General features: G+C 48.3%; 2 protein-coding genes and 1 long non-coding RNA gene across 4 annotated transcripts in view; 2 read left to right on the plus strand and 1 right to left on the minus strand.

Annotated features, from left to right (window-relative positions):
- The window catches only part of LOC137541137 (E3 ubiquitin/ISG15 ligase TRIM25-like), a 7,086-nt gene extending 5,352 nt beyond the window's left edge, over positions 1-1,734 (plus strand). For both annotated transcript variants that reach the window (XM_068262292.1, XM_068262293.1), the window contains exon 2: positions 37-1,734. In XM_068262292.1, the coding sequence (XP_068118393.1) occupies positions 61-1,617 (1,557 nt within the window). In that variant the 5' untranslated portion in view covers positions 37-60 and the 3' untranslated portion in view covers positions 1,618-1,734. The remainder of the gene's footprint in view (positions 1-36) is intronic.
- A 13,338-nt stretch (positions 1,735-15,072) lies between these two features.
- Positions 15,073-29,289, minus strand: LOC137541528 (uncharacterized). Its single transcript, XR_011025189.1, has 3 exons — positions 29,255-29,289; positions 20,258-20,325; positions 15,073-15,876 (listed from the first exon to the last, which is right to left on the minus strand). It is a non-coding gene; the product is annotated as an uncharacterized lncRNA (long non-coding RNA).
- Positions 29,290-29,655: 366 nt separating this feature from the next.
- On the plus strand, positions 29,656-56,874 carry LOC137541172 (ketosamine-3-kinase-like). The gene is made up of 6 exons (XM_068262343.1): positions 29,656-29,922; positions 37,008-37,159; positions 38,521-38,612; positions 40,329-40,411; positions 42,878-43,000; positions 53,910-56,874. Exons 1-6 carry the CDS (start codon positions 29,782-29,784, stop codon positions 54,246-54,248), a joined length of 930 nt encoding a protein of 309 aa, XP_068118444.1. The 5' UTR covers positions 29,656-29,781; the 3' UTR covers positions 54,249-56,874.
- Positions 56,875-59,144: the final 2,270 nt, after the last annotated feature.

Below are 59,144 nucleotides of genomic sequence, written 5' to 3' on the forward strand. Positions count from 1 at the left end.
GACTTTCTTTCAGTTTTGTTTCTCCTCCCTCCCCAGGATTTCCTGCTTGGTTAGAGAACCATGGCGTCTGCAGACGTGCGGGAAGAGCTGAACTGCTCCATCTGTCTGAGCATTTACACCGATCCGGTCACCCTGAGCTGTGGACACAACTATTGCCGAGTCTGCATAGATCGTGTTCTGGACACACAGGAGCCCTCCGGACGTTATTCCTGTCCAGATTGTAGAATAGGATTTCTGGATCGTCCGTCTCTTCACAGAAATATAACTCTGCACAACATCGCGGAGTGTTTCCTGTCTATCCAGCCAGCTCGGGAGGAAAGCGAGGTCTCCTGCACTTACTGCGACTCTTCTCAGCCAGCCCTGAAGACCTGTCTGCTGTGTGAGGCTTCTCTGTGCGCAAAACACTTGAGGAAGCACAGCAAGTCCTCAGAACATATCCTAATGGATCCCAGCAGTCCCCTGGAGAGCAGGAAATGCTCCGTCCACAAAAAGATCCTGGAGTATTACTGCACAGAGGACTCTGCCTGCATCTGTGTCACCTGCTGCCTGGCTGGGGAGCACAGGGGACATCAGGTGGAACCGATGGATGACGCATCGGAGAAGAAAAAAGTCAAGCTTAGACCTCTCCTACAGGCACTGAGCACAACGAGAGCAGAAACCGAGAAGAAAGTCCAGATTCTGCATCGACACCAGCAGAAGATACGTAGAAAGTCATCCGGTGAAACGGAGAGAGTCGCTGCCCTGTTTAGAGATCTCAGGAGACAACTTGATGACCTGGAGAAGAAGGTCCTAACAGAGATCTGCAGGCAGGAGGAGCAGATCTCATTGTCTATCTCTGCCTTGACCCAGCAGCTAGAAATGAAGATGGATGAGCTGTCCGGGAAGATACATTATATCGAGGAGCTGTGTGACATCAATGATCCACTATCCCTTTTACAGGAAAAGGAATCGGAGGCAGACGTCTTTTTTGACCCTGAGGACCAAAGTAACGATACCAAGCTCTGTGATGTTGGCGACCTGGATAAAAATCTGATCTCACTAACTCTACATTCAGGAGTATCGATTATCGAGTCAAGTTTGCAGAGCGGGATCCACATAGTGGAGGTTGCCGACCTGCTCCTTGATGCGAAGACAGTCTCCAATTTTATAAACTTAGCCGATAGCCTAAAAATGGCGTCTTACTCGAAATCCCAAAAGCACCCAGATTCAGCAGAGAGATTTGAGGACTGCCAGGTTCTGAGCATCAAGAATTTCTCATCGGGGAAACACTACTGGGAGGTGGAAACCAGCAAGTTGGGGAACTGGATGATGGGGGTGGCCTATGGCAGCATAGACAGAAAGGGGGAGAAGTCTTTCATCGGGAACAATACCAAGTCCTGGTGTTTGTGTAAGGCCAATAAGAAGTTTTCGGTGATGCACAACAGTAAGACTAGCCAACTGCCTGACAAGGCATCAAGTCAGAGGTTTGTGGTCTGTCTGGATTATGAGGCTGGGCGATTGTCGTTTTATGAGCTGGGAGACTCGGTCAAACATCTCCACACCTTCAACACCTCCTTCACTGAGCCCCTCCATGCTGCCTTCTACCTGTGGGATGAGTGGCTGAGAATCAGAAGCTAATCATTCTGATTGCCAAAGAGTTCAGCAGGGCTGCCAGGCAACTGGTATTGTTTAACAGGAAAGAAAAATGGCAGCCACCATATACCTCTCACTTCAGGTGTCATTTAAATTGGAATATAACCCTGCATTTCAACTTTGCTCTAAAACATTATTTACAGCATATTATATGCAACCAGCATTTTTTTTTTACTAGACCAGCATTGGAAAGGTTACACAAAGAGCTTTAAAGTTCCATGGAGAGAACTGCTCGCTGCAGCCGAAGTTTAGATAGATACATTTAAGTAAATAGAATGTAACTAGTGAAGAATGTTACACACTCTTTGGCTGTCCTCCAGCTCCTGCACAGTCAGAGAGAGTGAGTCACATTCCACACTTGTTACATTCTGTTTACCTAAATGTATCTATCTAAACTTCGGCTTCCCTTCCAATGCTGGTCTATTAAAAAAAAAATGCTGGTTGCATATAATATGCTGTAAATAATGTTTTAGAGCAAAGTTGAAATGCAGGGTTATATTCCGCTTTAATCCTGATTGAGCAGTATGGACTCGAGTTCAGCCACCCTCATAGTACTCAATTTTGGGGTGTCTTTTCTAGCAGAGCTGGCTTGTTTAAACTCCGCCCCCTCCCTCATTGACAGATCCCTCCTCCTCCATAGACATCTACAGGGCAGGGTTTCAGGGGCATGCTGGTCACGCCCCCTCCCATTTTCTCAGGTGAATGGCAGTTCAGCCACGCCTCTTCTCCCATAATGCAGTGAGGCCTGGAGGACTCAGTATTCTTCTTACGTACGCCTGATTAATCACTGGCCTGGTACACACCAAGCAATTTTCCCATCAGATCGACTGTAAATTTCCCAATGTTCGATCATTTCCAGCATGTCCGATCTGCTTCCAATCAAGAAACTCATCGATTTTGAGATGAATGCTGCATAACATCTTCTCAATCGGAAGCAGATCAGATGTATTGGAAATTATATAATAACTGAAAGTTTCCCATCGATCTGACAGACAAATTACGTGGTGTGTACCAGGCATTAAAGTGCCCATTAACAACGCCATTATTAGAACAATCAAATTTTCGATAAGCTCATTAAGATCGCAAGATAAGATCCTATATAATCGATCCACAGCAACTTAGTCGTAATTGCGAACTGGGAAAAGTCTGCCGTGACGATCGACCAAGGGAAGGATCGATGATGTGGTCATTGAGGATCAATTGGGCCAACCAGCTTCTTTGTTCTCATCCAATACGATTAGAATAACCTGTTAGTAAAAAATCGTTCGCTAAAAATGTTATCGCTCATGGGCACCTTATACACAGAGCTCACCTCAGTTCAGCAGAGGTGCCCCCTTTGGGTATAGTATTGCTGCCACCTAGTGTCAGCTCCCTGGTGTTACATGTGTCCACTTCCCACTTTCCCTTTAGGCTGCATTTCCACTTGTGCGGTGCGAATCACCGAGTAAAAATTTATATATCGCATGAAAATTCGCATGGATGACGATGTATGCGAATTTAACCATGGCAGTGCTGGTGTGCTTTTCCATTGTTTCTATACCCAAACCTCATGCGAATTTCCTATTAAATACATTGAATGCGATAGCGGTATGCGATATGCGAATTCAGATGGCTCTGCCATGCAGATTTTTTCTGCACAGAAAAACGCAAATGAATCCTGACAAGTGGAAACAGTCCCATTCACTTGTATTGCTATGCGAATTTGCATGCGAAAAACGCATGCGAATTCGCGATAGTGGAAATGGGCCCTTACATGTTTTACATCACATGCTTTGCTACATTTTTATGCACGTTTTCTGATATGAAAGGTTATGTATTCATTAGCAGTATTGGGAATACATTATATTGTTGGTGTCTGGTGATGGTCATGTCTAGGAAGACTCATGGAAAAGCATGATGGAGAAGCATGTGATCAGTTTGGTCAGGTGATAGATATGCAAGTCTCTGATTTGCTAGTCATGATCATGTGCTAAAGCAGGATGTGATCACAGCAAATCAGAGCAGAGAGATCCTAGACATGAGCATGACTATTGGCGTTTAGCCTTTCCCCCATTCTTTCCTTCTCCCTGGTATAGCTGGGCTTTTCTGCATTCTCATACAGTATTCAGGGGACAGATTCACGTAAAGCTGAGCTCCAGCCAGAACCTTTATTTCAGTTTTGGATAATTGTGAAAGGCTCAGGAGCTCTTTAGGGTTTTTATTGCTGTTACTGTCCCCTGCGAACAGAAAAGTCCCTGCTTTCTGTCACTTGTGGTCCAGGCAGGATGCGGTACACCTTCATGGACAGAGCAAGAGGCAGCACTGAAAGAGTACGGGCGAGGCAGAATGGCTGTCATAGTATTATTACTGTCTCCCGTACCCTTCCCTAGTGACTCTAGGGGGTTGGGTCACTATAACAAATAGTGAGCCTTATCAGAGTTAACACACCTTATCAGAGTAGCATAGCAAGCACTAGGAACTTATGCCTGCTAATTGGCAATGACGAGAGCTCCACTCGTCCTGCCCTGAGCCTCTGTACATCCAATCACTTTAAAGGACATTTTCCCCGCACTTTGATTGGCCCAATAGGCTGCATGTCAAGTTTCCTGTCAAATGACAGACAGCCTATTGGGCCAATCACAGTGCGGGGATAATGTCCTTTAAAGTGATTGGACCCGCAGGGGCTCAGGGCAGGACGAGTGGAGCTCTCGCCATTGCCAATTAGCAGGCATAAGTTCATAGTGCTCGCTATGCTACTCTGATAAGGTGTGTTAACTCTGATAAGGCACACTATTTGTTATAGCGAATCAACTCCTATGAGCTTAAAGGAAACCCAAGATAAACCAAGTGTATTGATTTATACTTACTTGGGCCTTCCTCCAGCTCCCTGCAGTCATCTGCTGAAACGCTGTCCTCCCAGGCCACTCTGTTCTCCTACATTGGAATCCAGCCCAGTTGCGTTCCACTGCATATGTGCGGTCCTGGCAGCGCCTGCCCCCAATACTGCTCCTGTGGCATGGACCATGCTGGGCAAGTGCAGTTCCATTTTTAGTGAACTGTGCAGTGGACTGGCCCAGTCAGGGAATGCATGGGTCCTGAGGTATGGGGTGTTGAACGAGGGGCATCCATTAATTTTACAGTGATATTCTCCGCTTATATATTCTCAGGACAGGCAGCCAGAGGCAGTGAACACCCCTCGTTCAACACCCCCTAACTCAGTAACGGTGCATTGCACTGACACGGGGCATGGTGCAAATGAAAGCCAAGTTCTCAGCTTTCTAACAATATGTAGATTGGGTAATACGTATGTACCAAAAGATTGAGGTGGTGTTGGGTACTCATCAGTGTGTACATTTTTTTCTGTAATGTTCACCTATAATGGTAGCGACAGTTCTGTTCCCTTATGCTGTGTAAATGCTGCATAGTTGAGAATTGTTGTCAGCGTTATCTCACTTACTGTCCTTCACTAGCCAGACATGGGCTGCCTGATTGAGTATAAATGACGTTTTTCTGCCTGCAGTCTCTACTCATGCCAATACTTATCATGTGCCAGCAGTCCTGAGCTCTGTCATGTGACTTCCTCTTGTTTCTAGGCATAACCAGGAAGCTAAAGGTCACTCACAATGATATTTTGAATATTAGTTATGAACATGAAAGAGCGACTTAGAGAGTTTTGCACTCCTAATAATACTGTGACTTGGCAATGCTGACAGGGTGCCCCTCCGGGTAATGGGAGGAGGGATATAGGGACAGGGCCTCTTTAGCAGAATCTCCAGATGAATGAAGCTTGTGTGAAGCAGAACTCGTGGAGGGTCATGTGAACAGTCTGATCAGCTGATAGATTGGTTGGTCATGATGTCACAAGGCAGGAAGTGATACCAGAAAGTCCAGGACTTAAAGGGCCACTTAATCGAGAAAAAAAATGAGTTTTACTCACCTGGGGCTTCTACCAGCCCCCTGCAGCAGTCCTGTGCCCTCGCAGCCACTCACTAATCCTCCGGTCCCCCGCTGCCAGCTAGTTCTGCCTCTACCAGCCCCCTGCAGCAGTCCTGTGCCCTCGCAGCCACTCACTAATCCTCTGCTCCCCCGCTGCCAGCTAGTTCTGCTTCTACCAGCCCCCTGCAGCAGTCCTGTGCCCTCGCAGCCACTCACTAATCCTCTGCTCCCCCGCTGCCAGCTAGTTCTGCCTCTACCAGCCCCCTGCAGCAGTCCTGTGCCCTCGCAGCCACTCACTAATCCTCTGGTCCCCCGCTGCCAGCTAGTTTCGTTTTTGCCGACAGGCCCGGCCACGCGTAGCTTTCTCCGCATTCCCCACTGTAATTAGCGCTATTGCGGGCCGCAACTCGTACAAAGATACGCGTTGCCACATTACCTACGCATAGATATGCGGCAACGCGTATTGTTGTACGCGGTGAGGCCTGCAATAGCGCTAATTACAGTCGGGAATGCGGAGAAAGCTACGCGTGGCCGGGCCTGTCGGCAAAAACAAAACTAGCTGGCAGCGGGGGACCAGAGGATTAGTGAGTGGCTGCGAGGGTGCAGGACTGCTGCAGGGGGCTGGTAGAGGCAGAACTAGCTGGCAGCGGGGGAGCAGAGGATTAGTGAGTGGCTGCGAGGGCACAGGACTGCTGCAGGGGGCTGGTAGAGGCAGAACTAGCTGGCAGCGGGGGACCAGAGGATTAGTGAGTGGCTGCGAGGGCACAGGACTGCTGCAGGGGGCTGGTAGAAGCAGAACTAGCTGGCAGCGGGGGACCAGAGGATTAGTGAGTGGCTGTGAGGGCACAGGACTGCTGCAGGGGGCTGGTAGAAGCAGAACTAGCTGGCAGCGGGGGACCAGAGGATTAGTGAGTGGCTGCGAGGGCACAGGACTGCTGCAGGGGGCTGATAGAAGCAGAACTAGCTGGCAGCGGGGGACCAGAGGATTAGTGAGGGGCTGCGAGGGCACAGGACTGCTGCAGGGGGCTGATAGAAGCAGAACTAGCTGGCAGCGGGGGACCAGAGGATTAGTGAGTGGCTGCGAGGGTGCAGGACTGCTGCAGGGGGCTGGTAGAGGCAGAACTAGCTGGCAGCGGGGGACCAGATGATTAGTGAGTGGCTGCGAGGGCACAGGACTGCTGCGGGGGGCTGGTAGAGGCAGAACTAGCTGGCAGTGGGGGACCAGATGATTAGTGAGTGGCTGCGAGGGCACAGGACTGCTGCGGAGGGCTGGTAGAGGCAGAACTAGCTGGCAGTGGGGGACCAGATGATTAGTGAGTGGCTGCGAGGGCACAGGACTGCTGCGGGGGGCTGGTAGAAGCAGAACTAGCTGGCAGCGGGGGACCAGCGGATTAGTGAGGGGCTGCGAGGGCACAGGACTGCTGCAGGGGGCTGGTAGAAGCCCCAGGTGAGTAAAACTCATTTTTTTTTTCTGGCTTAAGTGTCCCTTTAAAGAGACACTGAAGTGAACTAATTTTGCCGATTTTACCTTATAATTTGCTTCAGTGCTCTCATGACAAGTAAACCGCTGCGTCCCCGCCACTAAAGGAGGGCTGCAGAGCCCCCAAATCCCCGGGGGACAATCCAGCCGGCATTTCCTGGAAGGGGCAGAACTTTCAGCTTCAGCTCTGCCCCTCCTGATGTCAATCGCAGCGGATCGCCCATCTCCCCGCCCCTCTCACTCTTCCTTCACTGAGAGGGGTGGGGAGGGGCGGCGATTGACGGCAAGAGAGGCAGAGCTACAGTTCATAGCTCTGCCTCTCAGCGCAGAAAAATCCACGACCAAGTTGGTCATGGATATTTGCGGAGGGATTTGGGAGCTCTGCAGCCCTTGTTTTGCGGCGGGGACACGGCGGATTACTTGGCATTAGAGCACTGAAGCGAATTATAATGTAAAATAGGCAAAATTAGTTCGCTTCAGTGTCTCTTTAAGGTGGCCATACATCTAGCAATGATGGGCAGATTCAACCAAGAAACAAATTTCTCTCTGATCGAATCTAATTGGAGAGAGATCTGTCAGCTGCCCACACACTGCTGGCCAATGTCCGATCAATTTCAGCATGAAATCTCTTGGGAATCGGCTGCGTCCGCCACCACACCGCTGTTCCCCCAGGGTATAAATGTGCGTGTATGTGTGCTAGGCCTGAACGATTTTAGGAAAAAATTGAATTGAGCGATTTCTGTCCAAAATTACGATTTCGATTCACGATTTTCTTCAAATCAAGCTTTGTTCCCCCCCTTTGTGCCTTTTGGTTCCCCCTCTGTCCCCGTCTCTCTTTGTGCCCCCTTTGCCTCTTCATGCCTCCTCTGGGTCTCTCTCTTGCCTCCTTTGTGTCTCTGTGCCCACTCTGTTTCTCTCTGCGCCCCCTATGTGTCCCCCTTTGTGCCCCCTCTGTGTCTCCTGTGTCTCTCTCTGTGCCCACGCTGTCTCTCTCTGTGCCTCCTGTGTCCCCCAAGTTGCATCAGTTCTGGACATAGCTTCAAGCACCAGTCCAGCGATGCCCGTCTATCCACTTTGCCTCCTGCAGGCTCTAATGCACGGCATACTTCCTGTATATCATGTGACATACAGGAACCCAAAGTTTTGCCAAGCACAAGAGGCGGCAGAGGGCGATAGAGGATGAAAGGTATGTCCAACGCTGCGGGCTGGGTAACTTTGGGAAAGTTTGAAGGCTCTTCTTCAAACTTCCCCATGTGGAAATGACGTGATCGTGATATTCTCCGCTTTGACGATTCTGAAATTGTGATCTTGGTGATCACGATTTCGATTTAAATTCGATTTATCTTTCAGGCCTAATGTGTGCCTTTATACATTACCTGTCCCGTGCCGTGGTGCCCGTCTGCCTTCTGAATCCGCCGCTCTGCCATTAGCCCTATACACGCCGCTGGCTCATAGCACCAGGGAGCGTGTGATGTCACGCCGGTGCAATGCGCCATGTATAGGGCTAATGTAAGAGCGGCGGATTCAGAAGACGGATAGGCACGACGACACAGGACAGGTAATATGTAAATACATTCATACACTGGGGGACAGCGCCTGAGGTTCCGCTGCTGTTACCGCCACACAGCCAATCGACCATGGCAGTCCGACATCATGCAGCATGTCCGATCGACATTCTCGGCCTGAAATTGGTCGTATTGTCGGATGGGCATACACTTGGAGGCACCGATTCTTATCTGATTCAATTATAATAGTCGAGATGGTCGATCGGCCGCCAAGTCGCCTGATGTATGTCTAGTTGGCTACCTTTACCAATCTATCACCTGATCAAACTGATCACATGTTCTCCATGAGTTCTGGTCCACACGGACGTCACTACCCAGGATACGAGTGTTGCTGTACTAATGCTGCCAGGGTTTTGTGAGAGTGACCCTCTCTGCAGATATAGTGGATAGCAATCACAAGGCAGATATGTGAGGCACATTGTGGACTTGTCCACGTGGACGGATGACAGTGGTGGGTTCTCCAACCCAATGGAACTGTGGGTGGCTGAGAATGTTCCAGGTAAGGATAAGTTTGCACTAGAGGCTGGGGAGTTCCACATTTATTGTTCCCAACCTGCTACAAATAAACTGCCCATCATTTTACACCTTGAATTGTGAGCGGGCATTTGTCCAACACTTGACCAACACCATGTCCAGTGGCTTCCAAGGTCTTCTTATAAGCAAACACCTGTCAGTTGTGCCGCACACACCGCCACTCGCCCACTAACATTCATTTGTCATTGACGTAAGTCTGTTACGGGGCTCGGAGGACGGCCATCAGATGTTGCTGCTGATGTTCCTCAGAGGTGTGTCTAATTGAACCTCAGAGGTGTGTCTAATTGAATGTCGGTATGAAGGGTACAATGAAACTGTACCATTTGTTAAGCAGGCATTTGCAAATGTTGCCAAGCTGCCAGGGTTTTGATGCTAGTATGAATGAGGACTTAGCAGTGGTACAGTACTTGAAATGCTTTGTAACCTTCCATTTACACGAAGTAGGTTATTTTGGCGCAAGAGGCTAAGCGCCGAAGCTGGGCGCCGCCATATGCTGCGCACCCCGGGTAAGGGTAATTCGGGAGTCCGGCGATTGCTGGACCCCAAATTACATCTCCATCGAAGTTGCTATGACTGGGAGGGGGAACATTATTTAGCGCTGCCGGGAGGTTGAGCGGCAGGAGGGTAAGCCTGTCATTCTGCTCCCCCTGCGCCCATCTTACCGGCAACACGACTATACGCACCCTATTTACAGCGCCACCATTACAGGATGGTAACCAATAAATGTTCCAAGGGTGTTACTGAACCATCAACTGCATCCGCTGGCAATTGTTTTTTTTTTGGGGGGGGAGGGGGCCTTGCAGGGCACCCCTTTATTAAGGCACAGAAAGATAGGAGAAGGGGACCCTCTGAGGCCCGTGAAACGATTGTCGGTAGATGCAGCTGATGGTTCAGTAAACACCCATTGGAAAATGTATTGGTGTGCTGAGCATTCTGGGATTGTGCTGATGTTTGGCATGGAGACCACCACACATGGTCGAGCTCCCGCTCATGGTGGATTGATGGGGTGCCACTGTACTGAATTATCCAACATCCATGTACATGTGAACGGGCAGCACCCATCAGGGATTGCATGGTGTATTCAGTAGCCATGCAGGGACTGCACCACCTTCATGGACACTGGTGGGCGTGGCGTAGTGACTTGGTAAACATGCGTTCCAACCATCCGTGTGAACTAAACCTATGGAATGACCGATCATGGTTCTGATTGGCTGTTTCACAAGCATAAGATCTCCCCAAGTGTTGCAGCCAACTTGATGTGACACAATGACAGAGGGACAAATGAAAGTCAGAAATCTCCTAGAGATGGGCTTCTAGTGAAAGCCAAGGTTATGGTGACCTGTGTGGTCTCACTTTTATATATCCAGCACTGTTGTTTACTTGTGTCTTTTCTTGTTATACTCAAATTCTATAAAATAAAGCTAAAAATATCGCATTTGTTTTATGGCTGATAAATGAGCGGTTTCTGCTTGTTGGGTTTACATAAGATAACAAAGTGGCACAGTTTAAAAACTACCACACAAAGGGGTTGATTCACAAAGCTTCTTTATATTACACCTTAAAGAGAAACTCCGACCAAGAATTGAACTTTATCCCAATCAGTAGCTGATACCCCCTTTTACATGAGAAAACTTTTCCTTTTCACAAACAGACCATCAGGGGGCGCTGTATGACTGATATTGTGGTGAAACCCCTCCCACAAGAAACTCTGAGGACCGTGGTACTCTTGGCAGTTTCCTGTCTGTGAACCTTGTTGCATTGTGGGAAATAGCTGTTTACAGCTGTTTCCAACTGCCAAAAAAGCATGCAGCAGCTACATCACCTGCCAGCAGTAAAAATGTCACCATGTGATGTCAGAATGTAAATCAGGGATTTAAAAGATTTTACAATGGGCACTGACTAAATCATTTATACATAATTATTGTGAAAATGAAGCACTTTTTTACTACATTATTTTCACTGGAGTTCCTCTTTAAAGAGAACCCGAGGTGGATTTTCAGGTGGCAGATGGGGAATAGAGGCACGTTTTCAGCCTTATGACATGGCTCTGTGTCCCCCAACCGCCGCTCTCTGCCCCCCCCCCCACACACACACACACACACCGCCGCGCTGTAGCCCCCCGAGATTAGCAACAATATTTGTCGCCATCTCAGAGGTAAACACAGGGGAGAGGAATTCCCTGTTCAAAGCACCCACCAGGGGAGTTCCTGCAGGGTTTCCTGAGCTGTCATTGGGCAGCTCTCTCTCCCTGGCCACGCCCCCTGCCGCTTCCCGGCCTCCCTGCCAAATACACACAATCTCTCCTTGCAGCGTTGTGACCCAGAGGTCACGAAAGTGAAAGTGGGCCAGTGCGGCCCACAGGAGCGGCGGGGAGTGGTGGTTTTTGCAGCTACCTTATCCACTCAGCCCCGCGGATCAGATAGCCTACTTTTTTTTATTTCTTGAGCCCACCTCGGGCTCTCTTTAAGGGCTGGTTCAGACGGACGCTTGCGGAGCGTTTACCGCAAGCGTTCGGAACGCGGCGTTAAACGCTCCCATTCAAGTGAATGGGATCGTTTGCACCGAGCTTTTGCACGCGTTTACACGAATGCGTCGTTCGGGTCCCGATTTTCGCTTGTGTTCGAGGTGCCCCTGGAAGCTACATGTAGCTTCCAGGGGGCGGCCAACCGCGACGGGTAATGTCCCCCTAGGGGAAGAAAAAAGGCGACCGCATCCGAACGCGACGCGAAGGCTGCTGAAAGCCTGACCGTGCAGCCGCCACACGTCATAAAACGCGACGCCGCGCAGACGTCCGTGTGAACCAGCCCTTACTGTAAAGGTAGACTTACATCTGCGATTTTGGCGGCTGATCGACCAACAGACAGATCTCTCTCTCATTGGAGAGAGATCGGTTGGCTGCCATAAGCCGCAGGCTGATACCTGATCAATTTCAGCATGAAATCTTGCAGAATCGGCCTTGTGACACCGCCCCCTGTCCCCCTAATGTTTTATGTCCCCTCTGGTGGCCCTGCAGGTACAATAGGGGGGCACACATGTGCAGAAGAGGCGACTGGCACGACTGAGCCTGGTTACCGGGACCGATACCAGAAGAACGAAGGCAAGCAGGAGGACGGCGATAATGATAGGATGACGTAAAATCATCTCTCCAGCCTGACCTCAGGAACCCCTCCCAGGACATGCTTTCCAGATGTCCAGGAATCTTCACAGATTTGATAAAAAAAACCACTGCTGCAGAAAAATGTAAAATACATGAAAACATAAAGTAGGCAGTAGAAATCTGACAGGTTTTGGACTGGTCCATCTCCTTATGGGGTATTCTCAGGGTTTTTATTTATTTGAAAAAGCACTTGGTGAACAGCTGGCATCTTTGTATAGATCCTTTCCAGGGATTGCTTTTGTGATAAATAAATGAACGACTGAGAATCCCGCATGAGAAGATGAACTAGCACAAAACCTGTCAGATCTGTCAGGATTTCTACTAACAACTGTAAGTGACAGCAACATATGAAAAAAGTCATTTTTAGCTAATTTTAATGACCGCAACACCAGTTCACCTGCAGGGGTGGCATTGAATCCGGCCCTGCGTCAGTGGGCCCGATGAAATAGCCAAGTGAGCGGAATACAGCCTACGTTTGCGGCCCACGCCTGCGCTACACGAGTGGTCCAAATTTGAGGTGACCGATTCACACAATAAAGCCTCGCTAAGTCGCTTCTATTATTACTTGGTAGTTCAAAGAATGTTACTGATGCTCACTATACACCAATGAGGGCACGTCTGGTCCAGCGTCAGGAGAAGATGTTGGGCCGAAGGGGATCCAGGTAGGATCACTAACTGAAATATGTGCTTTGCAACTTTTTAACAGAATGGAGTGTGATGTAAGCCCCATACACATGGCAAAGGGTCCTTGACTGAGGTGGCTGTTATTGCCAAGATTCTAGTGTGATTACAGCCTCCTCAATGCGTCGCGAGTGATCACCTCAGCCAGGGCCGGTTTAAGCAACAATGGGGCCCAGGGCAAAATAAACCTGCCCCCCCCCCCCCCCCCCAACAGATACCCCGGAGCAAAAATTGGCATTAAGGGACCTTTTTTGCAGCTGGTATAGTGAGGGTGTGACGTCCCAATCAGTCGGAGCTCCACATTCTGGCTACCCCAGCCTGCATGGGGGACAAGGGGTTAAAAAGATTCCGGAGGGGGGACCACACATAATAAAAAAAAAAAAAATCCCACACTCTCAAAAAAAATTTGGGAAAATAGGAAAAAAAAATGCCAGGGATCTTCATACAGCCATATTGCGGCTGTATAGCGTTCCCTGGCCAAAGCGCTGCGGCTGCGTATAAACCCCCTGGAAACCCTGTCAGGAAATGTATTGCTCTTTCTTTTGATACATGTAAAATTACACTACCGTTAGGTACTAAAAGTGACATTTACCGCATTTAACCTGCTGAGCGGTCTGGACGAGCTCAGCTCGTCCAACACCGCCAGAGGCTGCCGCTCAGGCCCTGCTGGGCCGATTTTGATGAAATAAAAAGCAGCACACGCAGCCGGCACTTTGCCAGCCGCGTGTGCTGCCTGATCGCCGCCGCTCTGCGGCGATTCGCCGCGAGCAGCGGCGAAAGAGGGTCCCCCCAGCCGCCTGAGCCCAGCGTAGCCGGAACAAAAAGTTCCGGCCAGCGCTAAGGGCTGGATCGGAGGCGGCTGACGTCAGGACGTCGGCTGACGTCACTCCGCTCGTCGCTATGGCGACGATGTAAGCAAAACAAGGAAGGCCGCTCATTGCGGCCTTCCTTGTTTATTCTGGGCGCCGGAGGCGATCGAAAGATCGCCTCCGGAGCGCCCTCTAGTGGGCTTTCATGCAGCCAACTTTCAGTTGGCTGCATGAAATAGTTTTTTTTTTATTTAAAAAAAACCCTCCCGCAGCCACCCTGGCGATTTAATCAGAACGCCAGGGTGGTTAAAAGTATACTTTTTTCCTTCGAAACTTTAAAATCGATTTTTTCAAAAACTATAAGGTCTTTTTGAAAAATTGTTTTTTCCTCTTATTCCCAATGATCTCCTTAACACATCCTGCAAATTTAGGGTTTCTAGAATTTAAGGTGGATTTGCTATTAACCATTAAAGTCGGCTGGTTTTGAAATGTGTATTTTTTTTCCTTTGAAACTTTAAAATCGTTTTTCTTAGGAACTATAAGGTCGGTTTGAAATTTTTTTCTTTCCGCTTGTAGCCACTGGGGGCCCCTACAAGCTCTGGGGCCCTGGGGCAGCTGCCTCCTTTGCCTCTATGGTAGCGCCGGCCCTGACCTCAGCAGACCTCATAGTTTTCCTTCATTATCAATACTATTGGAAGCTTCTCCATCATGCACCATACTATTGTCCCTCTTCCCCCTCCATAGCACCCTCACGACATGTTGCCTGAAGTATGGCTTCCTCATACCCATGGATGAAGGTTCTTCTTTCATGTCTACGTGTCTTCCCTTATATCATACATGTCAAACTCCACCCTGTAGGACAAATCCGGCCCGCAGAGCCATCAAATTCGGCCCCCAAGTGGTTTCTCCACTTTGCATTATGTTTGGCCCACTCTAGATCACCAGGGAAGCTATATTGGAGGTGAAGGCCTAGATCACCAGAGAAACCATATGGAAAAGGAGGGGAAAAGCGCTCGACAGCAGGGAACTGTGTAGGGGAGGTCACTAGATACCAGGGAACTGCAAAGGGGAGGGAGGACCACTAGACACCAGAGATCTGTACAGGGGAGGAATGGGGCAATTAGACAGTATGGAACTTTATAAATGATGGAGGAGGCCACTAGACATTGAGGTTGGCCCGCGATTTGGTCCCAGTGTTTAACTTTTGGCCCACTTTGTATGTGAGTTTGACACCCCTGCCTTATATGTATAAAATACCTGATTCAGCAACTGACTGACAATGATTAAAAGGCTGTAAAATGTTTATTGCACTCCGAGGACTTTGACAAGTCTTCTCCTTCAAGGTCTAGGTGGTTAACAACAGTAAGTTCAGATGATCGAGTACACACCTCGAAAGGAGTGATAAGAAGGTACTTTTGACGTTTGTTCACAGCTTTCAGTCAGCGATGGATATGCCTGCGGTGAGAGAGGAGCTGAAGTGCTCCATTTGTCTGGACGTATATAAAGATCCCGGAACTCTGACCTGTGGACACAGCTTCTGCCGTGTCTGTATAAAGAATACCTTGGACAACCAGACATCTTCTGAGGCTTATGAATGTCCAGTATGCAGGAAAAGGTTTAAGGCGCGTCCGTCAGTGCAGGAGAACATAGCTCTGTGTAGCATAGCTGCCCATTTTCTTCCTACTGAACCCAAGCAAGAGGAGACTGGGGTCTTCTGCACCTACTGCATCCACGCTGAAGTCCAAGCTGTTAAAACGTGTCTGCAGTGTGAAGCTTCTCTGTGTGATGACCATCTAAGAGTCCACAGCAAGTCACTAGAGCACATTTTATTCGACCCTGCTGACTCATGGGAGGACAGAAAATGCTCCATCCACAATGAGATCTTTAAGTATTTCTGCTCAGATGACAAAGTCTGCATATGCGTGTCTTGCTCTGTGGTTGGAAATCATAAAGGCCACCAAGTTGAGCTTCTTCCAGAGGCAGCCATTAAAATGAAAGAGGACTTGAAAGACGTCTTGGTGCAACTGACGGCAAGCAAGAACAAGACTGATGTTCAACTCCAGATTCTGCAGGAGAGCAAGACAAATGTGCCAGAATCTGCCGCTAGAATTAAAGAGAGAGCAGTTACCCTTCTGAACTCCATGAGAAAACAGCTAGAGGAATTAGAACAGAAAGTCCTGGTTGATATCTCCACCATTGAATCCAAGGTTTTAAAGTCAGTATGGAATCTGATACACCAGTTGGAGAAGGACCAAGATGACCTGACCAAGGTGATAGCTAACACCGAGGCTCTGCTCCTTGAGACCGATCCATTAACCGTCCTACAAGCCTGTGAAACCCAAGCGGATGATGATCATACACCTCAAAAACAAGTAACCGATGACCAAATCAATTCAGCTGGAATTCTACATGAAGGTCTGATCTCAGAAACTCTGCACATAGGATTGTATGACATACTGAAAGACACACAGAAACATCTTCAGATGCTGGAGGTAACAGATCTGTTATTGGATGGAACCACAGCCGGCGCTAACGTCTTATTATCCAGCGACTGCAGGTCTGCCTGCAAGACCACCGACAATCCAAACTCCTACTCCCATTCACATCAGTTTACAGACTGTGCTCAGGTCCTGAGCACTAGGCAATATGCAAATAATTGTTACTGGGACGTGGACACTGGCGAATCTAGTTACTGGATAATAGGGATGTGCTATCCCAGCATGGACCGAAAAGGGCGAAATTCGTGGATTGGATCAAACAGCAAGTCCTGGTCTATACAGAGATCAGGCTACACATATACAGCGATGCATGCTGGGAAAATGTTCAATATGTCTACAAGCTGTCATAATCCTGCACATAGGATCAGAGTGTATCTAAATTATGGGGCAGGGAGGCTGGCCTTCTATGAGCTGGGTGACCAGATCAGACACTTGTACACCTTCTCTGCAACCTTCACTGATTCTCTGCATGCAGCCTTGTGTTTAACTAATTCTTCGTGGATAAGAATTACAAGCTAGGAATGATTAAAATTGAATGGTTAAAAAAAAAGAGAAATACTAATTAGTAAAATCACTTGGTGTGGGAGGAGGTAGACAATGCCTAAAGGCAGCCATACACTGGTCGATGTGCCATCAGATCGACCAGCTGACAGATCCCTATCTGATCGAATCTGATCAGATAGGGATCGTATGGCTGCCTTTACTGCAAACAGATTGTGAATCGATTTCAGCCTGAAACCGATCACAATCTGTTCAGCTGCTCCTGGATGCCTTGTGGGGGTGTCTGCACTGCCCTTCATTTCTTGGGGGTACAAGGAGGCCTACACGCGGCAACCCTGTTAAGATGCAATGTATATTGCGTGGGCCAACTCCTGCAGGAAGTTAGGTGGACAGGTTAGATCCTGCATATTCTGGTGGGCGAATGCAATTTGCATACGCTTTGCCATTTTAATTAGTCAGATGACTTGAGGCAGCCAGTATTTAGTCAGGAGCTGACTGGTCTGAGCACACATCTCTTTTTTTCTTCTGTGTAGCATTACTCAATGTACACTAAAAACAAACATCATCCACAGCACAGCCCGTGGGCATTTTCTGAGGACTGATGTCATCCCTCCTTTGAGGCTGGATGCACACATGAAAGGGAGTGAAAGGTCGCGTTTTCTGTCATGTTCGGGTTTTTGTGCGTTTTTAATGCTTTAGCGTTTTTTTCACATATGCATTTCTCCAGCGTTTTGCGTGCGTTTTTATGCATTTGCGGTTTGCATTTACAAAATGCATATGCGTTTTTAATGCGATTTAATATTTAGATTTATGCAAATCACTAGGAAGACAACAAGAAGCGGAAATACACCACAAAGCAATGAAAGAAAAACGCATATAAAAACGCATACCAGTGCGTTCCCATTCACTTTCATTATGTGCGTTTTTGATGCTTTTTAGAAAATTCATGCAACAAAACCAGCGTTTTTAAAAATGCACGTTACGTGTTTTTTCATGCGGCCCATAGACTTCCATTAGCATCGTTTTCCGCAACGCTTGCGTTTCTGCTAAGTGTGCACCTAGTCTCAAGCTATGTACACACATGCGACAACGATCGTTCGTTGTCAACGACGAACGAACTTTTAATAGATGAAAGAACGACCTAAGTAAAGTTAGTTTTAAAAGGTGTGTGACGATCTGATCGTTAGAATGAACATTACATCACGTAAAAGCAACTATTGCGCTTGCGCATAAAAATGAAAAGTTCCATAGACAAATAGTGAAATGCGCATGTCAAGCCTAGTACGAACGGCCGTTTCCAATGATGTACTACTTTTGCAAACGATCATCATTGGAAAAAATCCGCCAAGCTATATCATTCGTTTTTAGCGATCTAGCTCGTCCGTCGTTAGACTTAATGGTCGTTGGCTGCTTTTTTTTTAAACGATCGTCGTTTGAAACGATCGGGGAACGATCGTTTCAAACGACTATAGTCGCATGTGTGTACGCACCTTCAGTGTCTGTTTGCATTAGGTGCGAGTGATTGTCATCCAGATGCAAATCATTTTGAGATGATGCAAATGTTTTATGCTAATTTCATAAAACTGTATGCAGCTTGAGAGCGGACCAATCAAAATGCCACAACAGCAGCATGTGACCAGTCCATTTTCAAGTTGCATACATTTGCATTAAAAACTTGCGTGAACTTGTAATTGTTTCCATCTCCTGTAGCACCTCTGCTATGCGCACACACATGACTTAGTGCAATTGTTTTTCCTAGCATTGGTTTGCCTTTGTGCATGTCTTTAGATTGTAAGCTCACATGTCCAGGGCTCTCTCCCTTTTGTTTCTTGTAAGTTGTTGTTAGTTATACAATTATCACTATAGCTTATTATACAGTATACATTGTCTATTTCTATATTTTGTACCACTGTTTGTATTTTTATTTACTTATGTTTGTTTTTACTCTGTACAGTGCTACGAAATGGCGCTATATAACTCAATAATAATAATAAATATTATTAATGCCTGGCTTTGCATTTTTCTTGTGTGTGAATATAAATTGAAGTGCCAGAGCTAGCATACATATCCGCTGCACTATGATAGGGTGTTTTCTGCAGGTTGTCATAGATGCAGATCTAGAGCCAAATCCCCATTGTGGAAATATATATCGCCAACAATCCGAAAACAGATTTTGAATCCTATCATAGGCAGGAATTTGCATGCAATAATCAGCTGTTGTCGCTGGAACGCCGGAGAGGTGAGGTTCATGAATCCCAGGAGGTGAGTTTATAAACGCCGGGGAGGTGAGGTTCATGAACGCTGGGGAGGTGAGTTTATGAATGCCGGGAGGTGAGTTTATGAATCCCGGGAGGTGGGTTCATGAATGCCGGGTGGTGAGTTTATGAATGCCGGGAGGTGAGGTTCATGAATGCCGGGAGGTGAGGTTCATGAATGCCGGGAGGTGAGGTTCATGAATGCCGGGAGGTGAGATTCATGAATGCCGGGAGGTGAGGTTCATGAATGCCGGGAGGTGAGATTCATGAATGCCGGGAGGTGAGGTTCATGAATGCCGGGAGGTGAGATTCATGAATGCCGGGAGGTGAGGTTCATGAATGCCGGGAGGTGAGATTCATGAATGCCGGGAGGTGAGGTTCATGAATGCTGGGAGGTGAGATTCATGAATGCCGGGAGGTGAGGTTCATAGTTACATAGTTATTTTGGTTGAAAAAAGACATACGTCCATCGAGTTCAACCAGTACAAAGTACAACACCAGCCTGCTCCCTCACATATCCCTGTTGATCCAGAGGAAGGCGAAAAAACCCTTACAAGGCATGGTCCAATTAGCCCCTAAAGGGAAAAATTCCTTCCCGACTCCAGATGGCAATCAGATAAAATCCCTGGATCAACATCATTAGGCATTACCTAGGTAATTGTAGCCATGGATGTCTTTCAACGCAAGGAAAGCATCTAAGCCCCCTTTAAATGCAGGTATAGAGTTTGCCATAACGACTTCCTGTGGCAATGCATTCCACATCTTAATCACTCTAACTGTAAAGAACCCTTTCCTAAATAAATGGCTAAAACGTTTTTCCTCCATGCACAGATCATGTCCTCTAGTCCTTTGAGAAGGCCTAGGGACAAAAAGCTCATCCGCCAAGCTATTATATTGCCCTCTGATGTATTTATACATGTTAATTAGATCCCCTCTATGAATGCCGGAAGGTGAGGTTCATGAATGTCGGGAGGTGAGGTTCATGAATGTCGGGAGGTGAGGTTCATGAATGCCGGGTGGTGAGTTTATGAATGCCGGGGGGTGAGGTTCATGAACGCCTCGAGGTGAGTTAATGAACACCGGGGAGGTGAGTTAAGTTAATAAAACTTGTGTTTTATTTGTCAAATGATTGTTCCATTATGTGAGTAGGTTTTATTTTTTGCTGCTTTCTAACTTTCTAACTTCTAAACGTACGGGTCCTATATACAATAATGTATATTGGCTAATTACCTGGATGAGAGCTCATATCTTCCTTCTGATACTTCGCTGTAAGTGCTTCGATCTGTTCTGTGTCATTCCTGGAGAAGAAATGTAAGGTTTTGAAAGTTGGTAATAAAACTTTGTGCAGTTTACATTATAGCCATTACCTGAATCCATGTTTGTCCGTTTGATGTCAGCAGATCTAGCTTACATTGAGATATGTGTACTTTGCAGGGTGAGTGGGTATTCTGCTGTCCTCCTGCAGAGTGCATACCAGGGAAAGCTGGGCGGAGCTTACATCACTGTGGGGGCGGGCACGCATGCGCAGTATGTCTGACTGGCCACAGAGAATGGGGCTGCTACCGGAGGATCTAGCAGGCTTTGGACGGCAGCGAGCGAGCGATCTGCACGAAGGGGCTGGAAGAAGGTATATATAAAACTAATTTCCTGTCGTCTCAGGTTCCTTTTAAGAATTACTACTGTAGAGGTGAACATTACCAGCATAGCAACAATGCAAAGCTAGAAGGATGGATGGAGGGCCCAGGGCCCCCGTGTGGTCGCTACCTCTGCTTCCCTATTGCTACGCCACTGTTTATGTCCCCTTCACAGGACACAGTGGCTTCAATTCATCAAAGGGTGTTCGATAACAAAATCCCAGTCCTTAAAATACCGCATTCGGTATTTTACACTTCACTGTGCTAATTCATCAATATTTTCACACATGTGGTAGATGTTCGGTAAGTTACCGAAGAGGTCCGTGCAGTGAGGGCATTACAATAGGAAAGAGGCAGCACCGACATCCCTATACATGTGCCTTTTATATTTGTTGTGCTGCCTCTGCTCTTGCTGAGTCTGTCTCATTAGTCTTAAAGGGAAGGTTCAGGGAGGGTGGGTAAAAAATAAAAATCAATTTCCACTTACCTGGGGCTTCCTCCAGCCCGTGGCAGGCAGGAGGTGCCCTCGCCGCCGCTCCGCAGGCTCCCGGTGGTCTCCGGTGGCCGACCCGACCTGGCCAGGCCGGCTGCCAGGTCGGGCTCTTCTGCGCTCCAAGGCCTGGAACTTCTGCGTCCCACGCCGGCGCCCTGACGTCATCGGACGTCCTCCGGGCTCTACTGCGCATGCGCAGTAGTTCTGCGCCTGCGCAGTAGAGCCCGGAGGACGTCCGATGACGTCAGAGCGCCGGCGTGGGACGCAGAAGTTCCGGGCCTTGGAGCGCAGAAGAGCCCGACCTGGCAGCCGGCCTGGCCAGGTCGGGTCGGCCACCGGAGACCACCGGGACCCTGCGGAGCGGCGGCGAGGGCACCTCCTGCCTGCCACGGGCTGGAGGAAGCCCCAGGTAAGTGGAAATTGATTTTTATTTTTTACCCACCCTCCCTGAACCTTCCCTTTAAGTTTCTATTTACTTGCCACAGCTTAGATGAACTGCTGAGAAACATTACACATTCCCTGCTTAGGTCATTTTGCCACAAGCTCCCACTTGCATCCCTGCATATTTAAACAGGCACTCAAGGGGTTACACTACCGAAGGGTGCCTAGAAAAGAAGGGTGCCTGGAAAATAACTTTAATTCTTTTCTCTCCCCTGGCTGCCTGGGGGGGGGGGGTCTGTTCCACCCGAGAAGCCTGGCCAACCTATCAGCAGCACTTGCAGGGGACAGGGGAGGTTTCTATGGTCCTGTCACACACGGAGAAGGCATTCCAAGCTCTTTATCGACAGGGGAGAGCTGGTGATAAACACGGCACATGTTATCGAATGCTGTGAGCTTGATGAATTAACATTTGCTGACATTTTACTGACATGTGTTGAGGTAATCACTTAAAGAGAGACTGAAGCGAGAATAAATCTCGCTTTAAACCTCAGAGTTAGCAGGGGCATGTGTGCCCCTGCTAAAACGCCGCTATAGCGCGGCTTAACGGGGGTCCCTTTACCCCCAAATCCCCCTCCGTAATGCGGGGGAGCGCTTCCTGGTTGGGGCAGGGCTAACCGCCGCAGCCCTGCCCCACGCGCGTCTGCCAGCGCGTATCTCCGCCTCTCCCCCGCCCCTCTCAGTCTTCCTTCGCTGAGAGGGGCGGGGGAGAGGCGGCGATGCGCCGCTGACAGACGCGACTGGAGGCAGGGCTGCAGCCGTTAGCCCTGCCTCCAGGAGCGACCAAATGCACGACCAAGTCGTGCTGGGGTGGGTTTGGGGGTGAAGGGACCCCCATTGTGTGGCGCGATAGCGGCGGTTTAGCAGGAGCACACGTGCCCCTGCTAACTTTGAGCTCTGAAGCGAGATTTATTCTCGCTTCAGACGGCTCGGTCGGTAATTTATCTCTCTGCACAGGAATGTCTGCTTCTCATGCGGTAACTGCTTTGATGAATTAACATTTTACTAAGTGCTCCGTAAAGTCAGCTGTTTTCAGCATTACCGAATGCGGCAATGCTTGATGAATTGAAGCCAGTATCAGCTAATGTGACTTCCTGCACCTCATATTAGAGAGACGCACTAACAGCTGCAGCCAGCAGAGGGTGCCGCGCCTCGCCTCTCTCTGCATCACATTCCCGCCTGTTCTCCTCACACGCTTCAAGAACTGTAGTGAGCAGGGCCGGATTTGTACTTTTTTCCACCCTAGGCCCAGTACCACCGACCGCCCCCCCCCCCCCCCGCATTTTTTTCAACACTGCCTACCAACACTTTTAACTTTAAAATAAACCACAAAATGTTGGCGAAATGGGGTCAAATACCATATTAGTATTGTGTTCCAAATAATCCTTTAGGTGAGTGTATACTCACACATATACGGTTCAAATACCCTTAAAGGATATATGAGTAAAATAAAGAAGTGAATCTTTACTTATTTCGTTTTTGTACAGCCCCTAGAAGCCTATCTGCTCTCGTGCTGAAGTTCTGCTGTCCTCCAGGCTGCCACTGTCCCCTCTGTAAGATTGCCGACCCCCTGCCCGGACATTCACGCCTTGTGATTGTGCTCCCATAGCATTGTGTTTGTGCTGTCCGCAAATAATGCATCTGTTCATAGGAGTGCGATCATGAGAGCCACACGGCACATCCACACTTGCACAGAAGCCCGCAACCCATCCATGGGTGGGTGATCTTACGGAGGGGTTAGACAGGAGCAGCCTGGATGACAAAGTAACTTCAGTGTGGGAGCAGATAGATTTCTATGAGGCCTAGGTAAGTAAAGTTTCACTTCTTTATTTTACCTCATATAGCCTTTAAAAAGTAGCCATACTACCTAGGGGCTTCTTACCAATCCCCATAGGGTACATACTGTAGCTACTCTGTTTTCATCCCAACTAGGGATGAGCATTACAATCGGTACCTCTGAAAACCATGTTACTAAATTTAAAGGAGTTCTTTCACAAAAAAAGTAGGCAGTTAAAATGTGACAGATGACAGGTTTTGGGCCAGTCCATCTTTTTAGGGGGATTCTCAGGGCTTTCTTTGTTTTCAACAGCATTTCCTGAACAACAGTTGCAAAATCTAACTGACATAATAGTGTGCAAATGATTAGGGAGGCCGGCTGGTATCTTGCTATTTTGGCAGTTAAACTGTTGTTCAGGAAATGCTGTTGAAAACAAAGAAAGCCCTGAGAATCCCCCTAAAAAGATGGACTGGCCCAAAACCTGTCATCTGTCACATTTTTTAACTACCTACTTTTTTCGCGAAAGAACCCCTTTAAACTGATGCACTAACTGACAACAGCACTCACCCTTTTCGCCACCTCTGTGCGCCGCCCTCCACATAGCATTTCAGCTCTCCAGCTACTTCATCATTCACAGTTGGAACTGGAAGAGCAGAAAGGCAATGTATAGAGCAGCGCACAGAGGTAGCAACAAGGGTGAGTTAACCGAACAAGCCTTACTAGCCCCTCTGAAAGATCAAAAGTTGTGGGCTACTGCGCATGTGTGGACCAGGTCGCACATCTCCTTGATCGTGCTCCCATGGCGGGGAGCAGTCTACTCATGCGCATAACGCTCAGAGCAGTGGGAGCGTGATTGAGGAGGCGCATGGCCTGGGTCGCGCATGTGCAGAAGCCACGACTGGTCTAGTGGACAAGTTTTTGGAGGGGGACAACAAACCATGAAGAAACCAAGAGACCTGTAAGGCTACGAGGGGCTGGAGGAAGCCCCCGGTACGTAAATTAAAACTTTTTCCCGTCTCAGGGCCCTTTTCCACAATAGCGTTTGCGATTGCTGAATCGCAAACTGCTAGTGATTTTGAAATCGCTACGGTTTGCTTTTTAACATAGGAATCGTGGTAGGTCATTTGCACTACTGCGATTCGTTTTTTGCCTAATCGTGATCGTGTGGCGGAACAATTATTGCCGAGATTTTGCTATGCAGTGCATAGCAAAATCGCGATCGCAAACGTCAGGAAATCGCCGCTAAATTTTGTACTTTTGCTGAATCGCAATCGCTAGCGTTCAGCGCGAACGCTAGCAATTGCTAGTGGAAAAGGGGCCTCAGGGATACTTTAAAGGAAAAAGATTTATACTTACCTGGGGCTTCCTCCAGTCCCCAGTAACCAGTTTGCTTGATCACCACCATTTTCCCACAATGATGAAGCCGCAATCCAGCCCAGTCGCATACCAGAGTGCATGGCCCCGATTGAAATATCATTAAAGGGAACCAGAGAGGATCGAAAAAAGGTTTTATACATACCTGGGGCTTCCTCCAGCCCCATACGCACGGATCGCTCCCACGCCGCCATCCTCTGCTGCCTGGATCCGCCGGTACCAGGTCCCGTCATTGCCGCGACTCGGCCTGCGGACGGGGCCGATTCTCCGCATCACACGGAACTCCCTCTATACGCTACTGCGCAGCCGCATGCGTACGGGTATGGAGGGAGCCCCTGTGATGTGGACCATTGGCCGCGTCCGCCGGAAGTGACGGGCCCGGTACCGGCGGTTCCAGGAAGCGGAGGATGGCAGCGTGGGAGCGATACAGGCTTATGGGGCTGGAAGAAGCCCCAGGTATGTATAAAAGCTCTTTCTATTTCCAGGCTCCATTCCTCTCTGGTTCCCTTTAAGAGCATTTTGTGCAAGCAGTTATAGTAAGCAAAATGGGCTGCGCAGAACATTCCCTGTCCGCACCGCACATACGCTGCCTGTAAAGTGCGAAACTGAGACAGAGAGCATGGGCTGCTGGACAGGGCAGCCGCAGAAGCAAACCATTAGGGGACACATTCAGCAAAGACAGGATGGTGGCTTAAGAAGTCCTCAGCATATAATTACTACCTTACTACATACATTAATTAGCAAATAACATTTAGCTTCTAAGGGGGGCGTACGTTAAAAAGGGGCGCTGGGAAAAAAGGGCGCCGGGTTTTTAACGATAAGCATGGATAACGTTTAAAAATGTATTGTACTGTATTTCGTTTAAAATTAATGTTTTATAAAGTTATAAATCATTAAATAATGTGCATTAAATCGGCAATTGTAAAAACGTTAATCTTTCGTTTAAATAGTGAAACGTATAATAACGTTTAAAAAAAAAAAATTACTAAGTAACCCTCCCTGTACCTACCCCTAACCCCTAGACCCCCCTGTTGATGCCTAAACCTAAGACCCCCCCTGTTGGTGCCTAAGTAACCCTCCCTGTACCTACCCCTAACCCCTAGACCCCCCTGTTAGTGCCTAAACCTAAGACCCCCCTGTTGGTGCCTAAACCTAAGACCCCCCTGTTGGTGCCTAAACCTAAGACCCCCCTGTTGGTGCCTAAACCTAAGACCCCCTGTTGGTGCCTAAACCTAAGACCCCCCTGTTGGTGCCTAAACCTAAGACCCCCCTTTTGGTGCCTAAACCTAAGACCCCCTGTTGGTGCCTAAACCTAAGACCCCCCTGTTGGTGCCTAAACCTAAGACCCCCCTGTTAGTTTTTTCGTTTAAAAATAATGTAAAAAAAAATGTACTGTTTTTCGTTTAACAATAATGTTTAAAAAAAATATTGTACTGTTTTTCGTTTAAAAATAAAATTTAAAAATGGATAAATCATTAAATAATGTGTAATCATGAGAAACAGTAATAAAACATTAAGTCTCCGGGCGCCGCTTTTAAAACGTTATTTTTCTCCGGCGCCCTTTTTTCCTATCGGGCGCCCATTAAACGATATTTATTATAGGAGTGAATGGCGGCGCCCGATTTGTCCACTAGCCTCAGGCGCCCGAATTTACTGTTCCCCTAAGGGGGACCCTCAGTCAATATCATCACCCAGCTTGACATTCATTTTACATTTGATTCCTGACACTGACAGTCAGGAACACAGACATCATCATGCTTCAGGCCGGCTGGCGGCTGCAGCAAAAACTTACAGTCAATTCCGTAGTCACAGATCTGGAGCCACTGCCAGCCAGCCAGGGATGTGCGCAGCTAAGGGGGGTCTTTGCCGAGCGCATGCGCACTGCACTGAGGCTCTCATATCCATCAGCCCCAGCGGCACCGCGAGACCTCCCCTAGACTCCTGGCCAGCCAGCGCTGTGCTGTTTAAATCTGTGACGTCACGTGACGTCACTGATTGACAGCGGGGGCGCCCTATTGAAAGAGCCTCTCCCTCGCTCTCTCTTAGCCGCCTGCAAGTTGGAGCTGCCGCCTGCCTGGGACTCCAGAGTCTAGAGCGAAAGTCTGCCTGTACTGGCCGGCGGCTGGTGACTGCCAGATGCAGGCAGGCTAGGCTAGCTCGAGTCCAGGGGCAGGGCAGGGGCCAGGGCGCACCACCATCGGCACTCGGAGACGGAGTCCGATCTGCTCCCAGGCCTCCTGTGGGATCCCGCCTCCCGTCCATGTTGCCAGGCAACCGCAGCCGCTTTCACCCGCCTTGCCTCTGCTCACATTGCACACAGAGCAGAGCGGCAAGCGGGGTGGGCGGCTGCGGACACACACTAGCGGGGCAGCGCAGCGGGCGGCTCACTGGCTCAGTAGTGACAGGCTGACACAGCGCGTATGGAGGGACAGCAGGTCACAGGTGCGTGCTGCAGTCAGTTAACCTGTGTCACCCGCAGCCGCCCCAAGAATGTAGCAAATTTAATTCCGCCCTAGTCCTGTGCCTTGGGGGCCTTTCCCTAAATCCGGCCCTGGTAGTGAGGGGTACATAGAGGCTGCCATATTATTATTATTATTATTATTGATTTATAAAACGCCAACATATTCCGCACTGTACAATATCGGCGCTGTACAAAGTAAGAAACAAACATGGGGTACATAATAATACAGACAATGGTGTATACATCAGTACATACAGTATTAGTGACAAAATACAAAACATGATACAAAATACAGAATACAAAATACAGAAGTGGTAATGACAGTGATAAAAGTAACATGATGAATAAAATGTATAATGATTTCCAGGACACAAAAGGGGGAGAGAGCCCTGCCCTTGCGAGCTTACAATCTAAAGTGAATGGGGGGGGGGGCAGGGAACAAGAGGAGGGGTAGTATACGATAAAATATATAAAGGCAGTGTGTTTTAGGATACCTAGTAGGAGTGCAATTTGGTCTTAGGACAAAGGGAAGTGGCCTAGGGTAGTGCATATGCTTGTCGGAACAAATGAGTTTTTAGAGAGCGTTTAAAGGGAACCAGAGAGGAATGGAGCCTGGAAATAGAAAAAGCTTTTATACATACCTGGGGCTTCTTCCACCCCCATAAGCCTGTGTTCGGAATGTTCGGATAAGCCTGCATCGCTCCCACGCCGCTATCCTCCGCTTCCTGTTTCGGCGGTACCGGGTCCCGTCACTTCCGGCGAACGCGGCCAATTGTCCGCATCACAGGGGTTCCCTCCATACCCGTACGCATGCGGCTGCGCAGTAGGCAGCCTCATGCGTACTTGTATAGAGGGATCTCCGTGTGATGCGGAGAATCGGCCGCGTCCGCCGGCCGACTCGCGGCAATGACGGGACCCGGTACCGGCGGATCCAGGCAGCGGAGGATGGCGCCGTGGGAGCGATCCGTGCGTATGGGGCTGGAGGAAGCCCCAGGTATGTATAAAACCTTTTTTTGATCCTCTCTGGTTCCCTTTAAAGGGGCGTAGCAATAGGGGGTGTAGAGGTTGCCACCGCATCGGGGCCCTTGGACCAGAGGTTCCGAAGGGCACTCCCTCAACTACAGTATTAGCTCTCTATTGGTTCTGTGCTGGCAATAATCACTTCTTCTATAGATACTTTGAATGATAATAATCATTAACAAACTACTCCCCATCCCCTTCTTGCTCCTGTGACACTGTAGTTGCCATTGGCAGGTTTTGTGCGCCGTATCGTTATGTATAGCATACTTGGGGGGCCCATTGTAAAACTTGCATCGGGGCCCACAGCTCCTTAGCTACGCCACTGGTAACAAAGGTTGGCGAGTGACGGATGTGTTGTGGGAGGGCATTCCAGAGGAGGGGTGAAGCACGTGAGAAATCTTGTAAACATGCATGTGAGGAGGTAATTCTAGAGGATGGACAGATCATGTGCAGATCTGAGATTGCGGTTGAGTTGGTATCTGGAAGCTAGTGAGGAGATGTACAGGGGGGAGAGATTGTGGAGAGCTTTGTAGGTTAGGGTTAGGAATTTGAACTGGATCCTCTGGTTAATTGGCAGCCAGTGAGGAGTTTGACAGAGAGGAGCAGCAGAGGAGAGGCGTTCATTACCAGCATAGCAACAATGCAACGCTAGAAGGATGGATGGAGGAGGGTCCCTATTTATTTCCTTTTAAACAATACCAGTTGCCTGGCAGCCCTGCTGATCTTTTTGGCTGCAGTAGTGTCTGAATCACACCAGAAACAAGCATGCAGTAAGGCCTCTTTTCTACAAACTGTTGAGCTAGCAGTTGCCAGGCAGCAGCGAGCAGTTACCAGGCAGCGACAAACAGTTACCAGGCAGCAGTGAGCAGTTGTGAGAGTTTGAGAGGAATTTCACTGCCTAGAAACAGTTCGTGGAAAAGAGGCCTTAATGTCAGATCAGGCAACTGGTATTGCTTAAAAAGGAAATAAATATGGCAGCCTCCATATTCCTCTCACTACAGTTGTCCTTCATTGCTCAGCTCTTCCTTACCACTATGGGCGTATCCTCCAGAATTACAGCTAACCCCACCCATTTCCACACAGCCCGGCCCCCTCTTCCCATAACGCACATAACCCCACCTATAACCACACAGCCCCGCCCCCTCCTGGCATAACGTATCTTCCAATGTTCTAGCTAACCCCGCCCATTACCGCACAGTCCCGCCCCTTCCTCACATAACACAAGCTCCGTGTTTTGAACAGTCACAGTTAACCACGCCCCTCGATCCGTACGCCCCCTCAGCAGTGTATTCAAGCATCACCCGAGCGGTAATGCTTGAATACACTGCGGAGGGGGCGTACGGATCGAGGGGCGTGGTTAACTGTGACTATTCAAAACACGGCCCGCCCCTCCTCGTCACCTAGCTACAGCTTCGCCGCACATAACCCCGCCCCCTCAGGCCCGATGCTGTCCTGGGTCCTCCTCTCTGGAGATGCTGGCAGGTTTGCCCTCACCAGACATGGCAGGCCGCGCAGTGTGACGTCACTTTCGCCGCTCCCCTGCTGCTCTCGCTTACCATGGAGTCGCTGCTGAAGCGTGAGCTGGGCTGCCCGCAGGTGAAAGCGGCCGGGCACTCCGGAGGAGGCTGCATCAGCCAGGGCCAGAGCTATGACACCGAGCTGGGCCGCCTCTATGTGAAGGACAACCACAAGGCTGAGGTGCGCATGCGCTGACGTCACCTGACCGCCCCATGCTGGGTGATCTGTGCTAGAGTCCTCCAGATTAGAGATGGGAAGTTCGGATCTTTTCAATGATCCGGATGATTCGAATCGGATCATTGAAAAGATCCGGATCTTGGATCCGAATCTCGGATCATTTTACTACCAAAGCATTCGGGGTGAAATGACTAGCAGGACAGGTCTTTCCCTGCTGTGGACAGGAGAAGGGGAGGGGGGTGGACACACAGAGAAGGGGAGAAGATGGACAGAGGGCAGGGAGTGGACAGAGATGGGAGGAGGGACGAGCAGAGAGCAGAAATGTTTGTGCACACAATACCCACATGCAGCAATCATATGCTTTACATATATTTCACCTATATGCTCATCTGTATACTTTGACTGCAAACGTCGCACAGTGAAGGAAAGCATTCCCAGAAGATAAGTGCAGCTGTTTAGTGCCGAGTGCAGTGCAATCACAGTGCCTGCAAAGTTACTGAGCTGTGCTGAGCCAAAAGCTTCCAATGTGATCACTGAGCACAACTACAGAACAGACAGCCTATAATGAGCAGCACATTGCAGCCAGTATGTGTGCTCTACACATATCTGGCAGTGGCACCCATGTCCCCTCTCTCTCATCTACCTGTCTCCCTGCAAGGCTGCCTCGCATCCAACAGAGCGATCCATCTCAGCTCTGCTTCCAGGAGCCCGCTGCCCACTTAGAGGGGGCGTGTCGCTTCTGGCCCCGCCCCTTTTGCGATCCGAATCGTTCATTTTGATGATTCGGATGATCGACTCATAAAATAGATTCGGATCAAAGATCCGAATCGTTCATGATCCGGACAACACTACTCCAGATCCACCTCTGCTGGCAGCAGCATTGCATGACAGTTCTGTGCTGCTTGTTTGCATTATTGTTTCTTTTATTACTTTTGTTGCAAATTTTCCTGACTTCCTGTGCCAATGCCAGATGCAGCTCAGATGAGCCTGTGGGCTGTCCAGACCCCTTTCATTACCTCACATCAACAGACTGTCTACACTGTCATTACTGAGCTGACTCCACCCACCTCCTATAATTCCTCTTTGTGGTTAGCACTACAGCTTTGCAGAATCCTCATCATCCCCACCGTGTGCAATAAAGTATTAACCCTTCCTCCACTCTCCTCAGTGGTTTTATCTTTATAAAAGTGTTGGTGAGTCGAGCACAGAAGTTCATGAAAGCTATCAGAGGAGTTAAATTATGTATTTCTTTTTTTTTTACATATGGAGCAAGAAGAAAGTTGCAGAAGTAGGTGCTCTGCTTTGCGCAGAGGGAGGAGCCATAGCTAGCGATACAGTCATGAGATGTAACGGCTGTCGGTGATGGAAGCTGTTTGTGTCTCTCCTCAGCCATAGCTAGCGATACAGTCATGAGATGTAACGGCTGTCGGTGACGGAAGCTGCTTGTGTCTCTCCTCGGCCATAGCTAGCGATAGAGAGAGTCATGAGATGTAACGGCTGTCGGTGATGGAAACTGTTTGTGTCTCCTCAGCCATAGCTAGCGATAGAGAGAGTCATGAGATGTAACGGCTGTCGGTGATGGAAACTGTTTGTGTCTCCTCAGCCATAGCTAGCGATAGAGAGAGTCATGAGATGTAACGGCTGTCGGTGATGGAAGCTGTTTGTGTCTCCTCAGCCATAGCTAGCGATAGAGAGAGTCATGAGATGTAACGGCTGTCGGTGATGGAAGCTGTTTGTGTCTCCCCTCAGCCATAGCTAGCGATAGAGAGAGTCATGAGATGTAACAGCTGTTGGTGACGGAAGCTGTTTGTGTCTCTCCTCAGCCATAGCTAGCGATAGAGAGAGTCATGAGATGTAACGGCCGTCAGTGATGGAAGCTGTTTGTGTCTCCTCAGCCATAGCTAGCGATACAGTCATGAGATGTAAAGGCTGTCAGTGATGGAAGCTGTTTGTGTCTCTCCTCAGCCATAGTTAGCTATAGAGAGAGTCATGAGATGTAACGGCTGTCAGTGATGGAAGCTGTTTGTGTCTCTCCTCAGCCATAGCTAGCTATAGAGAGAGTCATGAGATGTAACGGCTGTCAGTGATGGAAGCTGTTTGTGTCTCTCCTCAGCCATTAGCTAGCTATAGAGAGAGTCATGAGATGTAACGGCTGTTGGTGACGGAAGCTGTTTGTATCTCCTCAGCCATAGCTAGCGATAGAGAGAGTCATGAGATGTAACGGCTGTCGGTGATGAAAGCTGTTTGTGTCTCTCCTCAGCCATAGCTAGCTATAGAGAGAGTCATGAGATGTAACGGCTGTTGGTGACGGAAGCTGTTTGTGTCTCTCCTCAGCCATAGCTAGCTATAGAGAGTCATGAGATGTAATGGCTGTCGGTGATGGAAACTGTTTGTGTCTCCTCAGCCATAGCTAGCGATAGAGAGAGTCATGAGATGTAACGGCTGTCGGTGATGGAAGCTGTTTGTGTCTCCTCAGCCATAGCTAGCGATAGAGAGAGTCATGAGATGTAACGGCTGTCGGTGATGGAAGCTGTTTGTGTCTCCCCTCAGCCATAGCTAGCGATAGATAGAGTCATGAGATGTAACGACTGTCGGTGACGGAAGCTGTATGTGTCTCTCCTCAGCCATAGCTAGCGATAGAGAGAGTCATGAGATGTAACGGCCGTCAGTGACGGAAGCTGTTTGTGTCTCTCCTCAGCCATATCTAGCGATAGAGAGAGTCATGAGATGTAACGGCCGTCAGTGACGGAAGCTGTTTGTGTCTCTCCTCAGCCATAGCTAGCGATACAGTCATGAGATGTAACGGCTGTCGGTGACGGAAGCTGCTTGTGTCTCTCCTCGGCCATAGCTAGCGATAGAGAGAGTCATGAGATGTAATGGCTGTCGGTGACGGAAGCTGTTTGTGTCTCTCCTCAGCCATAGCTAGCGATAGAGAGAGTCATGAGATGCAACGGCTGTCGGTGATGGAAACTGTTTGTGTCTCCTCAGCCATAGCTAGCGATAGAGAGAGTCATGAGATGTAACGGCTGTCGGTGATGGAAGCTGTTTGTGTCTCCTCAGCCATAGCTAGCGATAGAGAGAGTCATGAGATGTAACGGCTGTCGGTGATGGAAGCTGTTTGTGTCTCCCCTCAGCCATAGCTAGCGATAGATAGAGTCATGAGATGTAACGACTGTCGGTGACGGAAGCTGTTTGTGTCTCTCCTCAGCCATAGCTAGCTATAGAGAGTCATGAGATGTGACGGCCGTCAGTGATGGAAGCTGTTTGTGTCTCCTCAGCCATAGCTAGCGATACAGTCATGAGATGTAAAGGCTGTCGGTGATGGAAGCTGTTTGTGTCTCTGCTCAGCCATAGCTAGCTATAGAGAGAGTCATGAGATGTAACGGCTGTTGGTGACGGAAGCTGTTTGTATCTCCTCAGCCATAGCTAGCGATAGAGAGAGTCATGAGATGTAACGGCTGTCAGTGATGGAAGCTGTTTGCGTCTCTCCTCAGCTATAGCTAGCGATAGAGAGAGTCATGAGATGTAACGGCTGTCAGTGATGGAAGCTGTTTGCGTCTCTCCTCAGCTATAGCTAGCGATAGAGAGAGTCATGAGATGTAACGGCTGTCAGTGATGGAAGCTGTTTGCGTCTCTCCTCAGCTATAGCTAGCGATAGAGAGAGTCATGAGATGTAACGGTTGTTGGTGACGGAAGCTGTTTGTGTCTCCTCAGCTATAGCTAGCGATAGAGTCATGTGATGTAACGGCTGTCAGTAGAGATGGGAAGTTCGGATCTTTTCAATGATCCGGATGATTCGAATCGGATCATTGAAAAGATCCGGATCTTTGATCCGAATCTCGGATCATTTTACAAGGGAAGCATTCGGGGGTGAAATGACTAGCAGGACAGGAGAAGGGGAGGGGGGTTGCAAATGTTCCTGACTTCCTGTGCCAATGCCAGATGCAGCTCAGATGAGCCTGTGGGCTGTCCAGACCCCTTTCACTACCTCACATCAACAGACTGTCTACACTGTCATTACTGAGCTGACTCCACCCACCTCCTATAATTCCTCTTTGTGGTTAGCACTACAGCTTTGCAGAATCCTCATCATCCCCACCGTGTGCAATAAAGTATTAACCCTTCCTCCACTCTCCTCAGTGGTTTTATCTTTATAAAAGTGTTGGTGAGTCGAGCACAGAAGTTCATGAAAGCTATCAGAGGAGTTAAATTATGTATTTCTTTTTTTTTTACATATGGAGCAAGAAGAAAGTTGCAGAAGTAGGTGCTCTGCTTTGCGCAGAGGGAGGAGCCATAGCTAGCGATACAGTCATGAGATGTAACGGCTGTCGGTGATGGAAGCTGTTTGTATCTCTCCTCAGCCATAGCTAGCGATAGAGAGAGTCATGAGATGTAACGGCTGTCAGTGATGGAAGCTGTTTGTGTCTCCTCAGCCATAGCTAGCGATACAGTCATGAGATGTAACGGCTGTCAGTGACGGAAGCTGTTTGTGTCTCTCCTCAGCCATAGCTAGCGATAGAGAGAGTCATGAGATGTAACGGCTGTTGGTGACGGAAGCTGTTTGTGTCTCTCCTCAGCCATAGCTAGCGATAGAGAGAGTCATGAGATGTAATGGCCGTCAGTGATGGAAGCTGTTTGTGTCTCCTCAGCCATAGCTAGCGATACAGTCATGAGATGTAACGGCTGTCGGTGATGGAAGCTGTTTGTGTTTCTCCTCAGCCATAGCTAGTGATAGAGAGTCATGAGATGTAACGGCTGTCGGTGACGGAAGCTGCTTGTGTCTCTCCTCGGCCATAGCTAGCGATAGAGAGAGTCATGAGATGTAATGGCTGTCGGTGACGGAAGCTGTTTGTGTCTCCTCAGCCATAGCTAGCGATAGAGAGAGTCATGAGATGTAACGGCTGTCGGTGATGGAAACTGTTTGTGTCTCCCTAGCCATAGCTAGCGATAGAGAGAGTCATGAGATGTAACGGCTGTCGGTGATGGAAGCTGTTTGTGTCTCCTCAGCCATAGCTAGCGATAGAGAGAGTCATGAGATGTAACGGCTGTCGGTGATGGAAACTGTTTGTGTCTCCTCAGCCATAGCTAGCGATAGAGAGAGTCATGAGATGTAACGGCTGTCGGTGATGGAAGCTGTTTGTGTCTCCCCTCAGCCATAGCTAGCGATAGAGAGAGTCATGAGATGTAACTGCTGTAGGTGATGGAAGCTGTTTTTGTCTCCTCAGCCATAGCTAGCGATAGAGAGAGTCATGAGATGTAACAGCTGTTGGTGACGGAAGCTGTTTGTGTCTCTCCTCAGCCATAGCTAGCTATAGAGAGTCATGAGATGTGACGGCCGTCAGTGATGGAAGCTGTTTGTGTCTCCTCAGCCATAGCTAGCGATACAGTCATGAGATGTAACGGCTGTCAGTGATGGAAGCTGTTTGTATCTCCTCAGCCATAGCTAGCTATAGAGAGAGTCATGAGATGTAATGGCTGTCAGTGATGGAAGCTGTTTGTATCTCCTCAGCCATAGCTAGCAATAGAAAGAGTCATGAGATGTAACGGCTGTCGGTGATGAAAGCTGTTTGTGTCTCTCCTCAGCCATAGCTAGCTATAGAGAGAGTCATGAGATGTAACGGCTGTTGGTGACGGAAGCTGTTTGTGTCTCTCCTCAGCCATAGCTAGCTATAGAGAGTCATGAGATGTAACGGCTGTCAGTGATGGAAGCTGTTTGCGTCTCTCCTCAGCTATAGCTAGCGATAGAGAGAGTCATGAGATGTAACGGTTGTTGGTGACGGAAGCTGTTTGTGTCTCCTCAGCCATAGCTAGCGATAGAGTCATGTGATGTAACGGCTGTCAGTAGAGATGGGAAGTTCGGATCTTTTCAATGATCCGGATGATTCGAATCGGATCATTGAAAAGATCCGGATCTTTGATCCGAATCTCGGATCATTTTACAAGGGAAGCATTCGGGGGTGAAATGACTAGCAGGACAGGAGAAGGGGAGGGGGGTGGAAACACAGAGAAGGGGAGAAGATGGACAGAGGGCAGGGAGTAGACAGAGAAGGGAGGAGGGACGAGCAGAGAGCAGAAATGTTTGTGTGCACACAATACCCACATGCTGCAATCATATGCTTTACATCTATTTCACCTATATGTGCATCTGTGTACTTTAAAAGCAAACGTCGCACAGTGAAAGAAAGCATTCCCAGAAGTAAAGTGCAGCTGTTTAGAGCGAGTGCAGGAGGATCATATTGCGCTGCAATCACAGTGCCTGCAAAGTTACTGAGCTGTGCTGAGCTGAGCCAAAAGCTTCCAATGTGTTCACTGCACAACTACGGAACAGACAGCCTATAATCAGCAGCACGTTATAGCCAGTATGTGTGCTCTACACATATTTGGCAGTGGCACCCATGTCCCCTCTCACCATCTACCTGTCTCCCTGCAAGGCTGGCTCCCATCCAACAGAGCGATCCATCTCAGCTCTGCTTCCAGGACCCCGCTGCCCGCTGAGAGGGGGCATGTCGCTCCTGGCCCCGCCCCCTTTGCGATCCGAATCACTCATTTTGATGATTCTGATGATTCGACTCACAAAAGAGATTCGGATCAAAGATCCGAATCGTTCATGATCCGGACAACACTAGCTGTCAGTGATGGAAGCTGTTTGTATCTCTCCTCAGCTATAGCTAGCGATAGAGAGTCATGAGATGTAACGGCTGTCGGTGACGGAAGCTGTTTGTGTCTCTCCTCAGCTATAGCTAGCGATAGAGAGAGTCATGAGAAGTAACGGCTGTCGGTGACGGAAGCTGTTTTTATCTCTCCTCAGCTAGTGATAGAGAGAGTCATGAGATGTAACGGCTGTCGGTGATAGAAGTTGTTTGTGTCTCCTCAGCCATAGCTAGCGTTAGAGAGTCATGAGATGTAACGGCTGTCAGTGACGGAATCTGTGTCTCTCCTCAGCCATAGCTAGCGAAAGAGAGAGTAATTTGATGTAACAGCTGTCGGTAATGGAAGCTGTTTGTGTCTCCTCAACCATAGCTAGCGACAGAGAGAATAATGAGATGTAACGGCTGTCGGTGACGGAAGCTGTTTGTGTCTCTCCTCAGGCAAGGAGGATGTTTGAGGGTGAGATGGCGAGCCTGGAGGCCATTCAGCAGACAGGAACTGTCCGGGTCCCCAAACCAGTGAAGGTTATTGACCAGCCATCAGGTGGCGCTCTGCTGGTCATGGAACACCTGGATATGAGAAGTATAAACAGGTACATCGGCAACCAACCAGTGAGGTCTCATTCCTCTTGCTGCATTGTCCATAGTGTAACACACTGGTATATTATCTTTTCAAAAGTGATAACTGCTCACTAGAGATGTTTAGTGAAATGCTTATAATTATGTCATGCACTCAAATTGTATGCAACTAGGAACTGGTCCATGAAGTTATTTGTATGAGGTTATTAGCATCCGTAGTGCATTGGCCATCTGTGCCCCTTACATCAGCAGCAAGTGGCCGGATTTGGGTGAATTTTACCTTGTACCTCTTGCTCCCTCTCCTATCTGGATTCAGTTGGTGGGCGGGTCCAGTCAGGTGCATGTGCCAAACAAAGCTGGACAAACAATAGCTGTCAGACTACATTTCCCAGCATTCCTGTTACAGTGTCCACATGAGGGGGTGCGGCTTGGCAGTATAAAGGAAATAGTTGTAAGAGGTCATCCCTCCTAACAGGAAGTAACAGGCTGTAGAGGTCTTAAGCATGTATGGGTGGGAGCACAGCAGAAGGACACAATGTTACTACATGCTGCTTAAAGCGGGATTGTTACCATAAAAAGCAAATTTCAACAGCAACTGGTCAGAGTGTATTAAGTGATAAAGATGCTAATCCTGCATTCTAAACTTTTTTCTGCTATTATGGTTTGGAGTTATCACATACCTCAGGAGCACTGGCCCTGTAGTAGTCAGTGCCAAACAGTTGCATGCTGGGGGTTCTTTTTATCTATAATATATTCCTCCTCTTCCCTTTATTTCCCTGCCTAGCTGAAACACGATCCCCTGCTCACTTGTGTTTACAAGCAAGGCTGAAGTGACTCAGCGATTGGAGGAGAATAGGAAAAAAAAGTTTAAGAAACAAATGACATCAGTATTTAGCCTCAAACTGTGGGCAAAATACATGGTTGCCACCAGGAACATAATTACTATATAACATTCACTGAAATCAAAACGTGTATAGTACCTTACATGTGTTATGTAAGTAGATCAAGTATTTATCTACTTAAGGCCTCTTGCACACTGCACGCAATTCCGATTCAGATTCCACTTTTTAATCAGTTTTTACATCCGATTCATGTTCTGATTTGCAGTTTGCTCCCTGCACACTGCAAATCGGAATCTGAATCGGATGTAAAAACTGATTAAAAAGCGGAATCGGAAATGCATGCAGTGTGCAAGAGGCCTATATGTGGTTTTTTTTTTCCCTGGCATAGTATGGCTAATCCTACTGCTTTAAAGCAATTACGCTTGCAGCTTGTGCCTTGTTTGGTGATGGGGTTAGTTGGGTTCAGTACTGTGCAGTGTTGAGGTTTGGGGTACACTGACCAGCTAACAGACTTTTATTTCTGCTGCTTTCAGACATTCAGTAAAGCTGGGAGAGCAACTGGCCGACCTCCACCTCCATAACCTGAGGCTGCGGGAGAAGCTGACTGCAGAGAGTGGGATTGTGGGTAATGACAGGCGCTATGCTGGCTTCAGGGAAGGCTGCCCCCCATTTCTCTGCATCTTGTGCACCAGGAGAGATCAGTTTCTGTTCTAAAGGTGGCCACTCAGTGTTTTCCCCAGGCTCTTTTAGCCGGGTGCTGCACCTGGCTAGTTTTGGTGACCACCCGGCTGTCATCGGCTCACCACCCAGAGTTGCTCACAGAAGCACTGTCCCTGCATTCTCTGCTCTCGCCCCACCCGGCTACTTTTTCATGCCACCCGGCTGGAAAAAATTTCTGGGGAGAACACTGCCACTAACGATCCAATTTCTAGTGAAAATCGTTCCAGCGGTCAGATCATTTTGATCAGAAGAAAAATTGTTCACTACACCATCAATGAACCAATCTTTGCTTCCTATCTATCACAACCAACTAGAAAATCCAAATTTTGGTTTGACGGAAATACAATCGGACGACTATTTTTATAATCGTACGTAATCAATTGTGCCCATCAACCGGGATTATTTATAACCAAACCGATCAGAATTTATGATCGCTCTAACGATTTTTCGCTAGAAATTGGACTGTTAGTGGCTACCTTTAGAGGTTCTTTTTTCTTATTGGTGCGATCGGAAGTTTAGCATTGATGCAGCCATCTTACAACGTCATTTAAAGGGACTCCGAGCTCTGAAAAAAAAGGAAAGTTGTACTCACCAGGGGCTTTTTCCAGCCCAGTGCTGGTCGGGAGGTCCCACGCCGGCGTCCTGGCTCCTCTTCTTCTCCCCGCTCCGGAATGGCTGGCAGGCCGCAGCCCGGGCGACACTCTCCCGAGTGTTGGGCTGCTTCTTCCGCATATGACGCGGATTACGTCACACGCCGGCCGCCTCGCGTCATCACGGCGGCCGGCGTGAAAGTACTGCGCATGCGCGAACAAAGCGCGCATGCGCAGTATTTTCACGCCGGCCGCCGTGATGACGCGAGGCGGCCGGCGTGTGACGTAATCCGCGTCATATGCGGAAGAAGCAGCCCGACACTCGGGAGAGTGTCGCCCGGGCTGCGGCCTGCCAGCCATTCCGGAGCGGGGAGAAGGAGAGGAGCCAGGACGCCGGCGTGGGACCTCCCGACCAGCACTGGGCTGGAAAAAGCCCCTGGTGAGTACAACTTTCCTTTTTTTTTCAGAGCTCGGAGTCCCTTTAAGCTGTCCATTAACTGTACCATTTTTTTGCCCGATTGAACATTTGATAAGACGAAAGGTCTAAATGGTTGTAAATTGAAGTGGATATGAACATTTACCATCGATATTTAGGGCTAAAATCAATATAAAGACTGATCAGCAAGGTTGGTCTTTAGCTGATCATGATATAATTGATCATAACGTCGATCAAGAACAAAATTGAGTAAATAGTGGATGGCCAGCTTTAGTGATACATCGTGGTGTGTCGCTAAACCACAAGTGCGGGCTTCTTTGTGCTGCTGCGCTTAACTGTTTCTCCCTCTGGGAGGCGACGCTTGTCTGCCATTTGTCTGTCTGTTCGCCTATCTGTCGCCAGAGTCCTGCAGACTCTCCTGACCTTCTCCCTCCGCAGGTAAGGGGGCGGGACAGTCAGATCTGCAGTGTGTGATGATTATATATAGGCTTGTTGGGTATGGCAGAGCGAGGGGAGGGATATAGGTCAGGTTTGGCTGAGGCTGATCTCTATTGTTCTCCTGTCACCAGACTCTCCTGATTTTGTCTCTCGGCAGGTAAGGGAGCTGGACAGTCGGATCTGCAGTATGTGGACAAGTTCGGGTTCCATGTGGTGACCTGCTGCGGATACCTCCCTCTGGTAAGAGAGCGTCTGGAGGACTGCAGGATGAGGGGTGAATGCGGGAAGAGGAGCAACTGCCAGGGGAGAGGGGTGACTGCAGTACAGAGGCCCTGTAGTGACATATAGCAGAATGCAGTAAAGAGGCCCTGTAGTAACATGTAGTAGAATGCAGTAAAGAGGTCCTGTAGTAACATGTAGTAGAATGCAGTAAAGAGGCCCTGTAGTGACATATAGCAGAATGCAGTAAAGAGGCCCTGTAGTGACACATAGTAGAATGCAGTAAAGAGGCCCTGTAGTGACATATAGCAGAATGCAGTAAAGAGGTCCTGTAGTGACATATAGCAGAATGCAGTAAAGAGGCCCTGTAGTGACATATAGCAGAATGCAGTAAAGAGGCCCTGTAGTGACATATAGCAGAATGCAGTAAAGAGGTCCTGTAGTGACATATAGCAGAATGCAGTAAAGAGGCCCTGTAGTGACATATAGCAGAATGCAGTACAGAGGCCCTGTAGTGACATATAGCAGAATGCAGTAAAGAGGTCCTGTAGTGACATATAGAAGAATGCAGTAAAGAGGCCCTGTAGTGACATATAGCAGAATGCAGTACAGAGGCTCTGCAGTGACATATAGTAGAATGCAGTAAAGAGGCCCTGTAGTGACATATAGCAGGATGCAGTAAAGAGGCCATGTAGTGACATATAGCAGAATGCAGTAAAGAGGCCCTGTAGTGACATATAGAAGAATGCAATCAATTATTCAGGATACAAACATGCTAAATATCCTGGTTTCAGCAACAGAAACACTTCCTATATCGATACACTGTTGTATATTGCTGTATATGGGTATGTAGTCCCACCCTCCCAGTGATGTCACAGCCTAGGCTGTTTAGCTATGCGGAATTCTCTCAGAGCATTCTGGGAGACCAGATTATTTTCACTGGCCTCGGAACTCTCAGTAAGGAAACACTCCACAGAGCTGCACCTGACAGGACTAAAGGTGTTGCCATCTGTGGTAAGTTTCAGAATGTAAATTGGGGAGAGGAAAGATTTTACAGTGGGAAAACACTGACTAAATAATACGGTATACAACTAAAAATAAAAAAAAAACCCTCACAGGCAGCTGATAAGGTGTGCACTGAGCAGACTTATGATGGACAGCTGCCACAGCTAGGCATTGCTTCACTGCTATGACACGGATTCTACTTGTTAAAGGGGATCTGAAGTGAAAATAAGAGAGCTTCTCTGAGCTCTCTGACCAACTGGTTGGCTACAGTGCTGTTTTCTGAAGCACTTATCTCAATCTGTCTCTCACAGTTTCTTGATTGTTTAAAGAAAACCTGTAACTAAAAAAAAGTTACCCTGGTGGTACTCACCTCGGGTGGGGGAAGCCTCCGGATCCGATCGAGGCTTCCCCCGTCCTCCTGTGTCCCACAGCGGTCTTGCTGTGCCCCTCCGAATAGCGGGGATGTAAATATTTACCCAGCTACAGGGATGGGGAAGCCTCCCCCTCCCAAGGTGAGTACCCCCCGGGGGATGTTTTTTTTTGTTACAGAGCTTCTTTAAGGTTTGCCTGCCAGGAAGTTCAAAGGGTCATCAGCTCTGCTCTGTTTCATCATTTAAAATACAGACTATAATTTGTAAACTTCAAATATTAGAGAATCATGTAATGTTCTAGCAAAAGAGCTATATAACTGAAAATAAAAATGAGACTCTTTACTTTGCACTAATGTTCTATTAGGGGAGGGTGGACCCTGAGGACAGTAAGCAGCATGTGGACCCTTAGGAGGAAGTCAGAGCCCACCAGGGGCTTCAGTCAATAAGGGGTACTTTAACAGAGAGCATTAAACATTCAGGTCTCTTGCTGTTTGAGCCTCCAGGCCCTATTAGACACACACAGCTGGCTGAGACCTGAAATGGGGAAATTGAAATATATTTTGTAATAAAATGAAATCACAGATTGACCCGTGTACTGCTGTCATGTCAAATTCCTAACAAAGGTGGAATTTAATTTTAATTATAAAATGGTTTGTGGAGGTGTCGTGTAACTTTCCAGCAGGCATTTCTGTGATCAGTAATACAGGAAGTGAGTGGTGTCTGTCCTTATGTGATGATGCGTTTCCTGTCTCCTGCAGGAGAATGATTGGCAGGAGGATGCACATTTCTGTGATCAGTAATACAGGAAGTGAGTGTCCCCGTGTGATGATGCATTTCCTGTCTCCTGCAGGAGAATGCTTGGCAGGAGAACGCACATTTGTGATCAGTAATACGGGAAGTGAGCGTCCTCATATGATGATGCGATTCATGTCTCCTGCAGGAGAATGATTGGCAGGAGGACGTATATTTCTGTGATCAGTAATACATGAAGCAGAGTCTGTCCTCATGTGATGATACATTTCCTGTCTCCTGCAAAAGAATTCACATTTCTGTGATCAGTAATACACGAAGCAGTGTCCTCATGTGATTATGCGTTTCCTGTCTCCTGCAGGAGAATGATTGGCAGGAGAACTGGGTGGCGTTCTACAGCCAGCAGCGTATTCAGCGGCAGATGGACATGCTGGAGGAATCGTCTGGAGATCGGGAGGTGCGAGAGCTCTGGTCACAGCTGCAGGTGGGTCCATCTACTGGACAGAGCATTTATGCCATTTCTCTATTAGCCAGATGGGCCACTGAACATCGAAGCAGGTGACCATGGCACAAGGGACATTCGGAAGATACGCCATAGCTATAAACCACAATGTCATTTGTGGCTTTGGTGGTGCGGACTAAGTAATTTTGGAGCCAAACTCAGGCTTAGTGGCAGGAGCAGCGGCGGTGGGAATTTGGGCCCTGGGTTTGGATAACATATAGCTGAACTCCGGACAGTGACGGGTTCACTAAGCGGCGTACAAAGATTAGCTACGGAGTAGCATGCCGCTAGTGTTAGGTGTAGGAAGATAGGAGTTTAGGGTTAGGCATGAGGACACAGTAGTGTTAGGGGTAGGAAGAAAGGAGTTTAGGGTTAGGCATGAGGACGCAGCAGTGTTAGTGGTAGGAAGATAGGAGTTTAGGGTTAGGCATGAGGACGCAGCAGTGTTAGGTGTAGGAAGATAGGAGTTTAGGGTTAGGCATGAGGGCGCAGCAGTGTTAGTGGTAGGAAGATAGGAGTTTAGGGTTAGGCATGAGGACGCAGCAGTGTTAGGTGTAGGAAGAGAGGAGTTTAGGGTTAGGCATGAGGGCGCAGCAGTGTTAGGTGTAGGAAGATAGGAGTTTAGGGTTAGGCATGAGGACGCAGTAGTGTTAGGAGTAGGAAGATAGGAGTTTAGGGTTAGGCATGAGGACGCAGCAGTGTTAGGAGTAGGAAGATAGGAGTTTAGGGTTAGGCATGAGGACGCAGCAGTGTTAGGGGTAGGAAGATAGGAGTTTAGGGTTAGGCATGAGGACGCAGTAGTGTTAGAGGTAGGAAGATAGGAGTTTAGGGTTAGGCATGAGGACGCAGCAGTGTTAGGTGAAGGAAGATAGGAGTTTAGGGTTAGGCATGAGGAGGATGCAGCAGTGTTAGTGGTAGGAAGATAGGAGTTTAGGGTTAGGCATGAGGACGCAGCAGTGTTAGGGGTAGGAAGATAGGAGTTTAGGGTTAGGCATGAGGACGCAGCAGTGTTAGGTGAAGGAAGATAGGAGTTTAGGGTTAGGCATGAGGAGGATGCAGCAGTGTTAGTGGTAGGAAGATAGGAGCTTAGGGTTAGGCATGAGGACGCAGCAGTGTTAGGTGTAGGAAGATAGGAGTTTAGGGTTAGGCATGAGGACGCAGCAGTGTTAGATGTAGGAAGAGAGGAGTTTAGGGTTAGGCATGAGGAGGACGCAGCAGTGTTAGGTGTAGGAAGATAGGAGTTTAGGGTTAGGCATGAGGACGCAGCAGTGTTAGAGGTAGGAAGATAGGAGTTTAGGGTTAGGCATGAGGACGCAGCAGTGTTAGATGTAGGAAGAGAGGAGTTTAGGGTTAGGCATGAGGAGGACGCAGCAGTGTTAGGTGTAGGAAGATAGGAGTTTAGGGTTAGGCATGAGGACGCAGCAGTGTTAGGGGTAGGAAGATAGGAGTTTAGGGTTAGGCATGAGGACGCAGCAGTGTTAGGTGTAGGAAGATAGGAGTTTAGGGTTAGGCATGAGGAGGACGCAGCAGTGTTAGGGGTAGGAAGATAGGAGTTTAGGGTTAGGCATGAGGACGCAGCAGTGTTAGATGTAGGAAGATAGGAGTTTAGGGTTAGGCATGAGGGCGCAGCAGTTTTAGGGGTAGAAAGATAGGAGTTTAGGGTTAGGCATGAGGAGGACGCAGCAGTGTTAGGGGTAGGAAGATAGGAGTTTAGCGTTAGGCATGAGGATGCAGTAGTGATAGGGGTTTAGGGTTAGGCATGAGGACACAGCAGTGTTAGGGGTAGGAAGATAGGAGTTTAGGGTTAGGCATGAGGACGCAGCAGTGTTAGGTGTAGGAAGATAGGAGTTTAGGGTTAGGCATGACGACGCAGCAGTGTTAGGTGTAGGAAGATAGGAGTTTAGGGTTAGGCATGTAACGAGAAAGGGAATAGGAGTGCAGCTAAGGCTAGACAGGTACTGGTGGTAGGGGATTCAATTATTAGGCGCACAGATAGGGTAATCTGTCGAAGAAACCATGAATGCCGTACAGTCTGTTGCCTCCCGGGTGCTCGGGTTCGGCATGTAGCGGAAAGAATTGACAGATTATTGGGTGGGACTGGGGATGACCCAGCTATCATGGTACACATTGGTACCAATGACAAAGTTAGTGGGAGATGGAAGGTCCTCAAAAATGATTTTCAGGTACTTGGAGATAAACTTAAAGCAAGGACCTCCAAGGTGGTGTTCTCTGAAATACTGCCAGTGCCACGTGCTACATCTGAGAGACAGAGGGAGCTTAGGGAGTTAAATAAGTGGCTGAGAAATTGGTGTAGGAAGGAAGGGTCTGGGTTCCTGGAGAACTGGGCAGACTTTGCAGTCGGCTACAGGCAGTGGCGTACCTAGGGCATTTGGCACCCGGTGCTGGGTATTAAAAGACACACCCCCCTAAAAAAATGGGCGTGCTTCGCGGGGAAAATGGGCGTGGTCATGACCGGATGAGGGCGGGGCTAACTGTAATTTAAAGTATTAGCTAGTATAGTTGCCCCAGTATAGCTAGTATAGTTGCCCCCAGTATAGCTAGTAGTTTCCCCCAGTATAGCTGCCCCCAGTGAAGCTAGTATAGTTGCCCCCAGTGAAACTAGTTGCCCCAATGAAGTTAGTATAGTTGCCCCCAGTATAGCTAGCTTAGTTTCCCCCAGTATAGCTAGTATAGTTGCCCCCAGTATAGCTGCCCCCAGTATAGCTAGTTTAGTTGCCCCCAGTATAGCTAGTATAGTTACCCCCAGTATTGCTAGTATAGCTGCCCCCAGTATAGCTAGTATAGCTGCCCCCAGTATAGCTAGTTTAGTTGCCCCCAGTATAGCTGGTATAGCTGCCCCCCAGTATAACTAGTTTAGTTGCCCCCAGTATAGCTGGTATAGTTGCCCCCAGTATAGCTGGTATAGTTGCCCCCCAATATAGCTAGTTTAGTTGCCCCCAGTATAGCTAGTTTAGTTGCCCCCAGTATAGCTAGTATAGCTGCCCCCCAGTATAGCTAGTTTAGTTGCCCCCAGTATAGCTAGTATAGCTGCCCCCCAGTATAGCTAGTTTAGTTGCCCCCAGTATAGCTGGCCTGGTATAGCTGCCCCCCAGTATAGCTAGTTTAGTTGCCCCCAGTATAGCTGGCCTGGTATAGCTGCCCCCCAGTATAGCTAGTTAGTTGCCCACAGTAAACCTAGTTTAGTTGCCCCCCAGTATAGCTGCCCCCAGTATAGCTGGTATAGTTGCCCCCAGTATAGCTGGTATAGTTGCCCCCAGTATACCTGGTATAGTTGCCCCCAGTATAGCTAGTTTAGTTGCCCCCAGTATAGTTGCCCTCCCAGTATAGCTGCCCTCAGTATAGCTGGTATAGTTGCCCCCAGTATAGATGCCCCAGGAGGGGGGAAGCAGCGCTAGAAGGAGGGGCAGTGGCGGCAGTGGTGGGGAGGGGGGAAATATTCCCCCCCTCCCTCACCTGGGACCCCTTCTTCTACCTCTCTACCCCTCCATAGAGTAGCGGTGGCAACTGCGGGCTCGGCGGCGGGGAGACATGCGCAGAATTACTCACCACGCCACGTTCCAAGCGCTGGCATCGTCATGTCGTCACAGATCTCCGCCTTCAGTGCCGCCCACTGTGCTTCCGCTAATCAGGAAGCACAGTGGACGGCTTTGAAGGCGGAGATCTGTGACGACATGACGCTGCCGGCGCTTGGAACGCGGAAGTGGTGAGTAATTCTGTGCATGTCTCCCCGCCGCCGAGCCCACACTTGCCACCGCTACTCTATGGAGGGGGAGAGAGGCAGAAGGAGGGGTCCCAGGTGAGGGAGGGGGGATATTTCCCCCCTCCCCACCGCTGCCGCCACTGCCCCTCCTTCTAGCGCTGCTTCCCCCCTCCTGCTCTGCTGCTGTGGGGGGTCGTGGCGACACCCCCCTAGCAGTCTGTCACCCGGTGCGCCGCGCCCCCCTGCGCCCTACAGTAGGAACGCCACTGGCTACAGGTTCTACAGCAGGGATGGGCTGCACCTTAATGGGGAGGGTGCAGCTGCATTGGGGGAGAAGATGACTAAACGGTTGGAGGAGATTTTAAACTAGGATCTGGGGAGAGGCGGGAGGATAAAGTCTCAATATGTAGACAAGATAAGGTAAAAAGACAGTGGGAGCCTAACATTATGGGCTGTGGAGAGGGGGGTGGGGACAGTGTAAAGATTAAGGAGGTTGGTAAAACTTCAAGTAGCCCATTTCATGTAAACAAAATTGGTAAATGTGGTGGTAAAAATATAAAGTACATGGTAACCAATGTTCAGAGCCTTGCAAATAAAATAGACGAACTAGAGTTCATTCTGAATGACAAAGGCTATGACATTGTGGGAATAACCGAGACATGGATGGATGAAAGCCATGACTGCATAGCTAATTTAAAAGGATACAATGTGTTCAGGGGGGATAGAACAGGGAAAAAAGGTGGAGGGGTTTGTCTCTTTGTTAAGAATTCTTTTACAGCTGTCCTCAACGATGAGATGGAGGAAGATTGCGAAGATGTGGAGTCCGTTTGGGTAAATATTCATGGTGGAAATTAAAGTTGCCAATTGCTTATTGGGGTATGCTACAGACCAACTCATATTAATGAAGCTGCAGAACTGCGATTACTACAGCAGATTGAAAAAGCTGAAAGTAAAAATGAGGTCATAATTATGGGCGACTTCAACTTTCCAGACATTGACTGGAGTATTGAGGCTACCCATTCTGGTAAAAGCAGCAGATTTCTGGAAGCACTACAGGACAATTACTTGACTCAAATGGTAACTGAACCAACTAGGGGGAATGCGTTACTGGATCTGATCATTTCTAATAGACCAGATAATGTATCAAATGTGCAGGTTCAAGAACATTTGGGAAATAGTGATCACAACATGATAACGTTTGATCTGGTGACTGATAGGCCACGGGGCAGCGGGACCACTAAAACTATGAATTTTAGAAAAGCAAAGTTCAATCAAATTAGGCAGGCACTAAGTTTGGTGAACTGGGATAATGGGGAGGACACTGAAGAGAAATGGCAAGCTTTTAAACTTATTCTCAATCAATATTGTAGTATGTATATCCCATATGGAAACAAAATATCTAGGAATAAAAAAAGGCCTCTATGGATGAATAGAAAGGTTAGGGATAAAATGAAGAGGAAAAAGAATGCCTATAAGGTCCTAAAACAGGAGGGGACCGAGGCTGCACTAAGCAATTATAAGGAGTGCAATAAAAATTGTAAAAAAAGAAATTAGGCTGGCAAAGATTGAAGCTGAAAATCAAATCGCTGGGGATATCAAATCTAACCCAAAAAAGTTTTACAGGTACATCAACTCCAAAAAAAGAAAGGTTGACTGTATAGGACTCCTAAAGGATGAGGGTGGGAACTCAATGGTGGATGACCAAGGTAAGGCAGAGTTATTAAATGTTTTCTTTGCTTCTGTCTTCACAAAGGAAACAGCACTGTTGCAAATTACAGAGGCAGAAGAGTCTCAATCTTCTAATTGTAATATTAAATACTTAACGCAGGAAGAAGTGAAGGCAAGACTAATAAATTAAAAATAGACAAGGCACCTGGCCCGGATGGAATGCATCCTCGGGTCCTAAGGGAATTAAGTTCAGTTATAGATAAACCCTTTTATCTTATCTTTTGTGACTCTCTTTCAACTGGCAGAGTCCCAGTAGATTGGCGTACAGCCCACGTTTTCCCATTATTTAAGAAGGGCAAAAAATCTGATCCAGGAAATTATAGACCTGTAAGCTTAACATCAGTTGTATGCAAACTATTTGAGGGGTTACTAAGAGATACTATACATGTCTTCATAGTAGAAAATCTTATTTCTCAGAATCAACATGGGTTTACTAAAGACAGGTCCTGTCTGACTAACATGCTCAGCTTTTATGAGGTAGTGAATGCTAACAGGGATATTGGGAATGCTGTAGATGTGATATACTTGGGCTTTGCAAAGGCCTTCGACACTGTTCCCCACAAAAGTCTGGTGCAAAAGTGCAGGATGCAAGGACTGGGGAAGAGTCTGTGTGCATGGATAGGGAACTGGCTAATGGACAGAAAACAAAGAGTTGTGGTCAATGGATTGTACTCAAAATGGGAGACTGTTAGCAGTGGGGTCCCACAGGGGTCTGTACTGGGTCCAGTGCTCTTCAATTTATTTATTTATTAATGACCTAGTAGATGCAGTAGTGAGCAATGTTGCTATTTTTGCAGATGATACAAAATTGTGCAGAATCATCAACTCTCAGGAAGATAGTGTCATATTGCAACAGGATCTGGATAGGATGGCTATATGGGCACATAAATGGCAGATGAAATTCAATGTTGAAAAATGTAAAGTCATGCATTTTGGTCGTACCAATGGTCTAGCACCATACAAAATAAATGGGATACAGTTGGGGACATCAAACTTGGAGAAGGACTTAGGAGTACTCATCGACAACAAGTTAAATAATCGTACTGAATGCCAAGCCGCTGCAGCTAAAGCTAACAAAATTTTGGGATGCATTAAAAGGGAAATAAAAACTCGAGATGCTAGCATAATATTGCCCCTGTTTAACTCTCTAGTAAGGCCACATCTGGAATATGGAATTCAGTTCTGGGCACCACATTACAAAAAATATATTGCAGTTTTAGAGCAGGTGCAGAGACGAGCAACTAAATTGATACGTGGGATGGAAGGTCTCGCTTACCAAGAAAGGTTAGATAAACTGGGTTTATTTAGTCTAGAGAAAAGACGCCTTAGAGAAGATCTAATTAACATGTATAAACACATCAGAGGGCAATATATTAGCTTGGCGGATAAGCTTTTTGTCCCTAGGCCTTCTCAAAGGACTAGAGGACATGATCTGCGCATGGAGGAAAAACATTTTAGCCATTTATTTAGGAAAGGGTTCTTTACAGTAAGGGCCCTTTTCCACCAGCGCGTTTGCGCTGGCTGAATCGCAAAACCGCAAACCGCTAGCGATTTTACAATCGCTACGGTTTGCTTTTTAACATAGGAATCGCGGTAGGTCATTTCCACTACCGCGATTCGCTTTTGTCGGGAACGCGAACGCGCGGCGGAGCGATAATTGCCGCGATTTTGCTATGCAGTGCATAGCATAGCAAAATCGCGGCCGCAAACGTCGGGGGAATCGCCGGTTTTGCGATTCAGCAATCGCTAGCGTTCAGCATGAACGCTAGCGATTGCAGGTGGAAAAGGGCCCTAAGAGTGATTAAGATGTGGAATGCATTGCCACAGGAAGTCGTTTTGGCAAACTCTATACCTGCATTTAAAGGGGGCTTAGATGCTTTCCTTGCGATGAAAGACATCCATGGCTACAATTACTAGGTAGTGCCTAATGATGTTGATCCAGGGATTTTATCTGATTGCCATTTGGAGTCGGGAAGGATTTTTTCCTTTTGGGGCTAATTGGACCATGCCTTGTAAGGATTTTTTCGCCTTCCTCTGGATCAACAGGGATATGTGAGGGAGCAGGCTGGAGTTGTACTTTGTACTGGTTGAACTTGATGGACGTATGTCTTTTTTCAACCAAAATAACTATGTAACTATGTAACTATGCATGAGGAGGACGCAGCAGTGTTAGGTGTAGGAAGATAGGAGTTTAGGGTTAGGCATGAGGACGCTGTAGTGTTAGGTGTAGGAAGATAGGAGTTTAGGGTTAGGCATGAGGATGCAGTAGTATTAGGTGTAGGAAGATGGGAGTTTAGGGTTAGGCATGAGGAGGACGCAGCAGTGTTAGGTGTAGGAAGATAGGAGTTTAGGGTTAGGCATGAGGAAGTAGCAGTGTTAGGGGTAGGAAGATAGGAGTTTAGGGTTAGGCATGAGGACGCAGCAGTGTTAGGTGTAGGAAGATAGGAGTTTAGGGTTAGGCATGAGGAAGTAGCAGTGTTAGGTGTAGGAAGATAGGAGTTTAGGGTTAGGCATGAGGACGCAGCAGTGTTAGGTGTAGGAAGATTGGAGCTTAGGGTTAGGCATGAGGACGCAGCAGTGTTAGGGGTAGGAAGATAGGAGTTTAGGGTTAGGCATGAGGGCGCAGCAGTGTTAGGGGTAGGAAGATAGGAGTTTAGGGTTAGGCATGAGGACGCAGCAGTGTTAGGTGTAGGAAGATAGGAGTTTAGGGTTAGGCAGGAGGACGCAGCAGTGTTAGGTGTAGGAAGATAGGAGCTTAGGGTTAGGCATGAGGACGCAGCAGTGTTAGGTGTAGGAAGAGAGGAGTTTAGGGTTAGGCATGAGGACGCAGCAGTGTTAGGTGTAGGAAGAGAGGAGTTTAGGGTTAGGCATGAGGACGCAGCAGTGTTAGGGGTAGGAAGATAGGAGTTTAGGGTTAGGCATGAGGACGCAGCAGTGTTAGAGGTAGGAAGATAGGAGTTTAGGGTTAGGCATGAGGACACAGCAGTGTTAGGTGTAGGAAGAGAGGAGTTTAGGGTTAGGCATGAGGAGGACGCAGCAGTGTTAGGTGTAGGAAGATAGGAGTTTAGGGTTAGGCATGAGGACGCAGCAGTGTTAGGTGTAGGAAGATAGGAGTTTAGGGTTAGGCATGAGGACGCAGCAGTGTTAGTGGTAGGAAGATAGGAGTTTAGGGTTAGGCATGAGGACGCAGCAGTGTTAGGTGTAGGAAGATAGGAGTTTAGGGTTGGGCATGACGACGCAGCAGTGTTAGGGGTAGGGAGATATGAGTTTAGGGTTAGGCATGAGGACGCAGCAGTGTTAGATGTAGGAAGATAGGAGTTTAGGGTTAGGCATGACGACGCAGTAGTGTTAGGTGTAGGAAGATAGGCGTTTAGGGTTAGGCAGGAGGACACAGCAGTGTTAGGAGTAGGAAGATAGGAGTTTAGGGTTAGGCATGAGGACGTAGCAGTGTTAGGTGTAGGAAGATAGGCGTTTAGGGTTAGGCAGGAGGACACAGCAGTGTTAGGAGTAGGAAGATAGGAGTTTAGGGTTAGGCATGAGGACACAGCAGTGTTAGAGGTAGGAAGATAGGAGTTTAGGGTTAGGCATGAGGACGCAGCAGTGTTAGGGGTAGGAAGATAGGAGTTTAGGGTTAGGCATGAGGAGGACGCAGCAGTGTTAGAGGTAGGAAGATAGGAGTTTAGGGTTAGGCATGAGGACACAGCAGTGTTAGGGGTAGGAAGATAGGAGTTTAGGGTTAGGCATGAGGAGGATGCAGCAGTGTTAGGTGTAGGAAGATAGGAGTTTAGGGTTAGGCATGAGGACGCAGCAGTGTTAGGGGTAGGAAGATAGGAGTTTAGGGTTAGGCATGAAGACATAGCAGTGTTAGGGGTAGGAAGATAGGAGTTTAGGGTTAGGCATGAGGAGGACGCAGCAGTGTTAGAGGTAGGAAGATAGGAGTTTAGGGTTAGGCATGAGGACGCAGCAGTGTTAGAGGTAGGAAGATAGGAGTTTAGGGTTAGGCATGAGGAGGACGCAGCAGTGTTAGAGGTAGGAAGATAGGAGTTTAGGGTTAGGCATGAGGACGCAGCAGTGTTAGGTGTAGGAAGATAGGAGTTTAGGGTTAGGCATGAGGACGCAGCAGTGTTAGGGGTAGGAAGATAGGAGTTTAGGGTTAGGCATGAGGACGCAGCAGTGTTAGTGGTAGGAAGATAGGAGTTTAGGGTTAGGCATGAGGACGCAGCAGTGTTAGGTGTAGGAAGATAGGAGTTTAGGGTTGGGCATGACGACGCAGCAGTGTTAGGGGTAGGGAGATAGGAGTTTAGGGTTAGGCATGAGGACGCAGCAGTGTTAGATGTAGGAAGATAGGAGTTTAGGGTTAGGCATGACGACGCAGTAGTGTTAGGTGTAGGAAGATAGGCGTTTAGGGTTAGGCAGGAGGACACAGCAGTGTTAGGAGTAGGAAGATAGGAGTTTAGGGTTAGGCATGAGGACGTAGCAGTGTTAGGTGTAGGAAGATAGGCGTTTAGGGTTAGGCAGGAGGACACAGCAGTGTTAGGAGTAGGAAGATAGGAGTTTAGGGTTAGGCATGAGGACACAGCAGTGTTAGAGGTAGGAAGATAGGAGTTTAGGGTTAGGCATGAGGAGGACGCAGCAGTGTTAGAGGTAGGAAGATAGGAGTTTAGGGTTAGGCATGAGGACGCAGCAGTGTTAGGGGTAGGAAGATAGGAGTTTAGGGTTAGGCATGAGGAGGATGCAGCAGTGTTAGGTGTAGGAAGATAGGAGTTTAGGGTTAGGCATGAGGACGCAGCAGTGTTAGGGGTAGGAAGATAGGAGTTTAGGGTTAGGCATGAGGACATAGCAGTGTTAGGGGTAGGAAGATAGGAGTTTAGGGTTAGGCATGAGGACGCAGCAGTGTTAGAGGTAGGAAGATAGGAGTTTAGGGTTAGGCATGAGGACGCAGCAGTGTTAGGGGTAGGAAGATAGGAGTTTAGGGTTAGGCATGAGGAGGACGCAGCAGTGTTAGGTGTAGGAAGATAGGAGTTTAGGGTTAGGCATGAGGACGCAGCAGTGTTAGAGGTATAACGGATGTGGGAGGAGGCATGGTAGAGGATGTGGGAGGAGACATGGCAGAGGTTGTGGGAGGAAACATGGTAAAGGATGAGGGAGGAGACATGGCAGCGGATGTGGGTAGAGACATTGAAAACGGATGTGGGAGGAGACATGGTAGAGGATGAGGGAGGAGACATGGTAACTGATGTGGGAGGAGGCATGGTAACAGCTGTGGGAGGAGACATGTGACATGGAGGTGACCATGTGTAATCTTCTGTAATAAAAGCACTCATGTTGCTCAGCAGTCCATCAGCAGGTCCTCTGCTGTCCTTTTGGGTAAGATTCTGAGACTTCTGACATACTTGCCTTCCGTTCATTGTGTAACGATATCTGCCATTTCCTATTCCGCAGCTGAAGATCCCACAGATGTTTGCCGAGGTGGAGATTGTACCAGCCCTGCTTCACGGAGATCTCTGGGGAGGGAACGTGGCAGAATTAGATTCCGGGCCGGTGATATTTGACCCCGCCTCTTTCTATGGCCATTCCGAATTTGAGCTGGCCATCGCAGGCATGTTCGGAGGATTCGGATCTTCCTTCTACTCGGCATACCACTCCAAGATCCCGAAGAGCCCTGGGTTTGAGAAGAGGCTCAAGCTTTACCAGCTGTTCCATTACCTCAACCACTGGAACCATTTTGGCAGCGGCTACAGAGGGTCTTCTCTGAGCACCATGAGAAGCCTCCTGAAATAATCCCACCACCAGTCTGGACCTCTGGTGGAGGAGGTCCACAATGACAGCAGAACTTACCCCTTAGACTTACCAATTGCTGTAGTCACACCCGGCAATAAACCACCCGCTGTGTGAGCTCATTTATGGACCACATAAGACATGAAGTCAATGCGTAGACTAATTAAACTGAAGAACCACCACGACTGAGACACAGTCAGTCCTCTCCAGATTCGTTGTAGACTCTACCAGGATTTTAGGGGCTTTATCAGACCTGCTGCTGTGCAATGCTAACCTCATCTCACACGGTTATCGTGCATTTGGACGAGTGTCAGGGTGCAATTGCGTTCACAATTTCCAATGGAGGTAAAAAAGCCATAGAAGTGCAGTAAAGAAGTTCAACTTGCTGGATTGCAAGGGAATTACATAGCGTCCCATTTCCTATGCGATGCACATAGCGTCCCATTTCCTATGCGATGCACTATCATTGGCCTATGAGCCAGCGCAGGACACATGCAGTGTTCAGTGAATTGGTGTTTACGTAAAATGGAAAAGGGCACAGAGATTCCTATGTTAATCACAGTGTCTCTGGGTAAATGGAGTGCGATAAAAAATGTGGATAAAAATGCTGCAAGTGGAAAGAGCCCATCAAACACTATTCAGAGTCCTGGCTAGAGATAATTAGGGCTGAACAATGAGATGCAAATCATTTCTCCTTGCATTCAAATGTTATGTACCGTATTTTTCGGATTATAAAACGCTTCTGGGTTAGCAAAAAACCAGGGGAAAAAGAAAAATACTAAGCCTGGTGTGTCTATAGGCCAGGGGCATCTTGTAGATGTTCTCCCCTTATTATTCGGTCCTCCTCCTGTCCACCTTGGTGTCCTCGTCCTCCTTCTCCTGTCCCCTGTCCCCCTTGGTGTCCTCGTCCTCCTCCTGTCCCCCTTGTGTTGTCCTCCTGTCCCCCTTGTGTCCTCCTCCTGTCCCCCTTGGTGTCCTTCTCCTGTCCCCCCTGTGTTGTCCTCCTGTCCCCCTTGTGTCGTCCTCCTGTCCCCCTTGGTGTCCTTCTCCTGTCCCCCTTGGTGTCCTCTTCCTGTCCCCCATGGTGTCCTCTTCCTGTCCCCCTTGGTGTCCTCTTCCTGTCCCCCTTGGTGTCCTCTTCCTGTCCCCCTTGGTGTCCTCCTCCTGTCCCCTTTGGTGTCCTCCTCCTGTCCCCCTTGGTGTCCTCTTCCTGTCCCCCTTGGTGTCCTCCTCCTGTCCCCTTTAATGTCCTCTTCCTGTCCCCCTTGGTGTCCTCTTTCTGTCCCCCTTGGTGTCCTCCTCCTGTCCCCCTTGGTGTCCTCTTTCTGTCCCCCTTGGTGTCCTCCTCCTGTCCCCCTTGGTGTCCTCTTCCTGTCCCCCTTGGTGTCCTCCTCCTGTCCCCTTTAGTGTCCTCTTCCTGTCCCCCTTGGTGTCCTCTTCCTGTTGCCCTTGGTGTCCTCTTTCTGTCCCCCTTGGTGTCCTCCTCCTGTCCCCCTTGATGTCCTCCTCCTGTCCCCCTTGATGTCCTCCTCCTGTCCCCCTTGATGTCCTCTCTGTCCCCCATTGGTGTCCTCTTTCTGTCCCCCTTGGTGTCCTCTTTCTGTCCCCCTTGGTGTCCTCTTTCGATCAGCTGCTTCTCTGGCTCACTCCTCCCCTCTAGTGTCTGTGATGACACGACCAGGAAGTGCCGGCACTAGGGGGAAGGAGTGGGTGAGTGAAGTAGCTGCTGCAGCCGCTAGTTGCATTCTACAGGGGGAGTGCAGGACACCAGGGAGTTCCCGACATTGCGGCGGGTGAGCGGTTTGTATCGGCTGGCGTTCCTAAGTTGGGGATTCCCTGTATTCAGAACTATAAGAGGCAGGGACTTTTTCTCGCCAGTGTTATAAGATGCACCGTCTTAGAGTCTGTAAAATACGCTAAATGATATGCAGTAGGAAGCAGATATGAGGACTGATCATGAGCAGCCAACCTGAGACATGAGGCCCAGACTCCCCGGTTTTTGGTGACAATTTTGGAATGATCGCCTTACCGACATGCTGGACCTAAGCTTCCTGTCCTGAAGGGGGCGGAGTGACATACATCAGAAGAGGGAGGGGCTCTGAACAATGCCATGCATTCCTGTTTGTCAGATTTCATCCAGCATGGTAGATAGCTCAACAACAGTGGGGTACACCTGCTCTGATTATAGAGTTTCACCCGACACGATCACTAAACGATCAACTTCTGGTGACATCGACCAGCATCGGCATGTAGATTGTAGAAATTAGATATGGACCAAATGAACGAAATTCCGAGAAGCATAATATTAGCGTGCTTGTCATCGACCATGCGTAGGAGGTTTACAAGGCGATCACGTGACCAGAGCAATCACATGCTACTAAGCTCCTCCTCCAGTAGAACTTCTGCACTATAAGTTGCCCATCTCCAGCCTTCTCCTTGTCCTTCTGTATATACGCTAGTGGAATCCATTGCATTGTTTTCCTATAGGAATGTGGGAACACTCTGTACACCAAATAAAGTACCTTTACAATGGTAGCTAAACACACCTGTTGTTTCTTTGTTGTTTTGGAGAAGCTCAGAGGAGCGTCCGTTTGGGTATACAGTACTACAGATTTTTCATCTTGCCCTTTTCTCTAGATTCTGAGGCTGCCCATTACCACAATACATTGTAAATGGAACTCCTCCGATGCAGTTGAAGTGCAGACTTTCAGCTTTCAGTCAGTGGGCTGAATAAAAACCATTGCAAAAAAATTTGAGACAAGTATTTTTTTTTAACTTTATACCTTCATTTCATGGGCTCAAAAGTAATAGGACACATTAAAGGGAACCTAAACTGAGAAGGATATGGATTTTTCCTTTTACAATAATACCAGTTGCCTGACTTTCCTGCTGATCCTGTGTCTCTAATACTTTTAGTCACAACCCCTCAACAAGCATGCAGATCAGGTGCTCTGACTGAAGTCAGACTGGATTAGCTGCATGCTTGTTTCAGGTGTGTGATTCAGCCACATAGATCAGCAGGTCTGCCAGGCAACTGGTATTATTTAACCACTTTAGGACCATGGTGTTAACCAACCCCCCCGTGACCAGGCCATTTTTTACTAATTGGGCCACTGCAGCTTTAAGGGCTTGCTGCAGGACTCAGCACACAAGTGATCCCCCCCCCCCCCCCAACAGAGCTCTCTGCTGGTGGGGTCTCATCCCTGCTGAGATTTTTGTTTATTTTTATACAGTTTTTTTTTAATATTTTTCAATACATTTTTCTATTTTTTTAATTCATTTAATTCTATCCCCGCCCTCCCTCCTCCTCCTGCCAGCCAGTCACTGTGATCGGCTGTTATAGGCTTCAGCCTATGACAGTGGATTAGAGATGGCCCGAACCTCCGATTTTCGGTTTGCGAACCTACCGCGAAAGTTCGGTTCGCGCAAACTTTCACAAACTGCAATAGGCTTCAATGGGGAGGCGAACTTTGAAAACTAGAAACACTTATGCTGCCCACAACAGTGATGGAAAAGATGTTTCAAGGGGTATAACACCTGGAGGGGGGCATGGCGGAGTTGGACACACGCCAAAAGTCCCGGGGAAAAATTTGGATTAGACGCAAAGCAGTGTTTTAAGGGCAGAAATCACACTGCAATGCTAAATTGCAGGCCTAAAGTGCTTTAAAACATCTTGCATGTGTATACATCAATCAGGGAGTGTAATTAGTGTACTACTTCACACTGACACACCAAACTCACTGTGTAACGCACCGCAAACAGCTGTTTGTGTTGTGACGGCCGTGCTGGACTGGTGCGCAACATGGCCAGAGTGCAGGCAGTGACATGACAGAACAGTGACTGTCCAGCTGATCAAATTTGGTCTGTCCACAATGAGGCAACAACTTTATTATCTTTGGTGTGCCACCCCCCGAGACACTCATATAGCCGTCGGTCATTGCTTCATTGTGATACGCAAGCCCCTTCACCGCGGCAAGGTAACAATCACGAAGGGGAATTGACACATGTACATGTCTTTTGTTTTGTTGTTGCAGCCGCAGTGCAGCCAGAAAAATTAGGCAGGCATGTACACGCACCAGAAAAATTATTCTAGCAGTGGCCTTAAAAATTCAGGAATCCGCCTGGAGTCCTGGACCCTGTTGGTGGTGGCAGAGAAGGCAGTCAACAAGCCTGCAGACAGAGATGCTGTGTGGGGACTGACTTAGTCTCCGGGCAGGCCTGAGCGTGCTTTGCAGACCAGGCATCCGTGATCAGATGGACCCTTGACCCAACGCTGTGTGCCAGAGATGTCACCACGTGCCTTTCAACATCACGGTACAGTTTGGGAATCACCTTTTTTGAGAAAAAATTGCGGCCTGGTATCTTCCACTGCGGTGTGTGGCTTTGCTTTTGTGTGCTGCTTTTCCTCAGGTGGTCATCCCATTGCAGTTTGTACTTTGTAATCATGTGCCTTCGTAAGGTAGTTGTCCTGCAGGAACATTCAGAACATTCTGAGGAATTGGACTGACTAGAAACCGGGTTTTGGTCTTTCCACTGCTCAATTTTCGGTGGCAGAGAATACAGATGGCATTGCTCTCATCTGAGGCAGACACACAAAAAATTTTCCACACCGCTGAGCCCTGGGGTGATGGCACTTTGGTGGTGGCGGCCGACTGAGTGTTAAGTGGGGTGCCAGAATCAGAGCAGGAGGAGGAAGATATGTCACGCTTCCGTGCGGAAGCTGAGAAAGATGAGGTGTTCTGTGTTAAATAATCAACTACGTCCTGACAATATTGGGGGTTGATGGCACGTGCCTTCTTCTGAACACTGTACTTTGGTCGAGGGCCGCACGAAATCACGACAGCACGACCTCGAATAGACCTGCCAGGTGGCCTGCCTCTGCCTTTTATTTTGTCCATA

Source organism: Hyperolius riggenbachi, chromosome 12 (genome assembly GCF_040937935.1).
Source record: "Hyperolius riggenbachi isolate aHypRig1 chromosome 12, aHypRig1.pri, whole genome shotgun sequence".
In the NCBI taxonomy this organism is placed as follows: Eukaryota; Metazoa; Chordata; class Amphibia; order Anura; family Hyperoliidae; genus Hyperolius; species Hyperolius riggenbachi.

Coding starts and splice junctions, on each gene's coding strand:
- LOC137541172 (XM_068262343.1), top strand. CDS start 29,782: ATGGAGTCGCTGCTGAAGCGTGAGCTGGGCTGCCCGCAGGTGAAAGCG. Junction 29,923..37,007: donor AGGACAACCACAAGGCTGAG/GTGCGCATGCGC, acceptor GTCTCTCCTCAG/GCAAGGAGGATGTTTGAGGG. Junction 43,001..53,909: donor AGCTCTGGTCACAGCTGCAG/GTGGGTCCATCT, acceptor CCTATTCCGCAG/CTGAAGATCCCACAGATGTT.